The sequence below is a fragment of the Lactuca serriola genome, chromosome 8, assembly GCF_051521515.1.
Source record: "Lactuca serriola cultivar US96UC23 chromosome 8, Lser_US96UC23_V15, whole genome shotgun sequence".
Lineage (NCBI taxonomy): Eukaryota > Viridiplantae > Streptophyta > Magnoliopsida > Asterales > Asteraceae > Lactuca > Lactuca serriola.
The window spans coordinates 27,904,413-27,976,501 of NC_136415.1; the positions used below are offsets into that span (position 1 = coordinate 27,904,413).

The 72,089-nt window shown below is 39.6% G+C and overlaps 1 protein-coding gene across 2 annotated transcripts; it reads left to right on the forward strand.

Moving 5' to 3' along the window:
* Positions 1-25,036: 25,036 nt before the first annotated feature.
* Positions 25,037-28,032, forward strand: LOC145069519 (serine/threonine-protein kinase PCRK1-like). Of its 2 annotated transcripts, none has more exons than XM_079016456.1 (5): positions 25,037-25,380; positions 26,369-26,773; positions 26,852-27,112; positions 27,193-27,315; positions 27,405-28,032. In XM_079016456.1, the coding sequence occupies exons 2-5, from the start codon at positions 26,372-26,374 to the stop codon at positions 27,945-27,947; spliced, it is 1,329 nt and encodes a 442-aa protein (XP_078872582.1). In that variant the 5' UTR covers positions 25,037-25,380; positions 26,369-26,371; the 3' UTR covers positions 27,948-28,032. The 2 variants fall into 2 exon arrangements, with proteins under 2 accessions (XP_078872582.1, XP_078872583.1); XM_079016457.1 differs by having other exon boundaries at positions 25,037-25,375.
* The last annotated feature ends 44,057 nt before the right edge of the window (positions 28,033-72,089 follow it).

The window sequence follows — 72,089 nt, forward strand, 5'->3', positions numbered from 1 at the left end:
AAAAGTGAATTGATGCAATCCCATGAAATTACACTTTGCACCCTTGCTAAGAAGTTAGTGGAGCGTGTATGGTTTACCGGCACACTAATTGGTTCTAAGCAAAAGTGGCAAAGGGTGATTCATTGTTTATCATAGTTCGATGGAGCGTATGTGGTTTACCGGCACATCGAATAGGTGATCGTTACAATGAAGGCACCATGTGAATTTGCATGGTAATTCACACCCGCTTTGTGATCCTCGGTATCCCAGTCACAAACAAGAGGGGCATATCGAAATTTAAACATGCCATTGAAAAGTTTCAATGAATCTCATCTAAACCTAGGAATTCTCAAATTCATTTAGAACTTATTGTTAGGTTTTCATGGTGGAGAATTAGTGAATCGTCATTCACTTACCTTCAAATTGTTTGCATGTTAGATTACGGCATCCCTTTTCTAAAATGTAAATATTGTTGTTGGATCCTAACCCTAATTTTTCTTATTGGGTGATAATTAGGGATTCATATTCTAATCTATCTTTGTCCTTTCTATTTGTAGATGTCGAACGTGAACAACGCTGCTGCTAGTTCTTTCACATTGATGAGCCTTTGTCAAAAGGTCACCTTCGATGGAACGAACTTTAGCGAATGGATAAGATACATTCGCACAATTGCTCGCTATGAGGATAAGGAGTATGTCCTCGATGAGAAGCTCAAGAAAATCAACCCTAAAATCGCTACTCCGGCTGAAATGACCGCTTTTGAAACTCACGAGTGAGATGCAATGAAGGTACATTGCATCATGATAGCCACTATGAACTCCGAATTCCAAAAGTCCTATGAGGACATGTACCCGTACGAGATGCATCAAGACTTATTGGAGAGATACCACCAAAACGCGAGACAAGAGCGTTATGAGATTTTCACTAACATGATTTCCGCTAAGATGGGTCATGGAGAGTCTCTTACCATGCACCTGCAAAAGATGCAAAGGTATGTCGACCGTCTTCGCAAGTTGAATGTTGACTTTGGGGAAGACTTGGCGATCGACATGGTGCTTCACTCTTTGCCTCCAAGCTACAATCAATTTAGGATGACCTACCACATGAACAAAGAGGAGGTCACCCTAAGCAAACTCCAAGGTCTCTTGAGGGTCGCTGAGAGCAACTTCAAGGACAAGTCTGTTGCACCAACTCCCAATCCACCCGCTGCTCCTGTCTTGACTATTGGACACGGAAAGGGAAAGAAGAGGAAGGCTTCGTCTAAGAACTATCGCAAGGTTAAAGCCCGAGATGGTGCCTCTTCTAGTGGGACCAAAGTTGATCCTGCTAAACCCTGCCCTAACCCAAATGAGGCAGAGTGCCACCACTGCCACAAGATAGGACATTGGAAGAGAAGCTGCCCAGAGTACCTGCAAGCCATCAAGGAAGGAGAGATCAAGCCGTCTTTCGCAGGTATATACACAATCAAATCTAACGATTCATCTCATGCTATTTCTTGGGTTCTTGATACCGGTTGTGGTTACCACATTTGTTCTAATGTGCAGGGACTAAGAAGAAATAGGGATGTGGAGGCTGGAAGAATAAATCTAATCATGGGGAACAAAAGATCGTCGCCTGTGACCAAGATTGGAGTGTATTCTTTAGTGATTAGGAATGGTTTAAGTTTAGATTTGAACAATTGTTGCTATTCGCCATAAATGGCTAGAAACATCATTTCATTTCATGGTTTGTTTAGACAAGGTTTTAGATTTTGTTTTAATAATGAGAATGGTTCTATTTTGGCTTATCTAAATGGTGTCTTTTATTTTGAAGCAATACCGTGTAATGGAATTTATGAAACTGTTATGATTGTTGATAACTTAGGAAATAATGTTTTGAACATAGATTCTTCCAATAGTATGGATAGAGCATCCTTGTGGCATTGTCGTCTTGGACATGTCAACAAGAAACGCATAGCCCAACTCCAAAAGGATGGAGTGTTGGAGTCATTCGACCTTAGGGAAGATGACACATGCGAATCTTGTTTACTTGGAAAGATGACCAAGTCACCCTTCACAAGTACGTGTGAAAGGGGCGGGGGTCTATTGGACCTAATACATACCGATGTATGTGGACCGTTTAGATCAACCACGAAGGATGGGAACCGCTTCTACGTGACTTTTACCGATGACTATAGTAGATATGGGTATATCTATTTAATCAAGCAAAAGTCAGAAACTTTTGAAAAGTTCAAAGAGTTCAAGAATGAAGTGGAGAATCAATTTGACAGGAAAATCAAGATGCTTCGATCCGATCGAGGAGGAGAGTACCTAAGTCTTGAATTCCACGATTATCTCAAGGAGTGTGGAATAGCATAGTTCCTAACGACCTACTAAGATAAGTCTATCCCTAACCGCGACGATCTGCGTCCTACGTAGTGGCGGGGTCATATGCCAAAATGTTGTGCCAGTAACTGTGCCATCTCCGTCATGTCTCCAATAACCTCATCCCTCTCATGCTCAGCTTGCACTGCCCGAGCCTCCATAGCATATAACTGTTGTCGCAGTGCGACGATCTCAGCTTCGGGGGAACGGTTCTCCCTTGGGGGGTTCACTGGTGGAGCGGGGTGGTCTGGTTGCACCTCGTTCTCACACGACGGGATGTGGTCCTTGTCCCCGTCTTGACCTTCCCCGACGTCGTCGTTGGTCTCTCCAAATTCGTAGTCGGTGTCTATGTATTCGTCAGGTCCGACGTCATGTGCTTCCTCTGGATTCCCTTCTGGTTCATCTTCAAGCATCCCGTGAGCCACTAGGACTTGATGGAACTGGATACCCGGCTGATCTCCCTCCATGACGACTGGGGGAAAGTATAAACTATCGTCACTCCCATGACTATGGTATATACTAAACAGACGTTCTCTTTTTGGTGATAAAGGGGTATAGTTTTTAGGTTCCCTATCTATCACGATCTCATCAGAACGTGTGTTAGTTATACTTTGGAGAGAATGTAGTTGATCAGGCTACATCCACTCCTTGGTACCACTAAGAACAGTCTTGAATTAACCGAGATACTGGCATTATTTTGTTTGGTTCGGCGTTATGTTCCTTGTTCCTAATGCAAGCAAAGGTGTTTTATTGTTGTATTTTACTTGTTTTGTTCAGAGTTAGGTTAGTCCCTCTTTTGGTTTATAGTTGCATATCAATGTATGGTTCGATATGCTAGTTCACTATAAACAGAGCTCTGATACCAACCTGTCACACCCCCGAACCAGACGGCGGAAACGTCCGAGGGCTATTGTGACTCAATTGAATACCGTCACAATGAATATACATGAAACATAACATCATACAATACCAAGCATTGGAATATTACAACTGGTTGCGTTTACATTCAGTACATAGTTTCAGAACATTACATTCTCAAAAGTAGATTGTTCAATACTAGTTAAACAAACAACAAGACATCACTGAGTACATTTTTCCCTTCGGTTTACCTGTTACCTGAGAATACAAGTATTTTGAAAAACGTCAACATATGAAATGTTGGTGAGTTCATAAGTAATGTTTGAAATATAGTGGTTTGTATTGTTTTGAAAATCACCAGAAAATCCGATATTTTCTGAAGAGAACTTAGTACAAAAAGCGTGAAGATCCGTAAGTATGCTTGTTTGTTTCTATAAATGTAAAAGAGCGATTTGTAAAACTCGGTATGTAACTCGTAGGTGTATTAATTGAAAACCCTAGGAAAACCCGATGTTTTCCTAATACTTTGCATCAAATAATTTGTATCTTGTTATTTCGTACGATAGGTGTATTCGTTGAGTCCCGGTGACGTTGGATTAATTATGGATTGTGAATTGTTATAAACACACATTAATGAAAATGACTAGTTTACAACCATACAAACGATCCCTTAGGCGTCGCTCGCACTATTCACTTAATCCAAACACCCAGACTTCATGTAGCCCCACGACCGAGGAGGAAAAGAGGGTGCGAAGCCCCAATATTTTCCGTAAGTCGTTCAAGGCTATCGTGAATGCGAAGGGCCCTTAGCCCGACTCGCATTTGGTGAATTCTCGACTTTACTAGCAGCACCAGAAGGCCCTTGGGGTCCAACAGCACAAAGCCTGTAAAAGTCCTTTTACACGAAATTAGGTCATGTAAGACCCAACTACATGTAAGCGAGTTTCCTTCGGGCCTAAAGATCATGCCATTGGGCTAGCTAGGCCCAACAAACATGATTTAAAACTTTTGGGCCCAAAGACGGTGTATCGACGTCTGGTGTATTCTCACGTGTGTATTGACTTCCCGAATTTTCCGCGTGTGTATTGAAGTTTCGTCGTGTTAGTAATTTCGGATTCATTATTGATTCGAGACCGAATCAATTCGTTTGATAACGATTTTTGGTGTTGAAGGTGTATTATAATTTGCCGATAGTCGGGATGCTAGTATTTTAAAACATTAGGATGTTTCTTTATTGCAGCCCCTTTTCTTTTGGATAATTTACACATTTAACCCTTTATATAAAATAATTTCTATTTTAGTCCTCAAACTATTTTTCTTGACACTTTAGTATCAAAACTTGTAGAAAAGTTATTTTTCAGCCCAAAGTTATTTGAAAAACAGTTTTAGTCCACCAAATGAAATTTTTCTCGGCTAGAACCCTCAATTTCACAGTTTTTGCACTTTTGGCCCAAAATAGAAATTTTTTGCATTTTTGGTCCCTTTTAAATATGAAAAGCATTTTTAACCCTTGAAATGGACTTGGAGCACTAGTAGTCCCCTGTTTTACAGAAAATCACAGTTTCAGCCCCTCTAATTTGAAAATCTCGCATATTGGGCTTTATTGGGCCGAAAAATTCATTTTTGGCCCATTATGCTTAAAAATTTCACATTTAATCCTTCCAAGAGAATATTTCCAGAAAAATACCTTATGGAAACTTTTTTGACTCATTTCATCCATCAGAATTTGTATTTTGACATTTTGGGCCCTTTAACTTCATATTTTTAACATTTTGAGTCCAAAAATGGGATTTTTAGCCCAATGAGTTCAATTTAACCAACTTGGTTATTTCTCTAGAAATGATTTGTGTGTAATAATATGTTTAACACTTGTTTCATACATCCTAATGCAAATCTTGATTTTAAGGACTTTTTGACTAGTTTCAACACCATAATCACATATAAACATGTAAATAAGCATAAAAATCATACAAAGCATACATATACTCATAGATCTACACATTTGCTTGTATTCCCCCCCCCCAAAAAAAAAAAAACTTATAAAACCGAAAAATAGGGGGTATAAAGCTCACCTTTGGGTGTGGTTTCGGTTTTGGAGAAAAGATGGAAGAAAATGAGGTGATTTTCGGCCCTAGCACACTTTGATGAAGATCTTGGCCTTGAGGTGATTCTAGGATGCAAGATCATGATTTCTTATGAGTTAAGAAGAGATGTTTGATAGATCAAGGAACCTAGATCATAGATTTAAGTATAACCTTACCTTGGATGGTGATTTTTGTGAAAAATCTCCTTGAAATGCCCTTGAATCTTCGAAAATCTAGTGAAGAGAGGTGAAGGTGTTTTTGAGAGTGTTTGATATGTGAAAAGTGATGAAAGTGTGTGTGTGTGGGTGCTTTCGGCCGAGATCAAGAAGAAGAGAAGAGAGAGAGTTGAGTTGACAATCCTAGATGCATGTTGGTCCATGCATGGAGATATGTGGGGTATAAGTGAGGTGGCAAGGCTTAAGTCAACTCCTTTTTTCTTGGATTTGGGCTTTGGGCCAAGAATTTGGAAGGGAAAGGAGATCATTGGGCTTTAATGCCCCTAAGCCCATATTATAGTTAGTTTGGATGATTTTTGGCCCAAAAAATTATAATATGATTTTTTTACACTTTGTTGGGCTAGTTTAGGTTAATTATGGTTCATAATATTTAATTTATTTCATTCTAGGCCCAATATGGCCCAAAATGTTGAAATAAATGAATGTGGATCCAATTAGAGCCCATTTAAAGGTTCTAATCCCATGATAGTCAAATTGGAAGCTTATTGGTCCATTGAGTCCAATAAGGAAGTCCTAGTCCAAAATGGACCTAAACAAGAACTTCTAGGGTTTCCAATTGCTTGTTGACTATTTGTAGTACTTGTATGGTGTATTGGATTGAAATTTTGTTGTCATAGAGTAAGCATCATGCATGCTCTTAAGTTTTTGATTCTACATTTTACTTGAGTGTAGTGATTACAAGACACAAAACTTCTAGTTGTGACACAAGGGAACCCTGGCAGAGCCCATTGGATTGCGGTTAAGAATATCCTTAAGTACCTTCGGAGGACGAAGGAATGGTTCTTAGTTCTCGGAGGGAGTGATGACTTGAAGGTGCGAGGGTATAGTGACGCCAGTTTTCAGACCGACAAGGACAACTACCGTTCACAGTCGGACTGGGTCTTTACCCTGAATGGAGGAGCAGTGACTTGGAAAAGTTCCAAGCAGGAAACCGTAGCTGATTCAACGTGCGAATCAGAGTACATTGCAGCGAGCGAAGCGTCGAAGGAGGCGATATGGTTGAAGAACTTCATCGGAGATCTTGGAGTTGTATCTGCCATAAAGGAGCCCATGGATATTTTCTGTGATAATGAAGGAGCGGTTGCCTTGACTAAGGAACCAAGGGATCATGGTAGATCTTGACATATCGACAGAAAGTATCACTTTATTAGACATCGTGTAGAAGAAGGACAACTCGTAGTGAAGAGGATATCATCAGAAGATAACCCAACATATCCGCTTACGAAGGGACTGAGTAGGGTTAAGCACTTGCAGCATGCTAGGAGCATTGGGCTGAAGGATGATATTAGCATAGATTAGATAGTATTAGAAATGTGTAATAGATAAATGTAATTAACATTTGATGATTAAATAAAGGAGTTTTATTTATGAGTAATGTTACTGTCTTATGTTAATTGTTTAACTATTGTTTCATTTTGCATGTTTTTACTTCTAGAATAATTGAGTTTATTAAGAATAATCAAATTATTCAAATTGTCCACAATAATTCATATGTTGGAAGTAGATATGAATGAAGATTGTCGTGAATTGGTGCGTAGATTGTCTAAATGGTATTAGACATAGCAAACGATTGTTGTGACGTTCATGAGTGCTTATGAACTAGTTTTGAGCATTGGAACAAACCCGCGCTTGCTGGAATCACCTTATGGAATATGATATATAAAAGAGTGATCGCAAGACGATAATATCATATAGTCTTAAAACCTAGATATATGGTTTGTTATTTGTTAATTGGTTGTACATTGATAATGCGAAAACGCATCAGTAACTTGATGTTATAAAACGCATTGTTGTGTATAGTTGATTAATGAATAAGTAAATGCATATAAGTCGAAGTTTATCTGTAACTTTTATCCTAAGAAGGTAAAAGCGATATCTCGGCCGCTCGATGATTTGATTTGACTTATGTGTCGGGCCTGGTCAGAACTAAATTGATGTGTTCGATTAAGTTCTATGTCGAATAAATCAGAGATCGAGAAACCAAAATGCTAGACTAATTATTCCATAGAATTGTCAGCATGATATCTAACAGAGGACTGTACGATCCCTTATCTAAAGGACAAGATTGATTAGATCAGAGTTTGACAGCGTCTTTGAGAGCTATGATTACAAATCGAATTGTACTTGTGCATATAGTTACTAGACTTATCCAAGTGGGAGACTGTTGGAATGGTGTCTAAGGCTGCAACTATATTAGGCAAGTATTTGACCCGATTGTGCATGGTCCTTTTGGGTTGCCTTCACCATAGCAATTTGATAGGATGATTTATTATGAGAGAATAAATATTATTAATATATTATGAGAATAATATAAGGAATAATAATATTGTTATTTGATTAATATAAGTCATAGATTAATTAGTATTAATTTGGTGACTTAAAGAGATTAATTAAATAAGAAGGTATAAACTGTCAATTGTTTGATAGTTGCACTTTGGGCTGTAAATCCCTAAGGGATAAGGGTTGGACGATTCTAGGGCTTGGGATAGCCTCAAATTCGTCCAAGGCTTATCTTTGGAAAGGATTTGGATTGCTTTAAGGAAAGATTATCCAACTAGGGTTTAAGGGTGAAACCCTAGGAGCCTTACAAGTATAAATAGACCCCTAGGGCAAGGGAAATCGGCACCTCTGCTAAAGCAAAGAAACCCTGGCCGATTTCTAATCCCTCTCATCTCTCTCAAATCATCCTCCTTGCTAGTTGGTGTTTGTAAGCCATTAGAGGAGTGACAATTGTGACTCTAGAGCTCCAAGACAACAAGATCAAACAAGAGTTCAAAGGTAAACTTCTAGATCTGATTTTGTATTGTTCTTATACCTAATTAGTCATTAGAAGTCTTGGATTCAAAGAATGTTTAATTAGAGAAACCTAGATCCAAGCATTAGGGTTTGCATGTGCACATAGGAATGTTCATATGGCCAAAACCCATCAAGTATGTAGGGCATGGTAGAGCGGTAGGAGAGTCGTAGCACTTTGTGTCAGCGAGCCAGAGGTGGAAAGTGTTGTAAGACTACGGGGTAGCCGTAACATTCACTAGCAATCAGTGAGTATGGAAGGTGTTGTAAGACTACGGGTAACCCGTAGCATTCCCTAGCAGCTTAGTTAACGGAGTGTGGGTGAGGGCCCGTATCTCCTAGGTGATCAAGGTGGGGATCAGGAACGGGTAGTAGATGAGAATAGTATGGATCTAGCCTTCATAGTATGGTCAGGTGAGACCCGTGGGCGAGACCCGTATGTGAGTAGCAGTATAAGTGAGACCTGAGATCAGGGTTGCTCGGTAGTATAGTCGGGTGAGACTCGTGGGCGAGGCCCGTGAGTTCTAGTAGTATAGGTGGGACCTAATAAGGATCTTAGGGTCAAGATAGGGGATCAAGGGTCCCAGGACTTGTAGCGCCATAGTGGCATAGTAGAGGGGGCAGTGTTAGGTAGCCTAAGTTTCCTCGGAAGTCGCTGGGAGCGACTAGAAGTTGTGTTGGGGCTAGAGACCGGTGGGGCCCGGTAATCCAGTTATTGGTAGATCATTAGGGACCAGGGTGGTATCGGTTCATCCGGAAGGCGAATAAGGGACAGCAGAAATTTTCAGTTAGTGACAGTGATGGTAAGCAGACTATGGTGGAATGCAGTTAGTTGATCGAGGGGAGCTATGCACATCACATAAGGTTGGATAATCTTAGAGGGAAGGGTTAGACCCTGTTGCGCAACTCTCGTCTGAGTCTAACCGTTGCAAGGATGAATCTTTTGCTCGAAGGATTACCCGAACCATTCGTTGGGAGGGGTGCTCAGTACTAAGTTATAGTAGTGAGAAGTGTCCAGTGGATACTAGCGGTAATGACCCGTATTGGAAGTAGTGGGAGTAATGAATTTGGTGAAGGATAGGGCCGTCACAGTGACAAAGGAAGTAGTTGGTTATGAGACGTTGCCTTGGGAAGGCCAGAAAATGCACAAGGAAAAAGGGGTGAACCCCTAGGGTGTCCAGCATAAGTATTCGGGGAGTTCCAGAAGGTTTGTCAGTCGAGTAAGTTGTGTTTCCAGGATGGCCAGGGTTAGGGTTAACCCTGAGAATATTATCCGCAAGGATTAATGTTAGTCAGAATGATCGGGCGGAAGGCCAGCGAAGGTAGTCAGCGGGTGTTAGGTTTCCCAGACAGAGTATTGGAGGCAGATCATAGGTCAGTTGGCCATAGCGAACTTCGAGGACAAAGTTTAGTTTAAGTGGGGGAGAGTTGTAACACTCAAAATCAGACAGGCCAAGAAAGGAAAGAAAACCCTAAGTCAAAGGGTCAACTCGTCGAGTGCAGGGAGGAACTCGACGAGTCAGAGCGGGATCCAGGGGATCGATTAAGTAACCGACTCGGTGAGTCGGCAAAGAGGACTCAACGAGTCTGGTGTGAAGAGGGAAACCCAAAATTCAGGACTTCATGCACTATTTAAGCATCTCATTCTCTCCTTTAGGGTTCCTTATAGCCTCTCTTATCCATAATACGGAACCCTAAGCCTCCATTGTTGCACATTCAAGCTTTCTTGCCATTTTGGGTGATTTGAAGGAAGAAGGGAATCATTGGGGATTCAAGGATTGGCAGTAGATCCAAACTTTGTGGGATTTGCCAAAGCATTTGAAGGTAATGAGTCGCTACCTTCACTCTTTTGCATGTAGATCAACCTTTAACATGAGATTTGGGGATTTCAGGGCAAGTTTAAGAACAATTTTGAGTTAGAAGCCCATATCTAAAGTCGCTACTTCAGATCTAAGCGTATCTTGGCCTAGTGAATCATAAAGCATTAGTCTATGGGTTTATTGTAAAGCCTCTTTGTCTTAAACCCTAGTTTATAGTGTTTTGAGCCTAGATCTCCTTAGCTACACGTAAAGTTTGCCACTTTACGTGAGGAATAGGTTTTAGAAGAGTGGATCTACAGTTTGGAGTCCATGCATGACTCAAAAGCCTCTGAATATATGAAGGACTGAATAGACTCGGCGAGTCTTTCGAGTAGACTCGGCGAGTAGTATGAAGATGGAGATGAACTCGACGAGTTGGATGAACAACCCAACGAGTCTGTTGAAGATTGCCTTGGACTCGACGAGTATGTTCTTGGACTCGACGAGTCTGTTCTTGGACTCGGCGAGTCAAGTCGCGAAACCCCAAACCCTTCGAGTTAAGACTCGGATCAGTGAGTTGAGTGGGGACTCAGTGAGTTGGTCAGGACAAGACTCGGAAATCGGTAGACTCGGCGAGTCAGGGGATAACTCGGCGAGTCGAGCGCGAATGAAAGGATTCTGAGCGTATGAACTCGGCGAGTCAGTAGGCAGACTCGGCGAGTAGGGTTGACCTGGAAGGTTGACTTTGACCAGGACTTTGACTTTGACCAAAGTGGACTTAGTTGACTTTCGTAGGACAATGTGGACTTAGTTGACTTTCGGAGGACAATTAGAATAAGTGTTATATTGATATTGGTAGCTCAGGGAGCTAGTGGAGCAACAGTTCAGAGAGAGTTGTCAGAAAACGGCCAGAGGGATTACCAGCAAGTTCAGCAGTACCAGGTGAGTTTCCCTTTGTGTGAATGGGTCTACGGCCACAATGCCAACCCATGTAGTTATGAGTAGGAAGACCCGGGGGTTACCCCTAGGTGCAGTATGCTAGTATAATATTCAGGACCAAGGTCCGATGATAGAGGGCGGGTGCCCAAGGAATGGTTTATATGATAGTTTATACTTGTTGTTTGTGTGATACTTGTATGTGCCTGGTAGGGAGGTGGGTGTGGGCGAGGTCCCGTATCTCATCAATAGTAGAGTGTGGACGGTGTTCCACATCTCATTAGCAGCAGAGCAGGGGAGAGGCCCAAGTTAGGGAAAGAGTGAGTGTGGGCAGGACCCGTATCTCACTATCAATAGGAGCATGGACGGGGTTCCATGACTCATCAGTAGCAGGACAAGGGCGAGGCCCAAGATAGGCGAGGCCTCAGGACATGATCCATTAGTATATGTTTAGCTTCTGAGTTGTGATATGTTTACGTGCTATTATATGTTAGCAGGTGAGACCCAGTGACAGGCGAGGCCTAAGTGAAACAGATCTGTATCCGAGCGGAGCTCGAAGCCGGGCGGGGCCTGGAGCCACGGGGTCGCTGTAGCGAGCGAGGCCCGGAATAGCGGGCATGGTCCATTATGTGTTGTATGTGTTTATGCAGGGTATGTGGTAGGTTGGGGAACTCACTAAGCTTCGTGCTTACGGTTTTCAGTTTTGGTTTCAGGTACTTCCGGTAGCGGAGGGAAGAGCTCGGGGTGATCGCATGGCACATACTATTGATTAGTCAGCCTGGGATGTTTTACTCTGATAATAAGTTTATGATTTGAATTAATACTATGAAATTATGTTACGACTTATGAAGCGGTTTTTATAAATATGGTTTTAGTAATGTTTTAAAAGAAGTTTTTAGTCGTGAAAATTGGGTCGTTACATAACACATTCAAAAGTCACGCAGACAACTAGCGTACTAACATATCATAAACATGGGTCGGCATTGGTGCCTTCGACCTGCAAAACCCACTGAGGAAACTTACCTTTCATTGCCGAATCTCACAAAAAGAATCTCTGGTTGCTGGCCTACAAGAATCCCCAAGCTATTAATCACAAGTTAATCATCCATCGATAATCGGATTTGACTCACAGTAAGTGTCCACACAAGGATAAAAACCTTTTTTGCCCTCTTTATAACATGGCCCCAAAGCCAAGGCCTAATTCAACGATCCAAAAGCCGCAAACATGGCCCAAAACATCCCGAGGTCAACCATGATCAAACTTCTGGTTAAAGTCAATGTCAACAATCCATGTTGACCAAACACGCCGTGTTTCGCCATCATCCAAATAATCGGGAAATCCCCAGCCAACACGCCGTGTTTAGGGATGTCAACGTGGGCAAACGGGACGGGGAGTGCATCCCCCGCCCCCGCCCCCGGAATTTTCCTGTTCCCTCGTCCCCGCCCCCGAAATGTTCAGCCTTCCCACCCCCGCCCCCGCCCCCAAATCCCCTTTATTACCCCGCCCCCGCCCCCGTTCCCCTGCCCCCGATTGATTTCAGGCTGCCTTTTTTTGGGCTAAAAGAAGTTATTATTTAGGTTAAAATAAGCTATTTTTAAGTAACAAATAATTATTTATAGCATAATCTTACATGTTAAAAATAAAAAAGTTATGACATCTTAAAAATATTATACTAACAACTTAAAAATATGTTTTTTGATGAATTTTAGAAGCATAAAATCATGTTATTATTTATTGTGTTTATATAATTAATATATGCAAATATATGTGTAATTTATTAACGGGGACCCCATGGGGGTTTCGGGGCGGGATTGCCTACCCCCACCCCCGCCCCTGAAATTAAAACGGGGGTTAACCTTTCCCCCGCCCCGACTTTTAAAAAAAAAATCTCCCAAATGGGCCGGGGACCCTACAGGAACGGGGTCCCACGAGACTTTTTGACATCCCTAGTCGTGTTGGCTAGCAAACATGTCGTGTTTGCCCGAGTTTCAACAGTTTAATACATTAAGTTGTTTTCTCCGATACCAAGAGCTCTAAAGCTCAGATCTAGTCCATAATGTGGTCCGGAAGGATAAAGTTTCCCACTTTATCCATCGGGACTACCCAAAAAGGTTCAAAACTCAATCTAGAGCTTACTAATGCAAGGTCTTAACCAATAAGCACTTAATCCATAAAAGACATAGCCCCAAAACATAGATCTGAATTCCTTGAGCTGGAAAACCACGTAAAATTGCCAATTTTACATTCATACATGTCTAAATGAAGCTCTTAAGCTTAAAAATGACTTAATAAGTGACTTAATGCATGCATGTAACCAATTATCTCATAAAGCTTGCACCTTTATGCTCAAGGAGTCCAATACAAACTCATATCTGGAATAACAAGCCATTAAATGACTTTACTCTCTCATCAACGCAAAAAGGAACCAAAAGCACAACAAAGCACAATATGAAGTGATCTAAACATCTATAATTCAAGGTTTAAACTTGATACCCTAGAAAGCTTGCACAAAAGAAGATGATTTTGGATCCAAAACTTTCCACCAAGCAAGACAACTTCAAGATCTCCTTTTCTTTCACAGAGACCAAAATACGAGCACCAAGAACTTCTAATTAGCTCAAGAACACCACCAAGAGACTTAAGGATCGATTTTAGGGTTTTAGTAATGGAGGCTGATAAGGAGGCCATCAATGAGGATTTAAGGCCTTTATCTAGGGTGCAACACCCTAAAATTTAAGGTTTTCTCCATTAGCCGCCAACATGCCATGTTATGGCATAAACACGCCGTGTTGGCCTTAATGAAATCACATTTCTTCAAATCTTGACACACCGTGTTGGTTCCTCCAACACACCGTGTCCAACCCTCAAAAGGGGATTTATTCCCAACAAATATTCCTCAAGATTTCAGGTGTTACAACTCTCCCCCACTTAAATTAGATTTCATCCTCGAAATCATTCCTTACCATCCCAAGCACGCCAGACAGCCTGAAGAACACAACCATAACCCCGAGCATACAACTTCCATCCCAAGGCTACCGAACCCAACCTTAGCAGACTCTCCAAACCCTAAGAAGAAAAATCCATAATCCCATGCAGAAAACCAGCCATACTTTACCTGAAACCTGAAATCCAGAATTGGTATGACTCCTCGAAAGACCACCCACACTGAGCCACTACCAGGACAAATTCTCATTTGAGTCCAAACTTAATCATAACGCTTCCAACCCTTGATTGACTTGATGTTTCTAATGGAAACGAAATCCCTGACCATTATTGTTGCAGAACACTTATACTTGACAGAAGACTCAAATAATCCTTTCGTCCTTCGAGTAGAGGACTCATACCTGCAACGGTTAGACTTATATGAGAGTTGTGCAACAGGGTCAAATCATTTACTCTAAGATTATCGAATCCAAGATGCAAATGTCTTACCATATTTTCCGAATACCAAATGACTCCACACATGAGTCCCAAATCACTAATATCGCCTTGACTTATCTCGATGCCCATAGTTGCTTTCTAAAAGCAGTCGAGACCTCCCTGGTCCCAACTTGTCTGCCAGTAACTGAAACACCGATTTCCTGTCTGGTTGCTGATTCAAAGGACACACACAGTTGCCCCACACAATTTTTGAATGAAAGCCTCATCTTGTAATAATTGTCCAAGCTATCTTGCCACTTATGGCCCCGACCGATCATAACAACCCGACAAACTTGACGCCACCAAGTCCAATGCTAAAAGTGAATGCTACAAGACCAAATGTAGTCTTATACCACAACCGGCCTCCAATGACATACCACTTCCTAGTTCCATGCATGATGTGGTCTTCCCAAAGCCTTACGAACGGATCCACCCTGGTCTAGTCCATCTGAAGAAAGCCATGACCAATATTATAATGAAATCCATCTGAAATCCAAAACCCCATACTTTCCTGACCCCCACACAGATACAACCAACCCAAAACACAAGAGCCTGATCTGCCAACAAAATTGAAACCATCCCTTAACCCAGAACCCTTCCATTCATATGCCTTAACGCGTATCCTACAAACGAGAAGACCTTGCACATAAACACCTGCGATTCCCAATGCAAGTTCCCACCAAGAACCATATCGGTACCCAACTTATAACCCGATATCAAAGGATTTACACTTGAAACTTTTTGATTCATAGCAACCCCTTACTAATCTGGGGTATCAAGATTCCCAAACCATCTTTGAGGATACCAGTCTCACACCTGCCCAGCCACCAGGTTCCGAAGAGTCCAAATGATAGGGCTACCCAGCCCAAACATCTGTCTGCACCACTTACCGACCACACCCTCAATCCTGAAACCTAAGATCCAATACCTTGACCCAACGGTCTCTACCAGTTCCCACCTGCATTTCCATAATTACATGGTCCTCACCCACGGGTCCCACCCAAACTATACCACGGAGCGGCCTCGCCTACGGGTCCCACCCATATATAGCTACACAGGCTCGACTCCGCGCCCGGACCCAAATGGTCCTCAACCTAAAACAGAGAAATACTCCTCGAATTGATCATTTTGTGTAAGTTTTGTACTTTCTAACTCTTAATCTATATGTTTTATTTGATCATTTTTTCAACACCCTTTTTTCAAAAGGTTAAATGCATTAAATGGGACAATTTGTTTGACAATAGTATTCTATCACTTGCATTTAATTAAAGGCAAGGAATAGCAATACAATTTATTACATTTGTTTGTATGGTCTGCCTTAATTTTGTTTGGTTTGTTTGGTAACTCGACTAAAATCTTTGGACGATTTTACCCTTAAAACCCCCAGTTTGTTGTAGACAAGAAGCTTCTGATTCAGTTAGCCTAACGCATCAAAGTTTGTTCCTTATTTTTTTATTTCAGATGCCTGGAGGCACTGTCATGTTATTGTTGGATTAGTTGTCTTCTTGTTGTTGTTATTAGGTGTTTTTTTAGATGTAGCCTTGTGCAAGATTTCTTTTAAGTTGGGTTATTTTTGTCTTTAAATTGTCTTTCTTTTTTCAGCCACTTGCTTGATTTATTCATTATATATGGTTCCAAATTTTTTACAGTGGCATAGTGGTTTATGTAACACCCAAAGTTTTGAAAAGCCAAGTAAAGAAAGAAAACCCCAATCTTAAGGGGAGACTCGGCGAGTCCAAGGAGGGACTCGGCGAGTCCGAGCGGGATCCGGGTTGAGGTGTAAGCGACCGACTCGGCGAGTCGGCCAAGGTGACTCGGCGAGTCTGGTCTGAGCAAGGAAAACCCTAAATCCGGGACTTGGAGCTTATTTAAACGTCTCATTCTCTCCCCTAGGGTTCCTTTACTGCCTCTCTAGCACATATCACTAAACCCTAGCCGCCATAATCGTTTTGGAGCAAGATCTGCCCTTAGTGAAGCTTTTAGAGCTTGAGAGAGAAGTTAGTCTTTGTGGAGCAAGAAGGGGGCCTTGTATCCAGAGTTGGTGGAGCATTTCTGAGCATTTAAAGGTAATAAATCGTTACCTTCCTTCTTTTGTTTAATAGATCAACCTTGGCTATGTGTTTTGGGGATTTTATGCCATGCTTAAGAACTATTTCGAGTTAGAAGCCTAGATCTGAAGTTGCTACTTCAGATCTGAGTGTATCTTGGCCCAGAAAGTCATAAAGCATCTGTTCTTGGGTTGATAGTGAAGCCTCTTTGTCTTAAACCCTAGTTTGGATTGTTTTAAGCCTAGATCTCTTGATCTACACGTAAAGTTTGCCACTTTACGTGGGGGATAGGCCTTAGAAGTATGGATCTATGAGTTGGAAGCCCTGTTTGGCTCGAAAAGCCACTGCATGGATTAAGGACTGAATAGACTCGGCGAGTCCTTCGAGTGGACTCGGCGAGTAGCTTGAAGATGAGGAGGAACTCGACGAGTGGGATGAACAGCTCGTCGAGTCGGATGAAGTTAGGCATGAACTCGGTGAGTTGGAAGAACAACTCGACGAGTTGGTTGATGATTGACTTGGGCTTGGCGAGTTTATTCTTGGACTCGGCGAGTCAGGTCGCGAAACCACCCCCAAACCCTTCGAGTTGAAACTCGAATCAGTGAGTCGGATGGAGACTCAGTGAGTTGGACAGGTCAGGACTCGGGAATAGTTGACCCGACGAGTCATGGACTGACTCGGCGAGTCGAGTCGCGAATAGAAAAACCCCTGAGCACATGAACTCAGCGAGTTATTAGGTGGGCTCGGCGAGTAAGGTTGACTTTGATCAGGAGTTTGACCTTGACTAGAGTTGACCTAGTTGACCTTTGGAGGTCAGTTGGACTAAGTGTTATATTGACATTGGTAGCTCGAGGAGCTAGTGGAGCAGCAGTTCGGAGTCAGAGGTCGGGTAGAAGTCAAGAGAATTAGCGGCATCAGTTCAGCAGTCTCAGGTGAGTTTCCTTCCAGTGGGAACGGGTATAAGGCCACAATGTCGGCCCGTTTAGCTAGTAGTAGTTTCCAGATTTGATCCGATGCAGTAGTTAGCATGTTTGATGCCTTCGTGGCTCAGACAGGATTTATGGGTTATGTGATCCGGGCTACGGCCTGATGTAGTATATGTGTGTTCATGCTAGTGGATATGTTTATGCTATGTTCAGTCAGCTTTGGACTTCGGTCCGATGTAGGGGACGGAGGTCCCAGTCAGCTTCGGACTTCGGTCCGATGTAGGGGACGGAGGTCCCGATCAGCTTCGGACTTCGGTCCGATGTAGGGGGCAAGGCCCCAGTTAGCCCGGACTTCGGTCCGATGCAGTGGGCAAGGCCAAGTATGTGCTTTATATGTTATTGTGTGGTATGTGGTAGATTGGGGGAGCTCACTAAGCTTTGTGCTTACGGTTTTCAGTTTTGGTTTCAGGTACTCGGTTTTCAAAAGAGGAGCTCGGGAAGATTGCAGTGCACACACCATAGTCAGTTAGCCTGGGAATGTTTGACTCTGATAATGATATTATGTTTTGAATTAATACTTGAGAAATTATGTTATGACTTATGATACAGTTTTTATAAATATGATTTTAGTAATGTTTTTAAAGAAATTTTTAGTTGTGATTTTTGGGTCGTTACAGTTTAAGAAAGCAAAAATTGACTTTCTTATTTATAATTAACTATATTAATAATTTTTTTTATTAAAAAATTAAAATTGAAGGCAAAATTTTAGTTGCCAAATACGACTTAGATTATAGATAAATATTAACAGTTAAATACCAGTAAGACTATAACTAAGTGCTTTGGTCAAATTAATAGTTTATCATATTCATACACTTATAGTATATGTTTACGACCTTTCGAACATAACGATCTACCATTGTCGTTGCCCCCTTAAACCACCAAGATCCATGATCGTCTTCGCCACATTCTACCACCGAAGTCTTCTCATTCCATTGTATTTTCTCTTTCTTCTTTTGGTTTTTCTATTTTCTGTATTTTGGTTGTGAAATTAGGTTTTAGTTGTGAGTGAAACATGTCACTAAATGAACAAAGTTCAAATACACTTGAGATCATGAGATATAGAGGAAGAAATAAGTCTATAAATTTTTATTTTTCTATAAGGTAAAATTACTTTGCCAATGCAAAGGTTTATCACGTAAAAGAAAATGGTTTCCGTTGAAACGTCAAAAAAAAAATTCAAATAGAAAAATAATAATGTACAAATTTATTGCAAATACTTTGATTGTTTTGTGAAATGAAATTCGTTTAATATTAAAACATTTTATATTGTAAATCGTTGATATATCTAATACTATATTTTGGTTAATTTTATGTCCTATTTAGCCATAGTTCCATACTAATCGACCACAAAGTGGACATTGCCAAATAAAAGTTGCTCTTTCGATTAAGCAAAAATGACAAATAAATATTTTTTTTTCATATTTTATATAATAATTTATTTTAAAAAATATTATCAAATAGCTTGTTTTACATACACATCTATCATACATGTGCTTCCACACAATTAAAAAAACCGATATGAAAAAAGAGCGGCCAAAAACTGCTCGAAATAGATCGAAACCAAACAATTTATCGTCTAGGAAAAATTAACCAATCGCCAAAATAAAACTATTATCCGTACGCTGCATCGCGTGGGTACGCTGTTAGTGTGTGTGTGTGTGTCTATATATATATATATATATATATATATATATATATATATATATATATATATATATATATATATACCCATAAAAAAATTCTCCAAAAATCATGAAAATTTAAGAGATAGTCCCACTCATTATACTAGAGACTTTGTAAAACTATTTTTTTAAAAAATAAGTTTTTGAAGTGTTTATTTTTAACTTTAAGAAATATTAGTTTAAAAAAAATGTTGAACATAATATGATCTAAAATGTGATGATTCAAATTTTTTATGATTAAAAAAAAAGAACTTTTGATTCAACTTTTTTATGATCCTTAATTTGTTATGATCTAAAAATAATAAGACTAAAATATTTTATAATCCTTATTTATATATTTTATGATTCAAAAATTAAATGATACAATTTATATAATGATATATATTTTTTTTAACAAAAATTTATTTAATTGAATATATCATTGATCTAAAGTCATATGATTCAAAAATGATTTGATTCAAAATATTATGATTGAAAATAATTTGATTCAAAATATCATGATCCAAAAATAATATGATTCAAAAAATGTATGAACGGAAAATATTATGATCCTTAATATTCTTCTTATTTGAAATTTATAATTGTTAAACATAAAAAATTCAAACCAATATTTAGTTTATAGAATCACAAAATAAAAACAAAAATAAAAAAACATTCGTATCTTCAATTATGTAGTATAGATATTAAAAAAAACGAAAAAAAACTAAAAAATAAAAAAAACGAAAAAACGTTAAAACCGAGTATATATATGTTTTTTTTAAACAATTTAAAAAAAATAAAAACAAAAATTGTAAAAAAAATCAAAAGTAAATAATAAAACACACTTAAATGACGTTCCATGAATGTTCGTAACACGTGATTAAATACTTAAGTCCATATTAATTACCACAGACGTGAATCGCATGCGAACACACCACACCCAAGTATTCGGTTTGACGTTTGTGTTCTTAACGAAATGGGTGATGAAGAATTGTCGTCGTAGTAAAAATACTTTATTTATAGGTAAATATGCATTTTTTTTAACAAATTATGTAAATAAATGTATTTTATGAAATAATATTCTTTGAACAAATTATGTAAGATTCATGGTAAAACATGTACGAAAAAAATTAATATATATATATATATATATATATATATATATATATATATATATATATATATATATATATTAGTGATTAAATATGTAAAAAATTTAATAACTCAATGTATGCATAAAAACTTATAATCTCCTATCATAATCGTTTTTATTTAGCAAACTAGAAAAAATTAATGATAAATCAAACACAAAAATAAATATAATAACTAAATACTTACATCATTTAAAATTACATCTTCCTTTTGTTTAAATTCGCTAAAAGTTTCATTATAAAAAGCACTAGTTGTCTAATTGAGTACTTTTTAAAGAATAAAGTTGGACTGTTGGAGTCTTGAACTTATAGTCACTTGGGCTTTATGTTTACTTTTATTAATTTGAGTCCAACCCAAAAACCAAGTGGTTGAGGGCACCACTTGTTAAAAAGAATCTAATCTCTTTTTTTTTTTAATCCACCTCATGTAAAAAACAATTATTCCCCTTACCTTCTATCTAAGTATAATCTTCAAATAACATGACAATTTCCCTTCAAGTTTAGCGTAACAGTAGCATTTTTGTGATTACACCAGACTAGTTCCTTTTCCTCACCAACACTCTATCTGTAAGCACATGAACATAAGGTGAGGTGCACACTTTTATTGTAAATGTTTGTGCAACAATGTACTTGTGCATACTTTTGTGTAACATAATAGATTTAATTATCTAATATATGGAAAAGTTATAATCGGAGCTTCTTCCATGTCGGACTTAGTTAGACCCACTGAAAGTTAAGATGGAAGGTGGAAGAGGGAGTAGGTGGTGGAGATGTATTTCAATCATTATGTGCATTAGAGACTTAAGAAAAAAAATTAAGAACTAAACTTGTGATTTTTGTAAAGCACATATACTATGTAATTTAGTGCAATTTTTAGTAATACGTATTTTAATTTTATATATTTAATAAAATAACTTAACCAAAATAATATTAACATAAAAAGAAAAAGTCTTCCTAAAACTACTCAAAGAGTAATAAATGCCAACACTTCATTTATCAAATAAGCAACCAACTTGAATCAAAGCAAGTCATTACTAATGTTAAGTGGTTTTGAAATAATAATAAGTGGTCCTTGTAACATTGCAAGTGGAGATGCTATCGTGGTATGTGGTAGTAGTATGTTATTATTGATGTGATGAGACGATAGGTATTTGTCATAACTAAAATTAAATAAATTGAAAGTCAAAATTATGGGTATTTAGGTTTGACTATTTGTGTGCATACAGCAGAAATAGACGCTTGGAACTAACACAATTCCACATCACCTAAGTATCTTGATGGATTAATCAATCATTGATAAAACACAAACGTGGGCGCAACATATTTAGCCACATTGCTTGTGGGGCTTCAAAATGTCAACAAAGGATGCACATCGACACAAACCGATAAAGTCTCCTAAATTGTACTCTCTAACTGAAAGTATTAAATAAATTATCTTTTCGTAAATTTGTTTTATTGTATACATCGTAAGCAATTCATTAGTTATCAAGTATTTTTTTTGTCTAAAAAATGCATATTTTTCATGATATATAATTTAATAAAGAAGTTCAACCATATAAAATGTCCAATTGTCTTTTAAATGGGACAAAATAAATAAAATCAATATGTACTAAATTCATGTAAGGATTACTAATCGATAAAAAGTAAATTGTGATTATGATTGACAAGTTACTAATCGATAAAAAGTAAATTGTGATTATGATTGACAAGTTACGAAGAAAAAAAAAGAAAAAAAAAACTACTTCCTTTAGCCGAAATAGTGTAAGTAGGGTTGTAAACGAACCGAACGAACACGAACAGAGCTTGTTCGTGTTTGTTCGTTTAAGTTAACCGAATAAATGAACGAACACTAACAGATAAACGAACGAGTTTTCTTGTTCATATTCGTTCGTTTAACAAATTATATTGTTCATGTTCGTTCGTTTGACAATTTACATTGTTCATGTTCGTTCGTGAACATGCTGAACGAACATAAACAAATGAACATAAATGAACAAAGATAAACAAACATATATGAACATATAATATAGTATTGTAATCAAACACAATTAAACATATATGAAGATAAAATGAACTTATATGAACGAACATAAACAAACGTAAACAAACAACATAAACAAACGTTCACGAACATAATTGAACGTACGAGACCATTATTCATGTTCGTTCGTTTAACTAAACGAACGAAAATTTGTGCTCATGTTCGTTCATTTATTAAGTAAACAAACATAAACAAACTTCCCGCCGAACGGTTTACAAACAATTCGTTGAACGTTTAGTTCGTTTACAGCTCTAAGTGTAAGTGTATAACAATTTGCATAAAATATAGTTTAGTAAGAATTATTTAATTATTCATTGAATGACTGCAATAAATTCAATAAAAAAAATTAAAATACATACTTACTAACATGCAACAAGTGTATATATATTATATGCGTGTGTGCTTCTCGTTGCATCGTGCGTATAAATCATATACTATTTTCATGAAAACGTAAGGTAAATATTATAAATTTTATGAAAGTTGTTCCGTCGACAATATTGGTATTAAGGATATTTACTTTTCTATTACCTAGATTACATTTTTTATTTAAATTTATAGTCATCGTGTATTCTTGTATTCAATGGTGATTTTTATTAAATATTACTATGAGACTAACTATTTCATTTTTTTTTTCTCTCCAAGGAAGCCTACAATATAAAATATACATAACAAAGTAGACCTACCATAAATCTTAATATGATGAATTGAGTAGTTCCTTAAATTTGTGAAACATAAGAAACCATGCATTTTTTTATGATTGTAAGTAGGGCTTTAAATCAATCGAACGAACATGAGTAAAAATTTATTCATATTCATTTAATGAACATGAACTGATAAACAACAAAATTTTCTTTTTCAAGTTCATTCGTGTTGCTACGTAGCCTTCCGGATGTCTGATAGCAGATTGGTTGTATCCTCTTCTAATGCACGAATAGGAATTCATACTGCAAAATGTAGACAAATGTTAGGTTGGAAAGCGATACTGAGGGATGTACCCTAGTATTACTCTCCGATGCGTAAGATAGATGTCAATTAGGAATATTGTTAAATTGCTTAAGGTGAGAAAGTTTTACCCTTACCGTTGTGTTTGCATAGTTGGTTTGCATCCAATAAGGAGAGTCGGCATGTGTGCTTACTGTGTTGATCCGGACTACTTTTAATGATGACATATTGTCTTTATGTATGGGCTAACCCCTGTACACCATTAGTTTGTTTAACAAATTGTTTTGTTCAAGTTCGTTTAGATGATAAACAAACATAAACGATCATAAACTAACGAAAGCAAACAAACATAAATCAACATATATGAATTAGAAATGAGCATAAAAATCCAAATAAAAACAATAAAACTTGACTGCCAACACTTCTTATATATTCATCATACTCAACAGTGTCACTTTTGATATTTGTACAAAATCTGGATGTTAAACTTAAACAGCTCATAGAAACTCTACGTTCAGTCCTCTCATTGTGTGTATGTGTGTATATAGTAACATAATAAATGAAAAACATAAAAATCAAATGTTTGTATTCGTTCATTTAACTAAACAAAAAAAAAATATATGTTAATGTTTGTTCATTTAGTAAATAAATGAAAATAAACAAATTTATCGCCGAATCGTTTACAAATAGTTCATTGGACGTTTAGTTCATGTACAAGCCTAGTGATGAATAGATCAAAAAATTCTAATAGTTTTTAGAAATTAATTGAAAAAGTAGAGAAATTATTGACAACTAAAATAAGTGGATAAAGTTTTGGACTATTAGTGCCACCTCATCACAACTCCACTCCAACATCCTGAGGCAGTGCTCGCGTGTGGACTCCTCCCTACAGACAGAGAGAGAGAGAGAGAGAGAGAGAGAGAGAGAGAGAGAGAGAGAGAGAGAGAGAGAGAGAGAGAGAGAGAGAGAGAGAGTCTATTCTCTCTTATTTGTGAAGCTCCGTAAGTAGCCTTACTCCACACCAAACCTACTTTGTGTTTTGAGAGGTGTTCACACGTTAAGGGGTGACCTTAGTGTATTTTCATCATCCGTGCATGTTGGCCTTACACTTGATCACTACATAAAACTAAAATGTAATTATTTTGCCTCATATAAAATCAAAATACATGAGATCAACAAATACCGTGTTGACAACATTCTTTTTCATCATGTATTCGAATCTCAAGTTCTTTTTAAAGATGGAAATCACCGGATTAGGATAGATAAATTTCATATTCCTAGTTTTCAAAACCATTTTTTCCAATTTTAGACCGAAAGAAACACAAACAAAATGACCATCATATCCCCTCCTTATTCATCTTAACCAAAAAAAATCTTACAAAAAAAATATAAAATTATCATTTTTTTAAATCAAATATAAAAAATCAATTTTTTTTGTTTCTAATTATATTTCTTTTTTTGTTTTTTTTTTCATTTCATACTAACTCGATTACACAACGAATTAATTGTTTTATTCTATTTCCTTTTAATTTTTTCCCCTTTATCTACAAAACTTGAAAACAAAACCTTTTAAAAATTATAAATGCGCATTATATTTTAAGAAATGATTTGTGTATTTCAATTCTTTTATTGCCACAATCTATAGTTCTTCAAACCTCACACGACGAAGAAGATTGCAAATCTACTTTTATAACAAAAAATGAAACCATTTATCAAATAAGTAGTTTGTGTTTGTGCGTGAGATTGAGAATGAGTTGGAGCAGTATCTAAGTTTTAACATGTGTCCTCTTCTTCTAAATCTCGCTTTCATGGACAAACTTTCCCTCCTTCAGCCTCACCTTCACTTCATATATAAATATTCATTGCTATCTCTCTTTGTTAATTCATATTTGTGTTTGGTAAGCTAAATTCCAGCTGTCTACACTAGCAATTCCATTCACTTCTCCATATTTATGCAATTCAGTTTCTTCCATCTTCATGATTTTCTCCCTTTCTTTCTCTACTTCAATTCTCTCGACATGGATTTGTTTGGAACTTTGTAGTTCGTGAATTTGCCACAATTTTGAACACAGATCACGTAAGGTATTTCGTCTCCTTCTTAATCTTCTGTAATTTTTTCTTAATTACTATGGAATTAAACCGTTTGTGAGTTCTAATTAAACAACTCTTACCTCTGTTTTACTATGGCTTTTAAGTTTTGATCACGATGTTTATTATTTCATCATACATTGATTTTGATTTCTTTCTTTATATTTCAGTTATGGTTTTGGCATCTTTGTAGACTATTCCAATTCAAAATCAGATCTCCATGAAAATAATTGGTTATTAGGGTGAAAAAAAAAGTAAATATAATGAAAGATTTTTTTTGTGAAGATCTGATCCTATAAAAATAAATTCTAAGAAATCTACTGTAGGACATTTTTTATAACTATTCACAATGTTAATTATTTATGTATAATAATTTATGGTTTGTAATTTTGATTAATTTGATTAATTTTCATACATCTAACAATTTAAGCATAAAACTATACCCACTATACAAAAAGACTATTCGAAGTTTCGAAGCAAGTAAAAGAAGTGCTTCACATGGATGATTTAGTCGTATCCAAATGGCCAAGATGGCAACTTTTATATTCTTTTAATTTGTTTATATAAAAAGTATTATAAGTTTAATTAACAAGTCAAACACTTTTATAAATTTATAACCTTTACGAGAGATGACATGCTCATCGACAACCAAATACCTCATAAGATGGAAGCCATGATCTATTAACATTCAAAAGTCAAATATGATTTCATTAATAAAAAACATAGTGTTTAAAGATTCTTTACTTAACTTCATCCATATATGTCTAGTGATGTCATTTTACTCAAAATCAACACTTATTATTATCGTAATCATTACATTACATTCCTTTTGCTTAAAGACTCCATGTTCTTGATGATCTTTATTTGGCATCGAGTGATTCTTTGCAAACAGATCATCATTCTTGCAAAAACATACCATTTACATGTCTAAATTTGTCCAAAAAAAAAGTCAATTCTTACAAAACCAACCCTATTTTTTCAGGCAATGAGAGGGATGAGATGTTTCTCCTTTTCCCATAGAGACAAAACCAATGATACAAAGACTATAAAATCTACCTCCAATTCATCACCTTCCATATCCAACGGTCAAGATGAAACGAAATCAGGGTCAGGATTCACTTCCCTTGACGCCTCTGACGTCAGCAACGAATCCTCCACAAGGGTTTCATTCACAACCTTGACTCAAAGATCAAGTCGTAACAGTAACAATAATATCAGAGTATTCACATTCGCCGAGCTCAAATCCGTCACCAGAAACTTCAGCCGTGCCCTAATAATCGGAGAAGGTGGTTTCGGATGCGTCTATCGGGCTGTTCTACGAACCACAGATGGTTCGAATAAGAAAATAGATGTCGCTGTAAAGCAACTTGGAAGAAGGGGGTTGCAGGTTGATTTCTTCTTCTGGATTTCATGTATGATTAATTGATTTTATGTAGTTTTTGTTTAATTTTTGTGTAATGTTCAGGGACACAAGGAATGGATTACGGAAGTGAATGTTCTAGGGTTTGTTGATCATCCGAATCTGGTCAAACTCATTGGGTATTGTGCTGAGGATGATGAAAGAGGGATTCAACGTCTTCTTGTGTATGAATATATGCCAAACAGGAGTGTTCAAGATCATTTATGTAGCAGAGTTCAAACACCAATTCCATGGTCAACGCGACTGAAAATCGCACAGGATGCTGCTCGAGGGTTAGCTTACCTCCATGAAGAAATGGAATTTCAGGTACCCTTTCGTCAGACTGCATTTTACCATTTTAGATCATGAGATTAAATGGTTGAAATATTATTGTGTTATGGAAACAGATAATCTTTAGAGATTTCAAATCTTCGAATATTCTCTTGGATGAGAATTGGAACGCGAAGCTTTCAGATTTTGGATTGGCTAGGCTCGGCCCTTCCGATGGTCTTAGCCATGTCTCGACAGCTGTACGTTTTTTTTTTTTGGTGAAATTACCATAATGCCCTCACATGCCATATTCAAATTCATGTCATTTTTCTTGATAAAAACAAAACAGGTAGTTGGAACAGTAGGATATGCGGCTCCTGAATACATACAAACAGGGCGACTCACTTACAAAAGTGACGTATGGAGTTATGGAGTGTTTTTATATGAACTTATAACGGGTAGAAGGCCATTGGATCTAAACAAGCCAAAAAATGAGCAAAAACTATTGGATTGGGTAAGACCACACATCACTCAAGACATGCGAAAATTTCAAATGATTTTGGATCCTCGGCTTTCTGGAAACTACTCCCTAAAATCTGCACAAAAGCTGGCTGCTGTTGCTAACAAATGCTTACTTAAACAACCAAGAATGAGGCCAAGAATGAGCCAAGTGTTGGAAATGGTGAACCAGATTGTTGAAGGTGATATGGAGTGGCCGGAAAAAATGGTGTCGCCGCTGCCGCCATTGAAGGCGGCTGTGATGGAGAGGGACGGTGGTTGTGAGAGGTCGATTAGGGAGGAGTTGAAGAGAAGGGTGATTAATCCGATAATTGGAGAGAATAAATGGTTGGTTTGTTTGGCTTGGAATCCTAAGCTTGTGAGTACTAATTGAGGAAATAAGATTATAACATATAAGATATAAAATATAGTTGCTGTTATTGAATTTCATGAAATATGAGAGAGCTATATATTATCAACTTTTGTTATATAAACTAGCAACAACGCAATTAATTCGTTACCAAAAACATATGTAAACTAGCAAATTTTTTAACCTTTCAGCTATCACACAGCGCATCAAACAAAGTCTTATATAATAACAGTATAGTTTTTATTTATGAAACATTTTAGACCATTTTTTATAAAATGGTAATAAATAATAAGTTTATTATTGTAAATCATTGTAGACATTTTGTAAATTTGTGAAACTATATTATATTGTGTGAGATAAGATCATCTTAGACAATGCAATTTAAGGGTATGTTTGACAAAACTAGCTAGTAATGGGTAGCGGATAACAGATAGTTGGTGGTGTTTTGTAAAACACTATGTGAGATAACTTTTAGTTTTGGAACATTTTATTTTAATTAAACGTTAAAACCTTGTAGTGTCAAACGAGATTTTTTGTTCAAAACGAAACGTTTTATCAAACGCTAGATGCTAAAAGCTTTTAAATACTGTGTGTCTAACATTCCTTCAATGACCCTAAGCTTTTAAATACTCTGTGTCTAACATTCCTTCAATGACCCTATTAATATGACGTAGCTTTAAGATAATACATGACCAGCTAGCAGTTTATTATAAATTTATAATCCACTTTTTATTTTTTATAATTACATATAAAAAGATAAACATAATGTACTGATATGTTGACAACTATTTTATATTTTATTAAATAATATCTTAATTATTTAAACTAAAACATTTCAATATTATATAAATATGAAGACATTTATTTATAACCAAAATAACAAAAATTATATAATTATATAATAATCAAATAATAATAAATATTTAATTTAATTCAAATTTGTTAAATGTCTAAATTGTTTAGACATTAATCATAAAACAAACATTACACCGATCATTTTTTGTGCAATAGATGAACTGCATGTGTCTATGAAGGAGACTATTGGACATCATATTTTTTGTGTTGCCAAAGTCGGTACGGGAAGATATGGATATTTTTAATTTATTCTTTGAAGATGACATTATGTTTTTTTTTAGGAAAGTCGGAGCTCCTTTGTGGATTCTTCTTTGATTTTATTTAGTATTATGGTTGAAAATAAATTTCCAAAAAAGTAACATCATGGGGATCTATAATCAAAAGGTGTAACATTTACTTTCAATTGTGGGGTGTACCACGAGTCCACGACTAATATTCCTTTTATCTACCTCGATTTACCGATCGGTAAAAAATTAAAATAATGGAAACAAGTGAAAGTTTATTGTCTGTAAATTCATAAAAAACCGTTCTAATTGGAAAGTGAAAACTATTTTTTTTTCAGGTGGAAGGTTGATTTTTCTAAAAGCGATGTTAGGGTGTCTTAGCGGTTGTTACATGTTGATGTTTAGAGCATATTGAGTTATCAATTTATTTGAGAATCCGAAATCACTTTATATTTTTATTTTTATATATTTTTTTTCTTGGGGAAGATGGGGAAAGAAAGATGGATAATGTGGTAAAAATTTAGTATCCAGATTAAGGTGATGGTTTAGGAATTGAAAGTCTATATGTTTTTTAATTGGCATTTTATTTGTAAATGGTGACGTAGGTTCTTAAATGAACCAACTTCTTCACGAGTTCATATTATCACCTATATAATGGATCCTATATTAAAAATTAGGATGATATATGGATTTTATAAAGTCCTTTATGTATTAGATTTTCGAGATTGTTCGCCTTGGAAACTAAGAGAAGCTACACAAATATAATAGGACATGGTCAGGTTCTTGGCGTCGAAGTCCACATGGAGGACTATTTGATGTTTTGAGCAGCTAACTTTTCAATTATTGTACCATAGCTTCCTCTCGACAACAAATTAGCCTTTAATGGATGATTATGGTAAATATAAGATATTTTGGAGGATAATTCAAGGCTTTGGTTGCGTAAATAAAAATGCTTGGATGCGGTCATTCTAAATCCGAATTATGTAATTTGGTCTTTGTTGGAAAATTTAGTATAAATATTTATATTTTTACTAACTTTGGACACACACACACACACACACACACACACACACACACACACACACATATATATATATATATATATATATATATATATATATATATATATATATATATATATATATATATATAAAACCAACTCTAAGTGAGTTTGTGTTCTCTTCCACGAGGACTTCGAAACAGTATATTATATGTCCAAACTGGAGTATATGTGAATGAGATATCGATACTCAAAGAAAGGTATTTGAGAATAAATTTAGCAAAAAGGGATGAATGTGGAAATGAGTCCCACATTGGTAGAAAGATCACACTCAACAAGGTTTATAAGCTTGAATGCATGTAAGACTTATAAGCTTGTGTTTATGGGTTTACTATAATTCTACTCGCGCGCAGGGGGGGGGTGCAAATCTTGGATTTCGTAGACCAAAAACACCACCGAACTCGTGTATGGGCGCGACTTGCAGACACGAATACCCTAAACTTGATAGTTTTGGTCCCTCAGGCAGTGAAATATCCGGCAGTACACCATTGCTAAGGTTGTTGTACCCTTGCCAACTCGAGCCTCAACCACCACGTTTTGCTACTAACCTTTCTTTCCAGGAAACTTTCAAGAGGAAAACGAACTCCTTACACTAACAGTCTTAAACAAATTTACTATTTGTTCTAAAACTTTCGTTTTCTGTTCTTTTATCGATTTTGTATTGATCTTTTCCTGTAATCTATTTAACTGTGCTTACGACTCTTTCAGAATGTTCGGAACTCCCGTTGCTACTGGAACTCCTGCTGCTAGTGCTACCCCTGCTGTCAACCCAAATGCACCGATTCCAAACTTCATGGCTAATCATGTTGAGAGACCTGAAAAAATTTATGGTCTGAACTTCAAGAGGTGGCAGTAGAAGATGCTATTCTACTTGACCACCTTGAACCTGGCTCGGCTCCTAACAGAAAATGCTCCTGTAATTGTTGAGGGGCAGGCTGATACTCAAAATGTGAATGCAGTGGATGCATGGAAGCACTCAGAATTTCTGTGCTGTAACTATGTGTTGAATGGGCTAACTGATGCACTATACAATGTTTATTGTAAAGTTGCAACTGCTAAGGAACTATGGGAGTCTTTGGAAAGGAAGTATAAGACAGAATGAAACATCCCAAAAATACGAGCCAAAAATTTCGTTTGAAAACATTACTAAAACCATAATATCAAAATATCATGTAATAAAACCATAAGTCGTGCGTCTCAAAATGTCATAAAATATGTCTCATATCACAACTGATGTCCAATCATGTCAAAAATATCAGAGTCTAGCTCCCAGGCTAAAACTATGGTGGGTGCCATGCCATCATCCCGAGCCCTTCCCCTTGCTAGCTGAAGTACCTGAAACCAAAACTGAAACTGTAAGCACGAAGCTTAGTGAGCTCCCCCAAACTACCACATACCATACAATAACATATAAAACACATACTGGGCCTTGCTCATTGCATCGGACCGAAGTCTGGAACTGACTTGGGCCTTGCCCACTACATCGGACCGAAGTCCGGAACTAACTAGGGCCTCGCCCTCTGCATCTGACCGAAGTACGGAACTGACTAGGGCCTTGCCCCCTGCATCGGACCGAAGTCCGGAACTGACTAGGGTCTCCCCCTCTGCATTGGACCGAAGTCCGGAACTGACTAGGGCCTTGCCCACTGCGTCGGACCGAAGTCTAGAACTGACTGATCATAACATAACATAATCATAACATATGACATAAACACATATACTGTATACTGCATCAGAACACAGTCCGGAACTCATAACACATAGACATGCCTAAATCACGAAGACATCAAGCATACTGAACTGCTACTATCTAACGGGTTGGCATTGTGGCCGTAGAACAGTTCCTACTGGAAGGAAACTCACCTTGTAAGGCTTACTGCTGAAATGTTGATCGGGAACTGTCTGACTGCTGCTCCGGTAACTCCCCGACTACAATCCCCATAAAGATACTTAGTCAAACACTGATAACTAATCTTAGGGTAAAATAACCATATTAGCCCTGGTAAAAGTCGACTTCCAGTTGACCTGACTCGCCGAGTTGGGCTGCCAACTCGTCGAGTCCCTTTCCTTTCTTTTATCCTTCTATCTGACTCTACTCGTCGAGTTTAGCAAAGACTTGACGAGTTCCCCTTCTATAATGACATCTAGTCAACCTTCATTTGACTCGCCGGGTTGTATGAACAACTCGTCGAGTCCTCCTTCATCATATGAACACGTCCATACTATGACTCGTCGATTTGTATGAACAACTCGTCGAGTCTGATCTTGTGGGTACGGAGATTGCTTGGACTCGCCGAGTGTGTTCTTACACTCATCGAGTCCCATGGTTTCCAGATTATGGCTAAATCTTAAAACGTCGAAACACTCCTTGGGACCTTTCTAAACCTCTGCTAACACTCAACTGGGCTCCTTTGAACCACAATAGATTGGGGACTCAATTCCCGGACTCATCGAGTTCCAAGAACAACTCGTCGATCCACCCATTGTCCAAGTCTATAACTCGATTCCTGATGTACAATCCTTATCCAAAAGATAGATCTGGGCTTCTAAGGTCGATCTAACACATAAAGTTATGAACTTTACGTGCATGCATGGAAGTATAAGCTTTAAGGACCCAAAAAGAGGTATAAAGAAGTGCATGGGCTAATATGGCCATAGAGCTTGCATCTTTATGCCATGAACTTGGTTCTAGAGTCTAGATCTAAAGGTGAATCGACTTGGGACGTCCAAGTCTTAAGAATCAAACTTATTGACCCCAAAACTCCATAAAGGGGCAAAGGAGAAAATCTATAAAACCACAAGTCAAGTTTTGAGCTTGATTACCTGAAAGTGAAAAGAAACTGATGTTGCTCCTGGATCTAGTCCTTCTCAGTTGATCCTTCTTCCTTCCAACTCTTCTACTAGATACACAATGCACCAAAACCCCTCCAAGTCAATAAGAAAGATCAAGTTTGCCAAAAGGGAATTAGGGTTTCGAAAGTAATGCTCTGGAGGTGATGGAGGCTGGACCTGAAGCTCATAATGTTGTTTAAATAGGGTGCAAACCCTTTAATTAGGGTTTCATCCAGACTGGCCTACTCGTCGAGTCCAAGCGCGGACTCGGCAGGTAGATTACTTAAACCCACGTCCCAACCTCTCATCTACTCGACGAGTTAGGCAGCCACTCACTGAGTTACTAATACAATTGATATATATGAAAATAGATCAAATACATACAATAAATGGGGCACTACAATTCTTTCCCACTTATCTTAGACTTCGTCCTCGAAGTCTGCTGTCTCTGCAAACAACTCTGGGTAGTGCTCTCTCATTCCCTCCTCGGGCTCCCACGTCCATTCCGAGCCCTTGCGGTGCTGCCACTACACCTTTACTAGTTGAACCTCCTAGTTCCTCAAGGTCTTTGTCTTTCAATCCAAGATCGGAACGGGTCTCTCGATGTAATTCAGGCTTCCATTAACCTGAATATCCTCCAATGGTACAACTACTGATTCATCCACTAAGCACTTCCGCAGTTGAGAAACGTGGAAAGTGTTGTGGATCTGGCTGAGCTCTTTCGGAAGATTTAACCGATACGCAACCTGACTCACCCGGGCCAACACCCTAAAGGGACCAATGAATATGGGGCCCAACTTGCCCCGCTTCCGAAATCGGATGACACCCTTCCAGGGTGACACCTTCTGGAGGACCATATCGCCCACCTGAAATTCCAAATCAGAACGCCTCTTGTTGGTGTAACTCTTCTGCCGACTCTGAGCAGTCTGGAGCCGGCTACAGACCTGTTGTATAAACTCCGTCATCTTAAGTACCGCCTCCATACTCCCCATAACTCTCTGACTGACCTCGCCCTAACAGATTGGGGTCCTACTCTTCCTCCCATAAAGCATCTCAAAGGGAGGACGGTCAATACTAGCGTGGTAACTATTGTTATACAAAAATTCCACTAATGGAAGATACATATCCCAACTGCCACCGAAATCTAGGACACATGCCCGAATCATGTCTTCGAGAGTCTGAATCGTCCTCTCGCTCTGCCCGTCCGTGTGAGGGTGGAAAGCGGTGCTAAAGTGAAGACGAGTACCCATCTCGTCATGAAACCGCTTCCAAAACCTGGAAGTGAACCGGACGTCTCGGTCTGACACCACCAAAACAGGTACCCCATGATGTGCCACTACCTCACGCACATAAATATCGGCTAACTTCTCAGCTGAGATGCTCTCCTGGATCGGTATAAAATGCGCACTCTTGGTCAACCGATCCACGATGACCCAAATCGAATCAACTCCACCTGCGGTCCTAGGAAGCTTAGTAATGAAATCCATGATGATATCCTCCCATTTCCACACGAGAATATCTAACAGCTGCATCTTGCTGTGAGGTCTCTGGTGCTCTGCCTTGACCTTCCTGCAGGTCAGACATCTCTCTACATACCACGCTACATCCCACTTCATGCAGGGCCACAAGTAATCGGGTCGAAGATCTCTATACATCTTTATCGCCCCCGGGTGGATGGAGAATCGAGACTTGTGGGCCTAGTCCATCAACACCTTCCGTACCCTGCCCCCAATATGTCACCCAGACCCTCTCATGCAGGGTCAACAATCCTCGACTATCATAATTGAAAGAAGTTACTCGGCCCACGATCCTCTCACACTTCTTCCTCTCCTCCTTCAGGCCCTCAATCTGTGCCTCCTAGATCTGCTCCAGTAATAGAGTAATCACTGTCATCCTCAGGCATATATCCCTGATCGGGGCCGTTATCGCCTTGCGGATCAGGGCGTCGACCACTACATTGGCCTTGACCGGATGGTAAAGGATCTCACAGTCATAATCCTTTACCACGTCTAACCACCGACGCTGCCGCATGTTCAGATTCGGCTGATCCATGAGGTACCTCAAACTCTTATGATCCTTGTAGATGGTACAACAAACCAAATAGAGGTAATCTCGCCAAATCTTGAGGGCGAACACCACTTCCCCCAGCTCTAAATCGTGTGTCGGATAATTAGCCTCGCAAGGCTTCAACTGTCTCGAGGCATAAGCTATCACATGCCCTCGCTGCATCAACACTGCTCCCAAACCTATGATTGAAGCGTCATAGTAGACTACAAAGTCATCCACTCCCTCTGGCAGGGTAAGAATCGGTGCCTCGCACAGTCGTCGTCTGAGGGTCTCAATTGCTGCCTGCTGCTCAGGCCCCCAGAAAAACACCAACAACTTCTTGGTCAGTCGGGTGAGCAGAACTGATATCTTCGAGAAATCCTGGATAAATCTCCTATAATACCCTGCCAAACCCATGAAACTCTGAATCTCAGATGGAGACCTCGGGACCTCCTACTACATCACGAACTCAATCTTGGCCGGATCTACCAATATACCCTTCTGGTTGACAAGGTTCCCTAGGAACTGCACGTCGCGCAACCAGAACTCGCACTTGGAGAATTTTGCGAAAAGTATCTCCCTCCTCAAGGTCTTAAGCACCTCCCTCAAGTGCTCCTAATGTTGCTCCTGAGTCTTGGAATACACCAAGATATCATCAATGAACACTATCACAGACCGATCCAGCATCGACCTGCATACGCGGTTCATGAGGTCCATGAACGCGGCTGGAGCATTGGTGAGCCCAAACGGCATCACCACGAACTCATAATGACCGTAGCGGGTCCTAAAAGCGGTCTTCTGCACATCCTCATCCCTGACCCGCATCTAGTGATATCCATGTTGGGTTTTGGTATACTACAACATCCTATGGTGCACATACAACCCTAAATACCTTGGATCTATGTTTTCACTAATTATACATGCAAATGGTTTCCAAGGTATTAATCTTACAACTAGCATGCATTTAACATAAAAATATAATATACTAGTTAGCATGACATACCTTTTGATGGAGCTTGAATTCTTGGTGTATTTGGCCTTAAAGAGCTTAGCCCAAATAGTGTGGAAGCCTCAAATGGAATCACAACACACCATGGACAAAGGATGAAATTGAGAGAGAATTCCATGCACACAAAAGACACCATGAACTCTAAAAAGATACAAGTGGCGTTTTGGGCAATGAAGTATCTATTTATATGTGGGATTTCTAGGGTCATGGATATAACCCAAATCCATACTCATGGGTTTTATGATCCATGGTTCATGTAGCCCAACTCTTTATGTATCCATACATAAACTTGGTCCAACATGGATCATAAGCCCAACACATATAAATATAACTAATTATCATAATTAGTCCCCATAGATTTAATTAGTCTCTTTTGACCACTAAATTAATTCCAAATTAATTCTTGATCAATACTAATTAAAACATATAATTTCATATTAATATATTATTACTTATAATATATTAATAAACCATAAATAACCTTCTCTCAAAGTCCATCCTAACAAATTGTCCTGGTGATATGCAACCCAAATGGACCATGCTACTCTCGGTTCGAATACATACCAATAATAGTTATGGGCTTAGACACCTAATCCAACAGTCTCCCACTTAGATAAGTCTAAAACTATTATTCAAGTATGACTCCAAGATCCCGACTAGCAATCATAGCTCTTAAATCCGCTGTCAAACTCTAAACAAATCAAATGACATGTCCATTAGATAAGGGATCATATATTCCTCCATTCTAGATATCACATGGAATGAGACATGGATTATAATCATTCTTTATGTCCATTTGTTGTTTCCCGATTTCCGATTTATGACGACTGACTAATTGAACAAATCAAATCAGTCCAGGCCCAGCCGAGCACTTACGTTTGTCATCACCAAATCATCGAGGGGACCACATATATCGCTTTTATCCCGAAGGTAAAAGGAATGGATAAACTTCGACTCATATGGCTTGTTCTACTACTTGTTGAATCATACACAAAGACACGTTTTATAACATCGAGTTACTGAATGCGTTTTCGTGCAATCAATGTACAACCAACTCATAGTAACAACTCATATCTCTAGGTTTGAAGAATATAAGATATTATCATCTCATGATCACTCGTGATAAAATCCATGAAGTGATTCAAATGAGCGTGGGTTGAATCCAATACTCGAATCCCTATTCCAGGAGTACTTATGAATTTTGTAGTAACTCTTACTATGTCCACTACCTTGGACATCTACAAACCCGATTCATGACAGTCTTGTCTTAATACCTACTTCCAACGTATTATTGACTGCGGATGATTTGAATAACTTAGTCATGCGGAAAGAATAACCTAGTTATTCTGGAAGTCAAAACATGCAAAGTGAAACACAAGAATAATAATACTAATCCTCTATGGTCCCAAACACCTTTGAGAGTAAATAAAACACCTTTTATTTAAACACCATATTGATTACTCATTATTCATTGTATAATGTTTCAAATAATTAACTTTATACTTGAATTAAAACAATAGTTGTCCCATGCTCCAAGCATGTAAAATATGTTTTGTAAACACTAGTCATGCCATACATCAAGTATGCACAATATATTTATCTATGATCTTTGCTTTGTGAAATAGATCAATTAAACATGATTCCATTGATGCTCATTTCACAATCCCAAATCTATATCGTAAATGTAAGAATTCCAAATCCCTACCATTTAACGAAATCTGTTAGATTCTAAACTTAGATGCATTGATCCTCTCGTAATGACTATGCACAAAGTCACAAAGACTTGTCAACAATCATTACAAAGTATCCCAATGGAGAGCATTCCATGGAACCAAAGTCTCAAATTCAAAGTACATTTCTTTGAACAACCTTCTTGCATTAAGTTTCCTAATCTTACACAGATTGAATGAACAACTTCTACCTTTGGGAATATTTCCATATTCTCATTTTGACTGTCACTTCTGAACAAGAGTTGCCTCTTTTCAGAATATGTCAATTATGGTCCTTTCCAAAAATTAACACTATACTTCCAACTATCCCTGAGCAACCAATCTTTGGTAAACCTTAGATTGTACTCGACAATTGTTTAATCATTTTAGTCATATCCAATTCTAGATCTTAATGCCTTAGGCATTCAGAAAATTTAGAAAGGATAAATATTATAGCACATGCAATCGATCCTATATCCGAAGCATCTGGGACACGATTCATGATGTCTCACATAAAGACATGATACTAGAACAATCTTTGGCTACAGTATTTTTTATTTGCCATGTTCTCAAAATTTGACTATGAAGAGGGATGCCGTAATCATAATCGAATTTTGAAAATGTAATATATATAGAATTTCCTTAAGTCGAACCATTCCAACATAAAATTCATATATATATATATATATATATATATATATATATATATATATATATATATATATATATTGACTAAAGATGATTAAAATCTCAATCTAAGCTTTTAGAATTGAAATCAAGTATAATTTTCTCTCCCTTAATTATAGCAAAACAAATTTTCAACCCTTGCAACTTCACGAATTGAAACTTTTGTTTTCTATAATTAAATTGCTAACTTGCAATACTGAACATAATAATCATGCTCCCACTAACATGATAATTATCAGCACAACACTTATGCTCCCACTAGCTTTGACATGTACTCAGAAATCAGCTGGACTTCTAGAAATCAATACTTTATTAACTTTCTTAACAAAGTTCAGATTTCTGATACAAGATGCTTCGATAAAACTTTATCAAAATCATACACATTTCCTTAGATAGCTCACATGTGTGTCTAAACAATTTTATAGAACTATGAAAAGGGATACCGTAATCATAGTCTCAGTTGTTTAGATCTTTGCCATTTCTCACAAGTCTATGTTAGTGTGTCGGTTACCCACACACGCTCCACTAACGACTTTGAGAACGCAAATGTCACAATTGCTATCTACTAAAAATCTACTTAGTGAAAGCGTTTCCTCACCATCATTTTCATGAATCGGAGAGAAACCTTATGACACTTAGATTTTATGGTGTATGAGTTCCTATCCATATGAATTTTGTCAAAACCATAATCACAAGACAATGTTAGTGACAAATCCAAACTCATATGGATTGAACTTGTGCAATTTTAACTTCTTGCCAACTGGCAGCACAAGGGCCTGTCATTGCTTCCAAGTTGTTATGCAACCAATTGAGAACTCTTAGAACTCCTATGCAGAGCCAACTTTAACTGGAATAGGCACAAAAATGTCAACACGATAGGTTATAAACCTTAAGTCGTGTGCTAGTGAAGAACTTCAGGTTTTTATTCTTGATTAGTTCTTGGAACTTTCAAGACCTTTAAGACTCCCAATGTCCTCTTGACATATAAGACTCTCTTGTCAAGAACCATTCCTTGACAAAACAAATATTCAAGGGATAGTGCGGATTCTTATCAAGACTAACACTTCACACAATTGGCCTAAGTTGGTCTTTGTTTTATCCAAAACATCACAACTTACCAATTTCAAATGTACAAGAGTAGAAAACACTTTACTCTTACATTTGACTAGTCTTAATAAACCTTTTTTTAAGATGTGTCACTCAAGTCACAATCTTGGAGTATGACTCTAAGACTTTGCTTTTGGAACGAAGTATGACTCATCTTCTTGATTTAACCATTCCAACAATTCATGACTCCTCTTCTTAGCCATAAGAAAGCACTAAGATGTCCTTAGAGGATCATTTGTGATATGGTATCTTAATCATTAAGATGATCATAAAACATGATACTAAAGTACTTTCCCATCTTTTCAGATTTGAGACACTTTTATCTTTCTGCCTAATTTGATTCTTCTCATTCGTTCTGCCATACATCGAATATTTTCCAATGTTTCAGAATTATACTTAAACTTGTAAGTATAACCATATTTACTAAACTTTAGTAAATCATGACGAATAGTCTTATCGATCTTTGTGGTGGACTTGACCAGTGCACACGAATGTGTACTCAATCCCTTAGTCCTTTCACTTGACTTAATTTTCCAATGATGAAAATTCTCATTCATCATACAACTTGTATGATCCCAAGTTTCGGTCCAATTGAAACTTGGGTGATGAGAATCTTTCCTTATTTGGTAAATTATGACACTACCACATCCGAAAGAATCAAATCCATTTTCCAGTATTGCTATCAATGGAATCATATAAACAACCATTTTTCACAAATGCCACTGTAAGGATATTTAAAATAAATAAAATAAAACCTTATCTTTTATTTAAAACTTGCGAAAAAACTTATCCTTACCATGAAAATGCATATGAAAAATTTGTTGTTATCTATTCCTAGGCAATATATCATAACTCTTAAGCAACAACTCACAATTCTGATCACCGAACCATGCGATCGAAATCCATCTTCGCGATCAGAATCAACATATACTTCCTTTAAGCTTCCTCTCTTCGATTCTACAAAACATCAAAATGTGATCTGGTCACACCATGTATAAGAATCTCAAATAGGAACTTAATAGAGTTAGATAGTGCACTTTACCCGAAAGTAGAGTCAAACTCTTTGAGTTTACCAACCTTATGATTGTTCAGGTAAATTAGGCAGCTTCACAACCAATGCCCTATCCTTTGGCAATAGAAGGTTTGGGAAGTTGATATTCTAATCAAATTCTCTTTACTAGTCCTCAAATCATTTCTGATTCAGCAGCACCAAGCAAATAGGTAAGATCATTAAGGGTCAAGTCATGGTCTGTCACATAGTAGTCCCAAAAGAACTCACTATGTGACTTAGAAAGTGATTGAACATCCAACTTTCTCAAGACTTTGACACCCAACTCTCCCAGCTTGTCAATATGTGACTTCATCTCCAAGATGTGATCACACATAGATCTTGCTTTCCAATAGGGCTTGAGTGACCTTGAACTTGTGGGTTAAGGAGAATAATTAGAAGGGGTGGAGGAAGTGAAATCCCAAGAGATTTAGGTAGATCATAGATGTCTATTCTAGACATCTAAAATGGGAGATATTCAAGTTAGTTGATTTTTAAGTCCTTAATATAACACCCAATATGAAATATTAAGGCTAGGACCCAACACAATATTTTATAACTTGGAAGAGGGATGCCGTAATCCAAGCTATAAGATATTTGAAGGTACGCGAATGACGATTCACCAATTTCCACCATGAAAAACGAAATAATTTATTAGGTTTTAGTTGGATTTGAAACTCCTAGATCTTTTCAAATTCATTGAACTTTTCAACGGCATGTTTCAATCTCGAGCGTGCCCTCTCAAATTTTGTGACTGGGATTCCGAGGATCACAAAAAAAGGTGTGAATAACCATGCAAATTCACTTGGTACCCTTAATATTATCACCTAATCGATGTGCCGGTTACCCAAACGCGCTCCACCGATTTATGATGAGCATTAAGTCACCCTTTGTTATCCTTACTAGTCTAAGTTAGTGTGCTGGTTACCCACACACGCTCCACCAACGACTTGGTAAGGTACAAAGTGTGAATTTCATGGGTTAGCACCAAATTCACATTTTCCTAAGTAACTAAGATTGGGTATTTATAAAAGGTTTAGTTACTTAGTATTTATCATTAATACTTTTAATGAAGGGAGAATTATAGTCCTGTCAAACCCGTTCGGCTAACGACCCTCCACCAGTCAACGAAACGGTGGGTGAGGGTGGACACCCATTAAACTGTCATTTTATAGGCAGTAACCTTATACCCGCTTATAGACCGGCTTCGTGAATGAGGTCTACTAACGGTAAGACTGACTTTGTTCTTATACATACATACATATATATATATATATATATATATATATATATATATATATATATATATATATATATATATATAAGTATTAACTATTAATATTATAATAGTATAAGGGTGTATTTTAAACATCTAAAATACTTGGTGGTTTAATCTATTAATTAAACTATACTCTTAATTTAATTAAACTTAAACCATGTCTTTATGGAATTATTAACTCTTTTAATTAGACATTTTAATTAATTTAATGAAGTCCATAAAGTTTGAACTTTAACTTTTAAAATTCTTGGGTTTGGAATTGAAGTGTATACGGGGTTTGACTTTACAAATTCCAAAACTTGAGGACAAGTTTTGAACAATTCAAAAACTTATGGTTTCCATAACTTATGAATTTTAAAGTGGTTTAATGGAAGAAACCCTTCAAGTTCCATAACTTGTAGACAAGTTATGGAAGACTTTAAAAGCAATAAAAAATGTGACCCTTCATTTTTTCATAACTTATGGAAATTTTATGAGTTTTTAAATTCATAAATGTGACTTTCCATGTAACTTGAGGACATGTTACAAAAACACATATTATGAACAACTTCTAGATTAATTTGGATTGAAAACAACTATCTCATAATTTTTCCTATTAATCTAAACAAACTCATAAACATGAACATTCATAATCAACATTTTTCAAGCATCTTATAAACATGTATAAAACTTGAAACTTTGATTATTATCCTTTATTTGGATGAGAATAAACATTACCATAGTATCAAAAAACAAATTTTATGAACAAAAACACTTTACGGTAATGATTCTAATCCAAAACAGGCCAAAAAACTCAAAGATAAGCTGTCAGGGGGTCCAACTCGTCGAGTGCATGAACCAACTCGACGAGTTGGATGAATTTGTTCATGAACTCGTCGAGTCCATCACTAGACTCGTCGAGTCTGCTGTCCCGACAACAAAAAAATTCGATTTTTTTTTCCGTTTTTTTTTCCAGCAACTTGCATCATTTATAATTGAAAACAACCCATGGCTCTGATACCACTGTTGGGTTTTGGTATACTACAACATCCTATGGTGCACATACAACCCTAAATACCTTGGATCTATGTTTTCACTAATTATACATGCAAATGGTTTCCAAGGTATTAATCTTACAGCTAGCATGCATTTAACATAAAAATATAATATACTAGTTAGCATGACATACCTTTTGATGGTGCTTGAATTCTTGGTGTATTTGGCCTTAAAGAGCTTAGCCCCAATAGTGTGGAAGCCTCAAATGGAATCACAACACACCATGGACAAAGGATGAACTTGAGAGAGAATTCCATGCACACAAAAGACACCATGAACTCTAAAAAGATACAAGTGGCGTTTTGGGCAATGAAGTATCTATTTATATGTGGGATTTCTAGGGTCATGGATATAACCCAAATCCATACTCATGGGTTTTATGATCCATGGTTCATGTAGCCCAACTCTTTATGTATCCATACATAAACTTGGTCCAACATGGATCATAAGCTCAACACATATAAATATAACTAATTATCATAATTAGTCCCCATAGATTTAATTAGTCTCTTTTGACCACTAAATTAATTCCAAATTAATTCTTGATCAATACTAATTAAAACATATAATTTCATATTAATATATTATTACTTATAATATATTAATAAACCATAAATAACCTTCTCTCAAAGTCCATCCTAACAAATTGTCCTGGTGATATGCAACCCAATTGTACCATGCTACTCTCGGTTCGAATACATACCAATAATAGTTATGGGCTTCGACACCTAATCCAACAGTCTCCCACTTAGATAAGTCTAAAACTATTATTCAAGTATGACTCCAAGATCCCGACTAGCAATCGTAGCTCTTAAATCCGCTATCAAACTCTAAACAAATCAAATGACATGTCCATTAGATAAGGGATCATATATTTTCTCCATTCTAGATATCACATGGACTAAGACATGGATTATAATCATTCTCTTTGTCCATTTGTTGTTTCCCGATTTCCGATTTATGACGACTGACTAATTGAACAAATCAAATCAGTCCAGGCCCGGCCGAGCACTTACGTTTGTCATCACCAAATCATCGAGGGGACCACATATATCGCTTTTATCCCGAAGGTAAAAGGAATGGATAAACTTCGACTCATATGGCTTGTTATACTACTTGTTGAATCATACACAAAGACACGTTTTATAACATCGAGTTACTCGATGCGTTTTTGTGCAATCAATGTACAACCAACTCATAGTAACAACTCATATCTCTAGGTTTGAAGAATATAAGATATTATCGTCTCATGATCACTCGTGATAAAATCCATGAAGTGATTCAAATGAGCGTGGGTTGAATCAAATACTCGAATCCCTATTCCAGGAGTACTTATGAATGTTGTAGTAATTCTTACTACCATTTGTAACATCCCCCTCTGGCACGCATCACAATATTGTCCGCTTTGGGCCACTCGGCACGAGGACTTCCCAGGGGGTCACCCATCCTGGTACTACTCCCCCCCAAGCACGCTTAACTGCAGAGTTCTTATGGGATCTGCTGCCCTCACGGCTTTAAAATGCGTTGTGATAGGGAAGGTATCCACACCCCTTATAAGGAATGCTTAGTTCTCCTTCCCAGCCGATGTGGGATCATATCTAACCCACTTTCACCCCCCATTATAGGGTTCGACGTCCCCGTCGAACATATCGACCCGTGCCCTGGCTTTAATACCATTTGTAACATCCCCCTTTGGCACGCATCACAATATTGTCCGCTTTGGGCCACTCGGCACGAGGACTTCCCAGGGGGTCACCCATCTTGGTACTACTCCCGCCCGAGCACGCTTAACTGCAGAACTGTGACATCCCCATTTTCACGGCCAGAAAAGACCGATTTTGTTTATGCTTTATAAAAACCAGAGTACCTCTTTTAATAAAAATGTTGCGGAATTTGTTCCCAGTAAAACATGATAAATACGTTATCAAAGCATTTCCGAAGAAAAGTATTTTTAATTCGTTTTAAAACATTTGGGATGTCATCGTCAACACAGAAACATAAGCATAAACAAAACTTACGTTTATTTACACTAGTGATCTACATCTCTTTAATCTCTCAGTGTAATGTAACTTCATCTCAACACCTGTAATATAAATAAAATGAGTGGGTCAGGTTGGGAAACCTCGTGAGTACATAGGGTTTTCAACCCACAATAATATAATTATTATGTTTAAACAATCAAGCAATTAAACCCAATTACCCATCCCCATTGTCTTCTTTACTCTTAAGGATCTACCCTAAGAATCAGCTATTTCTCGTTCATTCATTCCTAAGGATTATCCTAAGGAATCGGCACGAAGTCCATCGTTACCAAAGCTTATAGATTACAACTAGTTAACACGTAGTCAAAAACATCTGGTAAACACTTAGTTCAAAAGTAACTAGTGAACACACTTAGTTCAAAATACCTAGTGAACACACTCAGTTCAAAGATACGTAGTGAACACACTCAGTTCAAAATACCTAATGAGCACCTAGTTCAAAAACACCTACAGGTTACGAGCTTACTAGCGTTCCACCGGACCGTCTAGTATCGCCCATGGTCATCATCTATATTCCACTAGATGACTGGATCACTGACAACATTGATGTCTCCCATCGTGTTATCACAAAACAACTATTTCATCTACCCATGTTTTCCCAACACATTTTGTAGATATAAAATACATATATAGTTTAAATCATTTAAAACATGTAGAAAAATCTTTCACCGAGCATAGACAGCAAGTATTCAGACAATATGCACACACAACACGTAATTTATATTAAAATACTTCATATCTATGTGTAAGATGAAAAGGACTATGCACTCACCTGAGAAGGCGGTGACTCGGTACTCGGACAACGCTTCGTTTACTTTAAAATAATTTCCTTCGACGAAACCTAGTATTATTACCACTAGATTTTAGTCTAATATTTACCGTGACTAATTATTAATCTTATTATTATTATTATTATTATTATTATTATTATTATTATTATTATTATTATTATAATATAAGCGTTTAAACAATACTTTCCAACCACTATGTACAGACAGGGGCCAGACATAAAACACCGGAGGGCAGGACCATTTTGGCATATAGCACTTCTGAAATCCAACAACCCTATGCGGCCCTTTAAACCAGATTCCCCGTACCGCGAGTAGTTAAAAATATATTATAACGACACTTATATAAGTCATAATAATAGCTCAAATATTTATTATAAATTTATAATAACAATACTAATTTTAAATATAAACTATATTTAAAATAGGGTAAGCATAACTTACTCACAAGGGAATTTTAGCTAGGAGTCGGGCTCTGTAGGGGCAGAACTTCGTCGCTGAATCTTTCAAAGAAAGATTCGTGCAGCGCTTCAGCGCTCACCTTACTATACTAAAACAACAGAAAGAGAAGTCGAATCACGAGGGACCGAAATGCTCGGGGGATAAGGAGAGAAAGACTCTTGAATCAAGAGAATGGTGCAAGAAATATGAGAGCCCAAGCCTCTTATTTATAGTAATTGAATTTACAAAAACTACTCTCCATAATTACTTAATGACCTTATAGTTATATAAACAACTAAACACCCCTTTATAATACTATTTTAAATAGATTTAACGATATTTGCAGTAAACTAATGTCGAAAGAACTCAACATTAGTCTTATAATGACCGCATCATCGATACCTTTCTAATGATATATACATATGTATATATATGTGTACGTATATATGATTTATACTTTATTTTAATACGTAAATATGCTATTATAATTTGTAACTCGTTCATACAAACTCCGTTTTTGACGTTCTTTATATCCACACGTAGGCCGGAACGTACCCTACAACTTTCGTTTAGACTCCGTCGGCTAATTTAAACTTTATTTTTAAAGTTATATTTTTAACAGGCCGGGACAGGCTTGTTCTACTACTTGTTGAATCATACACAAAGACACATTTTATAACATCGAGTTACTGAATGTGTTTTCGTGCAATCAATGTACAACCAACTCATAGTAACAACTCATATCTCTAGGTTTGAAGAATATAAGATATTATCGTCTCATGATCACTCGTGATAAAATCCATGAAGTGATTCAAATGAGCGTGGATTGAATCCAATACTCGAATCCCTATTCCAGGAGTACTTATGAATGTTGTAGTAACTCTTACTATGTCCACTACCTTGGACATCTACAAACCCGATTCATGACAGTCTTGTCTTAATACCTACTTCCAACGTATTATCGACTGTGGATGATTTGAATAACTTAGTCATTCGGAAAGAATAACCTAGTTATTCTGGAAGTCAAAACATGCAAAGTGAAACACAAGAATAATACTAATCCTCTATGGTCCCAAACACCTTTGAGAGTAAATAAAACACCTTTTATTTAAACACCATATTGATTACTCATTATTCATTGTATAATGTTTCAAATAATTAACTTTATACTTGAATTAAAACAATAGTTGTCCCATGCTCCAAGCATGTAAACTATGTTTTGTAAACACTAGTCATGCCATACATCAAGTATGCACACTATGTTTATCTATGATCTTTTCTTTGTGAAATAGATCAATTGAACATGATTCCAATGATGCTCATTTCACAATCCCAAATCTATATCGTAAATGTAAGAATTCCAAATCCCTACCATTTAACGAAATCTGTTAGATTCTAAACTTATATGCATTGATCCTCTCGTAATGACTATGCACAAAGTCACAAAGACTTGTCAACAATCATTACAGAGTATCCCAATGGAGAGCATTCCATGGAACCAAAGTCTCAAATTCAAAGTACATTGCTTTGAACAACCTTCTTGCATTAAGTTTCCTAATCTTACACAGATTGAATGAACAACTTCTACCTTTGGGAATATTTCCATATTCTCATTTTGACTGTCACTTCTGAACAAGAGTTGCCTCTTTTCAGAATATGTCAATTATGGTCCTTTCCAAAAATTAACACTATACTTCCAACTATCCCTGAGCAACCAATCTTTGGTAAACCTTAGATTGTACTCGACAATTGTTTAATCATTTTAGTCATATCCAATTCTAGATCTTAATGACTTAGTCATTCAGAAAATTTAGAAAGGATAAATATTATAGCACATGCAATCGATCCTATATCCGAAGCATCTGGGACACGATTCATGATGTCTCACATAAAGACATGATACTAGACCAATCTTTTGCTACAATATTTTTTATTTGCCATGTTCTCAAAATTTGACTATGAAGAGGGATGCCGTAATCATAATCGAATTTTGAAAATGTAATATATATAGAATTTCCTTAAGTCGAACCATTCCAACATATAATAGCACGTAAGCATATCACATCACATCATATAATCTAAACACATACTAACGGATCTTGTCCTAAGGCCTCGCCTATCTCTGGGCCCCGCCCTTGTCTTACTACTGATGAGTCATGGAACCCCGTCTATACTCCTGCTTATAGTGAGGTACGGGCCCAGCCCACCCTCACTCCTTCCCTAACTTGGGTCTCGCCCCTGCTCTGTTGCTACTGAGATATGGAACACCTACCACACTCTGCTATTGGTGAGATACGAGACCTCGCCCACACTCACCTCCCTACCAGGCACATACAAGTATCACACAGACAACAAGTATAAACTATCACATAAACCATTCCTTGGGCACCCGCCCTCTATCATTGGACCTCGTCCCGGATACCATACTAGCATACTGTGCCTAGGGCTAACCCCCGGGTCTTCTACTCGTAACTACATGGGCCGACATTGGGGCCGTAGACCCATTCATACAAAGGGAAACTCACCTGCACTGTCTGAACTGGCTGATGAACCCACTAGCTGCTGCCCGACAACTCTCTAAACTCCTGCTCCACTCGCTCCCCGAGCTACCAATATCAATGCAACACTAAGTCTAACTGACCCCCGAAAGACAACCAAATCAACTTCGGTCAAGGTCAAAGTCCTGGTCAAAGTCAACCTTCCAGGTCAACCCTACTCGCCGAGTCACCCTATTGACTCGCCGAGTTCATATGCTCAGTGTCCTTCTATTCGCGACTCGACTCGCCAAGTCAGTCCATGACTCACCGAGTCTACCGATTTCCGAGTCCTGGCCTGACCAACTCACCGAGTCTCCATTTGACTCACTAATTCGAGTCTCAACTCGAAGGGTTTGGGGTTTCGCGACCTGACTCGCCGAGTCCAAGACAACCTTCAACAGACTCGCCGAGTTGTTCATCCAACTCACCGAGTTCCTGCTCAACTTCATCTGACTCGACGAGATGTTCATCCCACTCGTCGAGTTCCCCCTCATCTGCATGCTACTCGCCGAGTCCACTCAAAGGACTTTCCGAGTCCATTCAGATCTCTATACATGCAGAGGACTTTTGAGTCATGCATGGACTCCAAACTGTAGATCTACCCTTCCCAAGCCTATTCCTCACGTAAAGTTGCAAACTTTACGTGTAGAGAAGGAGATCTAGGCAAAATACACCATAAACTAGGGTTTAAGGCAAGGAGGCTCCATAATCAACTCAAGGGCTGAAACTTTATGCTTCCTAAGACCAAAATCGGTTTAGATCTGGAGTAGCAACTCCAGATCTGGCTTCTAACTCAAATGGACAACTAATCATGGCTTAAAAAGCCCCAAATCTCACAACCATAGAAGATCTAAAGGAAGGAAATGACTTAACACCTTCAATACCTCAGAAAGGCTCCACAAACTCCAGATCTGAAGCCAATCCTTGAAGCTTCACTGATTCCCCTCTTTCTTCTTCCTTCAAATCACCCAAAAATGGCTTGGAAGCTTGAATACACAACAATGGAGGCTTAGGGTTCGCTTTCTGAATGAGGGAGGCTCTAAGGAACCCTAATGGAGAGAATAAGGAGCTTAAGTAGCGCCCAAAGTCTCGGATTTAGGGTTTTCCTCGAACAGACCTGACTCGCTGAGTCTCCTTGGCCGACTCACCGAGTCGGTCACTTACTCCTCGACCCGGATCCCGCTTGGACTCGCCGAGTTCCTCCTTGGACTCGCCGAGTCCCCCCTTAAAGTTAGGGTTTTCTTTCCTTTCTTGGCCTTTAAAACTTTGGGTGTTACAACTCTCCCCCACTTAAACTAAACTTCGTCCTCGAAGTTTGTGATGGCCCACCGCCTGCGATCTGCTTTCATAACCCACCAATTATCCCAACACCAGCTGCCTACCTTCGCTGGTCTTCCACCCGGTCATTCTGACTAACATAATTCTCGCGGATAAAACCTCGGGTCAAACCTGACCCTGAACATCCTGGAAACACAACTTACTCACCGACAATCCTTCTAGTACTCAACGAGCACTGCACTGAACCTATAGGGGTTCACCCCTTATTTCCTTGCGCAAATTCCTTGCCTTCCCAAGGCAAAGCTCCATATCCAACTATTTCCTCTAACACTGTGAAGGTCCTATCCTTCATCAACTCCATCACCCCCGCTATTCCCAGTACGGGTCATCACCGTCAGTAACCACTGACACCCTTCTCTGCCAAAACTTGGTGCTGAGCACCCCTCAATTCAACTAATTGAATTCCACCATACACTGCTTACCCGCAGTACTACAGACTGAAAATTCTGATATTCCTTTTCTGCCTTCCGGATGAACTGAGACCACCCTGGTCCCTACCAACCTATCAATGTCTGGATTACCGGCTCCCACCGGTAGCTAGTCCCGACACCACCACTAGTCGCTCCCAGCGACTTCCGAAGAAACTTCGACCACCTATAACTGCTCAATCTATTCCGCCATTCAGACACCACCACTAGTCCCGACACCACCACTAGTCGCTCCCAGCGACTTCCGAAGAAACTTCGACCACCTATAACTGCTCAATCTATTCCGCCATTCAGGCACCACAAACCTGGGATCCCCGATCCCCGTAACTTGACACTAAGGTCCCTACCAGGTCCCACCTGCACTGCTAAAACTCACGGGCCTCACCCACGGGTCCCACCCGCCTCTATCCTTCTAGTCCCACTAGTCTAATCACTCTCGCTCGGGCCTCGCCCACGGATCTCACCCAACCATACTACTGAGCAACCCTGCTCTCAGGTCTCATCTACACTGCTAATCTCATATGGGCCTCGCCCACGGGTCTCACCCAACTATATCCTGGAGCGGCCTCTCCCAAGGTCTCACCTCTCTAGGGCTATACAAGCAAACTCCCTATCATTCTCATCCACTAGCCATTCCTGATCCCTATCTGATCACTAGGAGATAAGGGCCTCGCCCCAACTCCACTAACGAAGCTACTAAGGAATGCTATGACTTACCCGTAGTCTTACATCACCATCCATTGCTGACTGCTAGTGAATGCTACGGCTGCCCCGTAGTCTTACATCACTTTCTACCACTGACTGCTACTACGAGGGCACCCATGTGCCATTAGCTCTCAAGATCCTCATTCCGACTCCTTCGAGTCCTACGGGCGATCCACAACCTGAATTCCCAACCACGTACTAACCATTACCATCACACGCACTAGCTGATGGGGAGTTTCTCAAACTCCCAACCCTAAAATCCTCGATCCATCAAGCGCTGAACCACTTCTTTTCCTTCTCGGAGGATTCTCCCCCACTTCGATCCTGCTTACCCCTTGTTGCTCAATACTCAAAAGAAATCCTTGCTACCATTCCATAATCAATTTGCTGAGGAACCCAAGCTTACCATAGCTAGGGATCTAACCAATCCATTTCTAACACTATACTCCGATCTAGCGAGACATAACAAGTCCCTCCCAAGCATGCTATAGTTACTGCATCCTATGCAACCTTCTCCAATAGGGCACATCCCCTCACTACCATTCGGATATCCAAGGTATGCAGATGGCATCTAACTCGATCACAATCAACTGCTCAAAAATAAAATGCTCATACCGATAATGATGCAGAACCATAAAAATATAATCATGCACAAATAAAAGAACTGAAAACAGAAGTCGCATACCTGCAACGTCCGGTGCTGATCGTGCCTCTAAGGTAGTCATTTGAAGAGCTCTGCCTCCTACCGCAGGCGCCTCTGCACGGCCATGACGACCGTCTGTGATCCTCAAAACTGCAGGGGCAGGTGCCATCACCCGTCCTGCTGAAAACAAACTGGGGCACTGGGCCTTCTTGTGGCCCCGCTGGTTACAGTGAAAACATAACAGGTCTGATCCCTGTGAGGTGGTAACAGTACAATCCCTGCTGAAATGACCAGTACGACCGCACTTGAAACAGCCAGACTCACCACCGCTGCCACTCCTGCATGCGCCCCCGTGCGCCCTGCCACACTTTCCGCATCGGCTGTGGTCCTGATAATCCCTCGACCTCGAATCCGATCCCTTGGGCCTTTTGCCCGAACCGGAAGCTACCTGAACCTCATCCGGCTTCCTCTTCCGGATCTGCTCCAAATCAATTTCCCTCTCTCTAGCCCGAGAAATCATATCTTCCAGCGTCTTATAGCTGGACCTGCTCACGAACTCCCTAATGTCATCCCTCAACATCTCATGGTATCGGGCCTTCTTCATCTCCTCATCCACGACATACTGCGGTACAAGAAGAGCCCTCTCCCTAAACTTGGCAGTGATCTCTGCCACAGTCTCAGTGGTCTGCGTCAAATCCTGAAACTCCCGTGCCAACTGCTGCACCTCAATAAACGGCGAAAACTCCGCCCTGAACCTGGCCGAGAAATCGCTCCAAGTCATCGCGTCCAACGCGGCATCATCCCCCAAAGCATGACCAATCTCCTCCCACCAATCCCTCGCTCTGTCCTTCAGAAGACAGGAAGCGAGTCTGACCTTGTCCCCCTCAGGACACCGACTCATACGGAATGCGTTGGCAACATCAGCCAACCATCTACTGCTAGCGATGGGGTCCCTAGCCCCATGATAATCTGGTGCCCCGCAAGCCCTGAACTCTCGAAATGTCAAGGTACGCGCTCCCATCAATGCCATCATCTCAGTACGAAAGGCTCCCAGCCTTTCATCCAAAATCTCCAATATACCCTCCTTGACCGTGCCAAAGATCACAGGAGTCTGATCTAGAATACTGCATGTAACCTTTGCTGATATCAACTCCCTCATTCGCTCCTCGAGCTGCTCGGCCCCTGAACCCAAGCCTGATCCCTCTCCGGCGCCTGATCCGCCCGCTGGTCTCTCTCGCAACGTCACCATGCTGAAAATATACCACAACCACTATCAGAATACCCATCACTGATGCGAGACCAAACACACCCTACCAGGTTCCCGGTCTTGTCTCGGCTTTTCCCGAATCAAGTACGGATCCTCTGCTTTCAGTAGTATGGGCCCATACTACCTTCCACATCTATCCGTACTTTCCTCAGGAATTGCTTCAACTCCACCAGGTCCCTTGTCCACTACTACTGCTCCCAGCACTATCTCATCCTAGGCTTACCCTAGGGAAACCTCTGACTCAACCCAAACCAGTCCTCAGCTGCTGAAGGTCTCCTTGTGATGCCAATTAGCCATCACCTGGATACCATCACATGTGACGATGCTCAGATAATCCTTCAAGTAAAAGACTCGTCCCTACAACGGTTGGACTCAAACAAGAGCTGCGCAATAGGACCAAATCCAGCGCTCTGAAATTATTCAACCCTGATCACATGTGACGTGTCGTATCTACCTAATGGCTAACTCCCATCACTCAGTATCCCACAATGCACAAAGCAAACAACATTTAGACAAGGTAAAATCTAACCACAACATACTCAAGCAATCATATCCACATAGCAAGAAACTGAACTAGCATGCAACACAAACTCATAAACTCAGGCATAACCTAAACAGGCTATCCTACCACGGTCTAATCAACACTATCATGCAGCTCAAAACACATATAACAGGCACATAAGGCATCATCCCTAGATCCTTAGCCCTATTCTAGCATGCTGTTCTATTAACTGATAATCAAAACATAAACTTGTATCGGTATTTTGGGGTACTTACTTGAGCTCGGTTGATTTCATGCACCACACCCTTTTTCTCTTTTCAAAGTTCTTTTCTTTCTAAATTATTTTTGCTTTTCTAAAACTATTTTCTTTCCCAAACTCTCTATTCACAAAACTGTCTTTTCATTTTGAAAACTTCTATACCAATTCCTCGGTTTGAGTTCAGACACACCCGAGAGCATGTCCGAATCCCTCAAACCAAGGCTCTGATACCAACTTGTAACGTCCCAAAGTTCAAGACTAAAAATTTCTTTTAATGAAACATTACTTTAAGCAAATTCATCATTTCAAAACATAAACAGAGTATTAGTTTCCAAAATACATGTTCGTTATCAGAGTAAACATTCCCAGGCTGTCTAAACTATGGTGTGTGCCATGTGATCACCCCGAGCTCTTCCCTCCGCTACCGGAAGTACCTGAAACCAAACTGAAAACCATAAGCATGAAGCTTAGTGAGTTCCCCACCCTACCACATACCATGCATAACCACATACTACACATACTGGGCCACACCCGCTATCCTGGGCCTCGCCCGCTACAACGGCCCCGCCGCTCCAGGCCCCGCCTAGCTTCGAGCCCCGCTCGGATACAGATCTGTTTCACTTAGGCCTCGCCTGTTATAGGGCCTCGCCCACTAACATATAATAGCACGCAAGCATATCACATCACATCACATAATCTAAACACATACTAACGGATCTTGTCCTAAGGCCTCACCTATCTCTGGTCCCCGCCCTTGTCCTGCTACTGATGAGTCATGGAACCCCGTCCATACTCCTGCTGATAGTGAGGTATGGGCCCAGCCCACCCTCACTCCTTCCCTAACTTGGGCCTCGCCCCTGCTCTGCTGCTACTGAGATGTGGAACACCATCCACACTCTGCTATTGGTGAGATACGTGACCTCGCCCACACTCACCTCCCTACCAGGCACATACAAGTATCACACAGACAACAAGTATAAACTATCACATAAACCATTCCTTGGGCACCCGCCCTCTATCATTGGACCTCGTCCTGGATATCATACTAGCATATTGTGCCTAGGGCTAACCCCCGGGTCTTCTACTCGTAACTACATGGGCCGACATTGTGGCCGTAGACCCATTCATACAAAGGGAAACTCACCTGCACTGGCTGATGAACCCACTAGCTGCTGCCCGACAACTCTCTGAACTCCTGCTCCACTCGCTCCCCGAGCTACCAATATCAATGCAACACTGAGTCTAACTGACCCCCGAAAGACAACCAAATCAACTCCGGTCAAGGTCAAAGTCCTGGTCAAAGACAACCTTCCAGGTCAACCCTACTCGCCGAGTCACCCTATTGACTCACCGAGTTCATATGCTCAGTGTCCTTCTATTCACGACTCGACTCGCCGAGTCAGTCCATGACTCGCCGAGTCTACCGATTTCCGAGTCCTAGACTGACCAACTCACCGAGTCTCCATTCGACTCACTGATTCGAGTCTCAACTCGAAGGGTTTGGGGTTTCGCGACCTGACTCGCCGAGTTCCTGCCCAACTTCATCTGACTCGACGAGCTGTTCATCCCACTCGTCGAGTTCCTCTTCATCTACATGCTACTCGCCGAGTCCACTCAAAGGACTCACCGAGTCCATTCAGATCTCTATACATGCAGAGGACTTTTGAGTCATGCATGGACTCCAAACTGTAGATCTACCCTTCCCAAGCCTATTCCTCACGTAAAGTTGCAAACTTTACATGTAGAGAAGGAGATCTAGGCAAAATACACCATAAACTATGGTTTAAGGCAAGGAGGCTCCATAATCAACTCAAGGGCTGAAACTTTATGCTTCCTAAGACCAAAATCGGTTTAGATCTGGAGTAGCAACTCCAGATCCGGCTTCTAACTCAAATGGACAACTAATCATGGCTTAAAAAGCCCCAAATCTCACAACCATAGAAGATCTAAAGGAAGGAAATGACTTAACACCTTCAATACCTCAGAAAGGCTCCACAAACTCCAGATCTGAAGCCAATCCTTGAAGCTTCACTGATTCCCCTCTTTCTTCTTCCTTCAAATCACCCAAAAATGGCTTGGAAGCTTGAATACACAACAATGGAGGCTTAGGGTTCGCTTTCTGAATGAGGGAGGCTCTAAGGAACCCTAATGGAGAGAATAAGGAGCTTAAATAGCGCCCAAAGTCTCGGATTTAGGGTTTTCCTCGAACAGACCTGACTCGCCGAGTCTCCTTGGCCGACTCACCGAGTCGGTCACTTACTCCTCGACCCGGATCCCGCTTGGACTCGCCGAGTTCCTCCTTGGACTCGCCGAGTCCCCCCTTAAAGTTAGGGTTTTCTTTCCTTTCTTGGCCTTTAAAACTTTGGGTGTTACAGCACCACTGGTACATAATCAACTGTCGCCTTACCCTTCTCCCGGGCATCCATAACATAGGTGACGTACCCCGCACATCCCTGCTGGAAGTAGCGCCTCGCTCTCGCTGCTAAATAAAGAATCGGTCCGCGCTGTGGCCTCTCGTCCTAAATCACTATCTCTCCCCTACTAGGAGTGCAGACCCTCACCAAATGCAACTCACAATCAATCACTGCCCCCATTGGGGCTCAGCCAATCGATACCCAATATAACTTTATTCCCTCGTAAGGGAATAGGAACCAAATTCACCGAGAACTACTCATTAAATAACTGCAACAAGCACCCCCTATATACTCTCGCGACCCTGACGGTCCTGTCATCAGCTATCTCAACCTCAAGTGGGCAATCCAGCTCCCCCGGAGCTCTGCTAAACCGCTTTCTAAGCACAAGAGAGACAAATGATCGGGTAGCCCCCGAGTCAAACAATATTGTAGCTAAAATGTTGTTCACTAAGAACGACCTTATACACAAACACATAACCATAAGAAACAATCAATACTAAAATAAAGATAAGAGGAAAATTCATACCTGTCACCACGTTAGGAGTCGCTCACGCCTCCTCTGCTGTCATCTGAAATGCTCTACTCTTCGCCACTGGTGCCTCAGCCCTACCCTGACGGCCGTCTGTAATCCTCAATGTTGCAGGGGCAGGTGTCGCCACCTTCCCTGATGCTGCTAAGCTAGGACACTGGGACCTCTTATGGCCCCTCTGATTGCACTGAAAGCAAATTAGATCAGATGCTGAGGAGAGAGTCGTAGTAGTAGCTGTACAATCCTTGCTTATGTGCCCAGTCCGACCGCACTTATAGTAGCCGAAACTCCCTGCCTTGCATACTCCATCGTACAACCTCCCACACTTGCCACACCGACTGCAGCTCTGCTGTCCCCTATATCCGTGATCCGATACCTTGGGCTTTTTACCCGAACTCCCTATTCCAGATACTACCTCTGGCTTCCTCTTCCTCTCCATCTCTAAATCAATCTCCCTCTCACGAGCCCTCACAATCATGTCGTCCAACGTTTTACAGTTGGACCGACTCACAAACTATCTGATATCACTCCTCAACATCTCATGGTATTGGGCCTTCTTAATTTCCTCATCTGCTGCATACTGAGGAACGAGAAGAGCCCTCTCCCTGAACTTGGCGGTAATCTCCGCCACTGTCTTCGTCGTCTGCTGGAGATCCCGAAACTCCCTAGCAATCTGCTGCACCTCGATGGTCGGTGCAAACTTATCTCTGAACCTGGTCGTGAAATCAGCCCAGATCATTGTATCAAGGGCTGCTTCATCCCCGATGCCATGTTTGACCTCCTCCCACCAATCACGTGCCCTGCCCTTAAGAAGACAAGATGCAAGTCGGACCTTGTCCCCCTTGGGACATTCGCTAGAGCGGAAAGCGTTGGCCACATCAACCAACCATCTGGTACTCGCAATAGGGTCTCGGGCCCCTGATATTCTGGAGCTCCAGAAGCTCTGAACTCCCTGAAGGTCAAAGTACGTGCCCCCATCAAGGCCGCCATCTCAGTACGGAAGGTGCTCAACCTCTCATCAATAATCTCTAGTATGCCCTCCTTGACCATACCAAAGATCACAAGAGTTTGGTCTAGTATGTTGTGTGTGATCTCCGAGGAGATGAACTCCCTAGCGTGCTCATCCAAATGCTCGACCCCCGAGCCTGAACCTGATCCCTCTCTGGCACCTGAACTGCCGACTGCTGGTCTAGGGCGTAAAACCACCATTCTGAAATACAATGCAACAATGTCAGAAAATGCTGATATAACTAGAAAGATCACAACTACTACAAGTTCCCTGGTCTCGTCTCATCTTTCCCTGAATCGAGTATGGATCCTCTGCTTTCAGTAGTATGAGCCCCTACTACCTTCCACATATATCCGTACTTTCCTCAAGAACTGCCTCGATTCTACCAAGTCCCTTCTACTACTACTGCTGATCTCTTGCTAATCTCATCCTAGGCTTGCCCTAGGATGAGAAGTCCCTGCTTTATTCCCCAACTAGCTCGCGAACTCTATTACATATTACTCAGACTAGATAATTCTTTGAATGAGATATCCTACCCTACAACGGTTGGGCTCAAACAAGAGCTGCGAAATAGAGCTAGACCTAACCTTCTAAAATTATTTAGTCCTTGCAATATATAACTTATCATATTCGTTTACTAGTTAGTGAAAGACAACTGAAAATTCTAAAATCACAAAGCAAACAACATTCGAGCATTGAGTACACATAATCTAGAATATACTACCCTGGCTATCATATTGACTAATCTGTACTAGCATGCAGTCCTCATAAAGATGATACACATACAATAGGCACATAAGGCATCCCTCCTAGATCCTTAGCCCTAAACTATCATGTAGTTCTCATAAAGCTGATACTCATATCATAACATGAACTTGTATGGGTAATTTGGGAGTAGTTACTCGAGCTCGGCTTATCGCATGCACCACACCCCTTTTCCCTTTTTAAAACTCTTTACTCTTTTAAGTTTCTTTTTAATTTTTTTTTCGAAACATGTTTTTCTTTTGAAAACCTTTTGTCATTTCCTTAGTTTGAGTTCAATCACGCCCGAAAGTGTGTCCGAATCCCTCAAACCAAGGCTCTGATACCAACTTGAAACATCCTAAAAATACGAGCCAAAAATTTCGTTTGAAAACATTACTAAAACCATAATATCAAAATATCATGTAGTAAAACCATAAGTCGTGCGTCTCAAAATATCATAAAATATGTCTCATATCACAACTGATGTCAAATCATGTAAAAAATATCAGAGTCTAGCTCCCAGGCTAAAACTATGGTGGGTGCCATGCCATCATCCCGAGCCCTTCCCCTTGCTAGCTGAAGTACCTGAAAACCAAAACCGAAACTATAAGCACAAAGCTTAGTGAGCTCCCCCAAACTACTACATACCATACAATAACATATAAAGCACATATTGGGCCTTGCCCACTGCATCAGACCGAAGTCCGGAACTAACTAGGGCCTCGCACTCTGCATCGGACCGAAGTCCGGAACTGACTAGGGCGTTGCGCCCTGCATCAGACCGAAGTCCGGAAACTGACTAGGGCCTCGCCCTCTGCATCGGACCAAAGTCCGAAACTGACTAGGGCCTTGCCCATTGCGTCAGACCGAAGTTTCGGAATTGACTGATCATAACATAACATAATCATCACATATGACATAAACACATATACTGTATACTGCATCAGACCATAGTCCGGAACTCATAACACATAGACATGCCTAAATCACGAAGATATCAAGCATACTAAACTGCTACTATCTAACGGATCGACATTGTGGCCGTAGACCCGTTCCTACTAGAAGGAAACTCACCTCGTAGGGCTGACTGTTGAAATGCTGATCGGGAACTGTCTGACTGCTGCTCTGGTAACTCCCCGACTACAATCCCCTTAAAGACACTTAGTCAAACACTGATAACTAATCTTAGGGTAAAATGACCATTTTACCTTTGGTCAAAGTCGGCTTCCAGTTGACCTGACTCGCCGAGTTGGGCCGCCAACTCGTCGAGTGTCACACCCCCAAACAAGAACGACGGAATCGTTCGAGGGCGGATGACTTCATGTAGTATCGAAACAGTTGAATACATAGTAAAGAAAGCAAACACAACCAAAATATATATAATTGAAAAAGTTACATCATTTGTAGGTATTACATGTTCCAAAATATCAATTACAATATGTTGTCAAAATGAAAATACACTAACGCCGCAGCTTCCCTTCTTCAAAATCAGTAGTTTACCTGTATTACTAAATCCATGAGACATACAAGTAGTTTTGAAAGAGTAGGTCAACATTTAAGCTGGCGAGTTCATAAGTATTTAGTGACAATGTTTGAATAAAATCAAATGAAATTTGTTTGTAGATGTTCGAAAAACTCCTAGAAAATCCAATATTTCCTACTAGTATAAAAGTAGTCTTCCTCAAAGACTCGACTGTTTTGAAGGTTTGCCTTTAGAAATCCAATGTCCATTCATAAGTGTGTGGTAGTTTAAAAGTTCCAAAACTGAAATGCAATCGTGTTTTTCATGCCTAGAGTAGTAGATTTGTGTAAGTATAAAATCACTAAAGCATTTGATAACCCTGTAATCAATAAGTTCTTAATACTCCATGTGAGTTTTATAACCATACTAATGACCCAGACTGCCTGTAACAACGTTCTTCAGGCGTTGAAATGTTATGACGTTTGTCACCTCAGGCCTGACGGCCTAACTGTAGCTAACAGATCAGGTGCGGGATTGTCAATCCCGTATAGATCTATACACAAATATCACGCTCACCCTACAAGGGATTATGGTATATAATACATGACTTAATAATACATACTCGAAAGTACGTGAACCGTCTCACAAAACTTAGTATAAAACAGATTTACGTATAAAAATGTCCATTTGTCCTTGTATGTGAAAGTATCTCTTTGATATAGTGTTTCTAGTATGTAAATGTTCATGGTTTTCTCGTAAACTATACCTATTATAGTTATTCAAAGTGTGTGTTTCGTTCGTATTGTAAATCCTAGTGTAATGCTCACTTGTTATGTAAAGTATAAAATCTAAAGTGACATAAATGATCGCATATACTTGAAGTATAAATAAAGTGTTTGATTCGTGTATACATATATAAACATGTTTTATTTCCAAAAGACAAGATGTTATCGAGAATATATATTGCATACGAAAGCTCTCATGTAGTAGTTATGAATCATATATGATTCATTTGATAAAAAGAGTATATAGTGAAACTTTATGTTACACACGATAATAATCGGGTGTTTACTTGTATTCCCCCCCTTAAAGGTGTATAAAAGCATTGATAAACATTTGAAAGTGTAGTTTATAGGGGTATGAGCTCACTTGATTGATTGGAGAAAGCGAGACGAAAATCGAGCAGAACTTTGGCTTGTGAAAGTCGATTTTCTCGGGAGTCTCGGGAATCTCGGGAGTCTCGGGAGCGTAGAATCCTTCCTTAGGGACTTGAGTGTGAAAACCGGGGCTTCGGGAGCTTAACCGCAGAGTTTCAGCGCGAGAGATGGAAGAATGGAGCACCTAAACCTGGCACCCCAAGAGTTCTATTTATAGGGGGATTTTTGAGTGCCACGTCGTGGCAAAGGGTGTGAAACGTCGTGGGGAGCAATTCTGTCCTCTTCCATTGATTGGACGCCCTCAGTCACTTGTCGGGTTGCGGCAAAACTGTGCCACGTCATGGCAAGCTTGACAGCCTCGGATTTTGGACCCCGAACTTGTAAAATCCATAACTTTCGCGTACGAGCTCCGTTTTCGACGTTCTTTATATGAACGCGTAGGTGAAAATATGATCTACAACTCTCGTTTAGACTTCATCGGCTAATTTTGACTTTATTTTTAATTATTTATTTTTAACGGTCCGGGACACGAAAAATGCGTTAAAAATCCATAAGTTCTTCATCCGATGTCCGTTTTCGTCAGAATTTTCGCCGTTGCGCTACTAATGTTGAGACCTTCGATTCTCATGTAGGTTGTTTTGGTCAAAAGTCTCTCGAGCTCTATTTCGAGTTTTTAGTTGTCTACTGCTATACCCGAATCTTGGAAAAATCATAACTTCCTCATACGAAGTCAGATTTGGACGTTCTTTTTATGTACGCTCACGGTTTAATGTTATCTACAACTTTCATTTAGATACTTAAGGCTAAAAACTATTGTATTGAAACTTCGCGTTTTTCGTTTAATCGGTGTTGCCGGTTTTGTCGGAAATCTTAGAATGGTCATAACTTTTTCGTTATAACTCGGATTTTAGTGTTCTTAGTATTTCTATAAACCTTGACACATTATCTAGCATAATAGACATCCCTATAGAGACTTTTGTACATTTTATTTTTGAATTTAATTTCATTATTTTAAAAGTAGCTACAATACTTGACTTTTTAGGTCATTACATAGAGTCGAAATATCGGGTTGTCACATCATCCCCCCGTTAGAGGGAATTTCGTCCCGAAATTTAATGTAAGAAAAACACTTGTGGATTAGGGAAAATATGTGGGTACTTGTGTTTCATCTGATCTTCACGTTCCCAGGTGTATTCAGGTCCTTGCTTTGCATTCCAGCGGACCTTCACGATGGGGATGCGACTTTGTTTTGTTCTTTTAATTTCCCATCCATGATTTCAATTGGTTCTTCTATAAAGTGGAGACTATCGTTGATTTCTATCTCATCTAAAGGGACGACGAGGGTCTCATCGGACAAACATTTCTTCAAGTTTGACACATGAAAGGTAGGGTGTACGTTATTGAGTTCCTGCGGTAGACGAAGTTTGTAGGCTAACGGGCCGATCCTTGCGAGGATCTCGAATGGTCCGATATGCCTTGGGTTTAGTTTCCCACGTCTTTCGAAACGTATTAACCCTTTCCAAGGTAAGACCCTTAATAGTACTTAGTCCCCGACCTGAAATTCCAAGGGCTTCCGTCTTTTGTCCGCATAACTCTTTTGTCTGTCTCTTGAAGCCTTTAGTCGTTCCCTAATTTGTACAATCTTTGCGGTTGTCTCTCTTATGATTTCTGGGCCTGTGAGAGTGTTGTCGGGTACTTGTCCCTTGGCTAGTTGTGTGTCACCTACCTCAGTCCAACACAGTGGTGATCTGCACTTCCGACCGTATAGGGCTTCAAATGGAGCAACTTTAATGCTGGAGTGATAGCTATTGTTGTACGAAAATTCAATTAGCGGTAAATGGGTATCCCATGCTTTACCAAAATCGATAACACAAGCTCTTAGCATATCTTCCTGGGTTTGTATGGTCCTCTCACTTTGGCCGTCTGTTTGTGGATGGTAAGCAGTACTCATGTCGAGCCTCGTTCCTAGAGATTTTTGTAACGATTGCCAGAATCGCGAGGTGAACCTACTATCTCTTTCGGAGATAATGGATATTGGTACACCGTGCAGTCGTATAATCTCTTGGATGTAAGTTCGAGTTAGCTTCTCCATCTTATCGGTTTCCTTAATGGGTAGGAAGTGTGCGGATTTTGTTAACCTATCGACAATTACCCAGATGGTGTCTAGATCCCCTGTTGTCTTGGGTAATTTGGTTATGAAATCCATGGTTATCCTTTCCCACTTCCACTCGGGTATTTCGGGTTGTTGTAGTAATCCTGATGGTTTCTGGTATTCTACCTTGACTTTGGCGCAAGTCAGACAATTGCCCACATAGGTCGCGATCTCTGCTTTCATGTTTGGCCACCAATACAGTTTCTTGAGGTCCAGATACATCTTGTCCGGACCTGGATGCACGGAGTATCGAGTCTTATGCGCCTCGTTCATGACCACTTCTCTGAATCTACCATACTTCGGTGTCCAGATCCGATCCATGAAGTAACGAACTCCGTCACCCTTGACTTCAAGATTTTTGTCCATTCCTCTTAGGGCTTCACCTGCCACATTCTCTGTTTTCAAGGCTTCCCTCCGAGCTTCCTAAATTTGTGTGGACAGATGTGAATGGATCGCCATGGTTAAGGATTTTACTCGACGACCTGAGTATTCTTTTCGACTAAGAGCATCAGCTACTACATTCGCTTTTCCCGGGTGATAGCGAATCTCGCATTCGTAGTCGCTAAGCAGCTCAACGTCTCTGCCTCATGTTGAGTTCTTTTTGGTTGAGAATGTGCTAGAGGCTCTTATGATTGGTGAATATTGTGCATTTCGTGCCATACAGATAGTGTCTCCAGATCTTTAGCGCGAAAACGACTGCTCCTAGTTCAAGATCGTGTGTAGTGTAGTTGACTTCGTGCGTCTTGAGTTGTCTTGAGGCGTAAGCGATGACCTTACCTCGTTGCATTAGTACGCATCCAAGACCTTGATTAGATGCATCACAATAGACCATGAAGTCTTCTGTTCCTTCTGGCAAGGACAGAATAGGTGCGATGCATAGAGCTTGCTTCAGTGTTTGGAATGCAACGTCTTGTCTTTCGTTCCAATCGAAAGTTACACCCTTCTGGTTCAGGGTGGTAAGTGGTTTCGCAATCTTCGAGAAATTCTGTATGAACCTTCGGTAGTAGCCAGCAAGGCCCAAAATTGTCGAATTTCAGTTGGGGTTCTTGGAGCTGACCAGTCCTCAATTGATTTGATTTTGGAAGGTTCCACGTGTATTCCGTCCTTTCTAACCACGTGACCTAGAAAATCTACCTTCTGAATCCAAAATTCACACTTGGAGAATTTTGCGTATAGCTTCTCTTTTCTTAGCGTTTCCAAGATTTGTCGGAGATGTTGACCGTGGTCCTCTTTAGTCTTTGAATAAATGAGTATGTCATCTATGAATATGATCACAAACTTGTCTAGGAATGAACGACATACTTGGTTCATTAAGTCCATGAACACTGCCGGTGCGTTTGTTAATCCAAAGGGCATCACTACAAACTCGTAGTGACCATAACGAGTTCGAAAAGCTGTTTTGGAACATCTCCTTCCAAGACTCGTAGTTGGTGGTACCCGGATCTTAAGTCGATCTTTGAGAAATAACTCGCTCCTTGGAGTTGGTCGAACAAGTTGTCAATGCATGGTAAGGGATATCGGTTCTTGATAGTGAGCTTGTTGAGCTCCCGGTAATCGATGCACATGCGGAAAGATCCATCCTTCTTCTTTACGAACAAGACTGGTACTCCGCAAGGTGAGAAGCTCGACCTGATGAACCCTTTGTTGAGTAGTTCGTTTAGTTGGCTGGATAGTTCCTGCATCTCTGTCGGTGCTAGACGGTATGGCGACTTGGCTACTGGTGTAACTCTGGGAATTAAGTCGATTCTGAACTCGACTTGACGCTCTGGTGGAACTCCGGGAAGATCTTCAGGAAAGACATCGGGAAAATCGCAGACTTCTGGAATGTCTTTGATGCCTTTTGTTTCTTTTTCCTTATCTACCACGTGGGCTAAGAAGGCATGGTACTCTTTACGTAGGTATTTATGGGCTTTGACGCAAGATATGATTTGTAAATTGGTACTGGGTTTGTCACCATAAATAACAAGAGTTTCGCCGTTTGGCAGATTTAGGCGAACGACCCTTTCGTGACAAAGTATATCGGCATGGTGTAGGCTTAACCAATCCATACCGATGATGACATCAAAGCTCTTTATAGTGATCGACATTAGATCGATTTGAAATGAGTGTTCGTTTAGAGTTAGTGTGCAACCTATGTACATATTGTTCGTGTTTTCTGTTCTACCGTTTGCCATTTCTACTGTAAATATCTTATTGAGTGTTTTAGGGTTCTGTTTTAGTACGTGCTTGAATTTATGACTCACAAAACTCCTCTCCGCACCACAATCAAAGAGTATGCATGCATAAATGTTATTGAGGAGAAACGTACCCGTAACCACCGTGGGATCAGCTATCGCTTCGTTCTGCCCTATTTCCAGCACTCGTCCCGTGCCGCCAGCATTCCTTGCCTTAGGACAGTCCCTCTTGTAGTGTCCAGCCTCACTGCAACCATAACACGTTTGGCCCACACCGACCCCAGGGACTTGGGTGATTGGTCGTGCCGGTGTCCTATAGAAACGGGCAGTGTGCCCCTTCTGGTTACAGTGCATTTCCCGACAATTTCCATTGTGGTGGAAATTGCACTTGCTGCATTTCGTGAAGTTCCCAGCATATCGCTTTACTGGTGTGGGGGCAACAAGAGCAGCAGTGGGGGCTGTAGCGGCATGGACTGCCACAATCTGTTGTTTCTTGGAAGGTTCTTGTGAAGGTTGACTCTTCCTTTTTCCCCATAACCTCTTGTTGTTGTTGTTGTTGGTATTGTCGTTGTTGTTGTTGCTTCCTCTGGGTTGCTCCGGTGCGGTGGTTGCGAAGTTTTGGCAGACCCCATGGTCCACGAGAGCTTGTGCCAACTGTTTGGTGCTATCGAAGGTGATTGGTTTGGAAGCTAGGACACTTCCTCTAATCTGGCGTGATAGTCCCCAGATGTATCTTTCGATTTTCTTGCTCTCTAGAGCAACCATCCCTGGGAAAAGGATTGCCAAATCACTATACCTATTGGTATAGGTCGTGATGTCCTAGCCTACCATAGTAAGGCCCCAAAGTTCCTGTTCGAGCTTTTGTAATTCGCCCCGTGGACAGTACTCTTGCAGTAATATTTGTTTTAGATTCTCCCAACCCATAAAGTTAGCTACTACTAGTGTTAGTGAATTGACATGGCCATTCCACCATGTCAGAGCTCTCTCAGAGAAAGTACAGGCAGCGAACTTCACTTTGCTCCCTCCTGGACAAGAACAAATCTCGAAAACTGCTTTAGTTTTCTCTATCCACTGTGATAGAGCCATTATCCCTCCAGTCCCATTAAAAGTAATGGGTTTTCTATTCATGAAATCCTTGTATGTACAATCCCCCGAACGACCTTGATGTTGGCCATTCGTAGAACTATTTACTCCCCCACCAGAACCATTGTTACTCATTTGGGCCATTGCCACTGTTACTGCAGCTATCAATGCGGCATTTTCCGTCGTGGGAGGGGGTGGTGGAGGAGGTGGTGCGTTGTTGACACGGCGTGTAGATCTACGGGGCGACATTGTGCTGATAAAGAAATAAAATAAAAGATCATAAGTTTTGGTGGTTGAGAGTTGAATGACAATGAATTAACTATCTTTAGTAGTCCGAGGATTTGTTTTGACCAACGCAGGGCTTTGAGTTTGATTTACCAATCGAGTTTGAAGAATAAATAAACAAACTCATGAACTCGAATGACATGCACAGATTTAACACACGAAAGAAATATGCCCTATATATATATTAAACATATGGTTGCGTTACATCCGAAGTTAGAAAATTTTGACCTTTCTAAAGGTCTCCGATTACAGGAAGTTAAAGAAAGTAAGACTTTTAGCCGATGGTCCTGTTCTATAACAAAATTTTGTGATTCAGCAAGCACAACTTGCGACGTAGGTTGCGCTTGGAGCTTGACTCCGCGTCTGATTGCTTTGCCTCCATAAGACGCCTATCGAAGGCGGCTTGTTGTTCCCTCATCTCAGAGAGGGCTGCAATCACTTGTGCTTGGAACGCGTCGGCGCGGATTTGGGTGTCATCCTGCAACCTATCTGGTCGGCGGATGTCGGAAGTGTGAACCTGTACTTCCACGTTGACTTCCCGAACCCAGCTAGCTTAAACCCCGGATTGATAGGACTTGTTGGCTAGTTTGCCCACCATAACTGGAAGTGCTCGATCGGCCGAACCTCCGCCGCGGATATCGTAGAAATCCCGACACATGCCGTAGGGAGGACGTATCCCTTGTTGCTGGCTCCAATGGTGGAGGTGACTTCCCTAAATGGGAGTCGGTCCCTGAAAGTTTCTCACAAAGACAGGAGGTTGTGCGGGTGGTGGGTTGATTACCTCTGGTTCTGAGTCGGTCCCAGAGTCATCCCCTTCATCTAACTCGATGGGTTCTTCATCCTCTTCGGGATCTTCTTCGACCCATCCCCGTTACCTTGGTTGAGATAGTAGGGGTTTCCGTGTGGAACGAATCCAACCATTTGACTATACGAGAATAGGGTTATAGGAATTGAACAAAACTTGAAGCATGTAAAACTAAGCATGTCGATTAAACTATTGCACATACCAAATACTCCTATAGCATTTAAATTTGTATGCTTGATACTAATGTTTATTTTGGTAAGTTTTGACTTGTTGCTCACTACTACCATCCCTCGACACACGTTAGTCCAATCTCGGATAAATATAGTTGATCAGGCTATATTCGTCCCAAATCCGATTACCTATGTCGAGTCCTAATCGTAGTGTCCAACTTGTCTTAGTACTTCTTGTATAGTTCTAACCATAAAAATATATTGTTGCATGCATGTGTTTGTAGTTTTACGACCCAAAACAATCTAATTTAAATGAAACAAGGTTTTAGGTGTAAAAATGTTTTGTCAGAGACTTTGAGTCCCTTTTCATTTATAGTTTGTATATCTTATGTGGTTCGATATACTTAGTTCACTATAAACAATGCCCTGATACCAATCTGTCACACCCCCAAACCAGAACGGCGGAATCGTTCGAGGGCGGATGACTTCATGTAGTATCGAAACAGTTGAATACATAGTAAAGAAAGCAAACACAACCAACATATATATAATTGAAAAAGTTACATCATTTGTAGGTATTACATGTTCCAAAATATCAATTACAATATGTTGTCAAAATGAAAATAAACTAACGCCGCAGCGTCTCTTCTTCAAAAGCAGTAGTTTACCTATATTACTAAATCCCTGAGAAATACAAGTAGTTTTGAAAGAGTAGGTCAGCATTTAAGCTGGTGAGTTCATAAGTATTTAGTGACAATGTTTGAATAAAATCAAATGAAATTTGTTTGTAGATGTTCGAAAAACTCCTAGAAAATCCAATATTTCCTACTAGTATAAAAGTAGTCTTCCTCAAAGACTCGACTGTTTTGAAGGTTTGCCTTTAGAAATCCAATGTCCATTCATAAGTGTGTGGTAGTTTAAAAGTTCCAAAACTGAAATGCAATCGTGTTTTTCATGCCTAGAGTAGTAGATTTGTGTAAGTATAAAATCACTAAAGCATTTGATAACCCTGTAATCAATAAGTTCTTAATACTCCATGTGAGTTTTATAACCATACTAATGACCCAGACTGCCTGTAACAACGTTCTTCAGGCGTTGAAATGTTATGACGTTTGTCACCTCAGGCATGACGGCCTAACTGTAGCTAACAGATCAGGTGCGGGATTGTCAATCCCGTATAGATCTATACACAAATATCACGCTCACCCTACAAGGGATTATGGTATATAATACATGACTTAATAATGCATACTCGAAAGTACGTGAACCGTCTCACAAAACTTAGTATAAAACAGATTTACGTATAAAAATGTCCATTTGTCCTTGTATGTGAAAGTATCTCTTTGATATAGTGTTTCTAGTATGTTAATGTTCATGGTTTTCTCGTAAACTATACCTATTATAGTTATTCAAAGTGTGTGTTTCGTTCGTATTGTAAATCCTAGTGTAATGCTCACTTGTTATGTAAAGTATAAAATCTAAAGTGACATAAATGATCGCATATACTTGAAGTATAAATAAAGTGTTTGATTCGTGTATACATATATAAACATGTTTTATTTCCAAAAGACAAGATGTTATCGAGAATATATATTGCATACGAAAGCTCTCATGTAGTAGTTATGAATCATATATGATTCATTTGATAAAAAGAGTATATAGTGAAACTTTATGTTACACACGATAATAATCGTGTGTTTACTTGTATTCCCCCCCTTAAAGGTGTATAAAAGCATTCATAAACATTTGAAAGTGTAGTTTATAGGGGTATGAGCTCACTTGATTGATTGGAGAAAGCGAGACGAAAATCGAGCAGAACTTTGGCTTGTGAAAGTCGATTTTCTCGGGAGTCTCGGGAATCTCGGGAGTCTCGGGAGCGTAGAATCCTTCCTTAGGGACTTGAGTGTGAAAACCGGGGCTTCGGGAGCTTAACCGCAGAGTTTCAGCGCGAGAGATGGAAGAATGGAGCACCTAAACCTGGCACCCCAAGAGTTCTATTTATAGGGGGATTTTTGAGTGCCACGTCGTGGAAAAGGGTGTGAAACGTCGTGGGGAGCAATTCTATCCTCTTCCATTGATTGGACGCCCTCAGTCACTTGCCGGGTCGCGGCAAAACTGTGCCACGTTATGGCAAGCCTGACATCCTCGGATTTTGGACCCCGAATTTGTAAAATCCATAACTTTCGCGTACGAGCTCTGTTTTCGACGTTCTTTATATGCACACGTAGCTGAAAATATGATCTACAAATCTTGTTTAGACTTCATTGTCTAATTTTGACTTTATTTTTAATTATTTATTTTTAACGGGCCGGGACACGAAAAATGCGTTAAAAATCCATAAGTTCTTCATCCGATGTCCGTTTTCGTCAGACTTTTCGCCGTTGCGCTACTAATGTTGAGACCTTCGATTCTCATTTAGGTTGTTTTGTTCAAAAGTCTCTCGAGCTCTATTTCGAGTTTTTAGCTGTCTACTGCTATACCCGAATCTTGGAAAAATCATAACTTCCTCATACGAAGTCAGATTTGGACGTTCTTTTTATGTACGCTCATGGTTTAATGTTATCTACAACTTTCATTTAGATACTTAAGGCTAAAAACTATTGTATTTAAACTTCGCGTTTTTCGTTTAATCGGTGTTGCCGGTTTTGTCGGAAATCTTAGAATGGTCATAACTTCTTCGTTATAACTCGGATTTTAGTGTTCTTAGTATTTCTATAAACCTTGACACATTATCTAGCATAATAGACATCCCTATAGAGACTTTTGTACATTTTATTTTCGAAGTTAATTTCATTATTTTAAAAGTAGCTACAATACTTGACTTTTTGGTCATTACATAGAGTCGAAATATCGGGTTGTCACATCGAGTCCCTATCCTTTCTTTTATCCTTCTATCTGACTCTACTCATCGAGTTTAGCAAAGACTCGACGAGTTCCCCTTCTATAATGACATATAGTCAACCTTCATCTGGCTCGTCGAGTTGTATGAACAACTCGTCGAGTCTTCCTTCATCATATGAACACGTCCAGACTATGACTCACCGAGTTGTATGCACAACTCGTCGAGTCTGTTTTTATGGGTACAGAGATTGCCTTGGACTCGCCGAGTGTGTTCTTACACTCGTCGAGTCCCATGGTTTCCAAATTATGGCTAAATCTTAAAATGTCAAAACACTCCTTGGGACCTTTCTAAACCTCTGCTAACACTCAACTGGGCTCCTTTAAACCACAAAAGATTGGGGAATCAAGTCCCGAATTCGCTGAGTGCCAAGAACAACTCGTCGAGCCGCCCATTGTCCAAGTCTATAACTCGATTCCTGATGTACAATCCTTATCCAAAAGATAGATCTGGGCTTCTAAGGTCGATCTAACACGTAAAGTTATGAACTTTACGTGCGTGCATGGAAGTATAAGATTTAAGGACCCAAAAGAGGTCTAAAGACGTGCATGGGCTAATATGGACATAGAGCTTGCATCTTTATGCCATGAACTTGGTTTTAGAGTCTAGATCTGAAGGTGAATCGACTTGGGACGTCCAAGTCTTAAGAATCAAGCTTATTGACCCCAAAACTCCATAAAGGGGCAAAGGTGAAAATCTATAAAACCACAAGTCAAGTTTTAAGCTTGATTACCTGAAAGTGAAAAGAAACTGATGTTGCTCCTGGATCTAGTCCTTCTCCCTTGATCCTTCTTCCTTCTAACTCTTCTACTAGATACACAATGCACCAAAAACCTTCCAAGTCACTAAGAAAGCTCAAGTTTGCCAAAAGGGAATTAGGGTTTCGAAAGTAATGCTCTGGAGGTGATGGAGGTTGGACCTGAAGTTCATAATGTTGTTTAAATAGGGTGCAAACCCTTTAATTAGGGTTTCATCCAGACTAGCCTACTCGTCGAGTCCAAGCGCGGACTCGGTGAGTAGATTACTTAAACCCACGTCCCAACCTCTCATCTACTCGACGAGTTAGGCTGCCACTCGTCGAGTTACTAATGCAATTGATATATATATATATATATATATATATATATATATATATATATATATATATATATATATATATATAATAGATCAAATACATACCAGAAACGGGGCGCTGCACAAAAGATGTTGGAACTAAGAAGCATGTTGTTGCTAAGTTCTTGGAATACAAAATGGTTGTCTCAAAATTTGTTATGAGTCAAGTCCAAGACCTTCAGGTCATCATACATGATAACAATGTAGAAGGGATGGATCTTAATGAGTCATTCCAAGTTGCATCAATGGTTTAAAAGCTTCCCCATGGTTGGATAGACTTCAAAAATTACCTTAAGCATAAGCGAAATGAGATGTTTGTGGAGGAACTG

Bases quoted from the DNA above. Each gene is read 5' to 3' on its own strand.
- LOC145069519 (XM_079016456.1), top strand. From the start codon at position 26,372: ATGAGAGGGATGAGATGTTTCTCCTTTTCCCATAGAGACAAAACCAAT. The intron at 26,774-26,851 runs GTTGATTTCTTC...TGTAATGTTCAG, and splicing joins TTGGAAGAAGGGGGTTGCAG to GGACACAAGGAATGGATTAC. The intron at 27,113-27,192 runs GTACCCTTTCGT...TTATGGAAACAG, and splicing joins ATGAAGAAATGGAATTTCAG to ATAATCTTTAGAGATTTCAA.